The sequence below is a fragment of the Cupressus sempervirens genome, chromosome 7, assembly GCF_028749045.1.
Source record: "Cupressus sempervirens isolate cs-2001-9-10 chromosome 7, ASM2874904v1, whole genome shotgun sequence".
NCBI lineage: Eukaryota > Viridiplantae > Streptophyta > Pinopsida > Cupressales > Cupressaceae > Cupressus > Cupressus sempervirens.
In genome coordinates, this window is record NC_143124.1 from 15,528,360 (window position 1) to 15,600,448 (window position 72,089).

At 33.4% G+C, this 72,089-nt stretch overlaps 1 protein-coding gene and 1 pseudogene across 1 annotated transcript; one reads left to right on the plus strand and one right to left on the minus strand.

The window, feature by feature from the left end:
* Nucleotides 1-24,251: 24,251 nt before the first annotated feature.
* Nucleotides 24,252-29,142, plus strand: LOC149545184 (uncharacterized). The gene is made up of 5 exons (XM_089790567.1): nt 24,252-25,216; nt 25,368-26,454; nt 26,556-26,900; nt 27,064-28,350; nt 28,437-29,142. Exons 1-5 carry the CDS (start codon nt 24,411-24,413, stop codon nt 29,019-29,021), a joined length of 4,110 nt encoding a protein of 1,369 aa, XP_089646693.1. The 5' UTR covers nt 24,252-24,410; the 3' UTR covers nt 29,022-29,142.
* Nucleotides 29,143-34,926: 5,784 nt separating this feature from the next.
* Nucleotides 34,927-35,779, minus strand: LOC149545185 (DNA damage-repair/toleration protein DRT102 pseudogene; annotated as a pseudogene).
* Nucleotides 35,780-72,089: the final 36,310 nt, after the last annotated feature.

The window sequence follows — 72,089 nt, forward strand, 5'->3', positions numbered from 1 at the left end:
ATCAGGTAGGGTCTTGTGTGTTGATCGTTGATTATTTACGCAATCTCTCTATTCCTTGTCTTCTTCGTGCCTGTGGATTGTATATCTAAATTCTCTGTGATGAATGTTAAAACATTACGATATTGGAATTTATCAGATGCTTGCCAATAAACTTCTGTATACATAAGATTTAAATGGGAAAGGTTGAATCTAATACCGAAATTCTAAATTAGTAGATCGATTGGTTGACTATATATTTTCTATATCAATTTAAAAAGGAGACCAATTTTTCAATGCTTATATATATATATATATATATATTCTTAATTAATTTGTTTATTAATAAGAGTCTTATTAATAACGAAATGGTATTCTTTTGTTTTTAAAATATATATATATATATCAGATATTATATATAAAATAAAAAAAAGAAAGAAAAAAAATATTATATAAAAATATATATATATTTATAGTTGGGGGGGAGGGAATCACCTCGTACCCGCCCCCCACCGTCGTAGGCCGATAGTACCTATGTCGCAGGTACTGCGACGGCAGGTACAGAGTACCTGCCGCAGGAGGCCTGCGGCCAAGCCGACGGGCTATAAACGTTATTTGAATATAAAAAAAAATATAAAAACTTTGATTTCGCTTTTGTTTTTTTTTTATAATTTTTAATTTATCAAAACAAATTTAATATTATTTAAAATTTTTAAATAATAAAATTATAATATATTTAATTTAATAATAGTTTAAACTTTATTAATATTTAATAAATAAATATTAAATGCATAGACATAGTTTGTAAATTTTAATTTATTAATAATTTTGCTTAAATATTAATAAATTAACAATTAATGGTTAGATTAAAATAAGTAATTAGATCAAATGATTATTGATTAATTTAATTAAAATTAGTTTAATTAAGTTAATTAATAATGAATTGTATTTGACTAAATTATAAATTTGGATATTGATTTAAAGAAAGTTATTATAGAAAGGGATAATCGTAAAGGGTAGTTGAGAAAACCTAGTTACTTGAATTTGACATTAAACTGAAACATAAACCTTACCTTAACTCAAACAATATACTTTCAGATCCAATCTCTGAGACTTTGATGTTGTCTTTGTACTTTGAATGTTTTGGGGTTGGTTTAGCATTGACCAGTTCAGGTTGTTACCAGAGGCTCGGGGTTGTGAATGTGATGTCATGATGATTTGGTCTCAATCTTTCTTAACCTGACCATGGTAATGTGATGAAGTGCTCTATGACATGTTTGTGTTACTGTTTGTTGTTGCTTTCCAGTTTCCTTGTGTGAAGCTGAGGTGTATGTATTTGAGAATACCTAACTTAACCATTTCTGAGTCTCGATCAGTTATACTTGTATTACTTTCTAGTTGCTCATTAGAGAACCATTGGATTTTGTGACTTATCATTGATACCTTCAGTTGCTGATAGAGAACTGTCGTGATTACATGATTACTATTTGATGTTATCTGTTGCTCATGAAGAACTGATGTAATTTTGTGGATTATCTTTTTATGATGTTTTTCAGTTGCTCGTATAGGACTGAGGTGGTTTTATTATGATTCTTTGATTTACGAGTTCATGAGCTAGGGTAGGTTATCTATGTGTAGAGTCGGGAAGTGGCTTGCAATGGGGGTCGGAGCCCTAAGAGGCTGCCTTGAGAAACCCATTGTAAGTCATTTTTAATAAGTGAAAACATTTACACTAAATGAGAGAAAATGAACCTAACAAGATAATTGTATGTTCTCTCCCATGCCATGAGTGCTAGTACAGACTAGGATGGGGTAGAGAGAACGCTTGGTTACGACCTTGCATTCCATAGTATGCCTCGTCAGTACGAGAGGATACTAGTGGCCGCAGGATCAGTAGGGACCCGGGATTCCTAAGGGATTTCTCGGGTAACTTCTACATGACTTTTGCGATGACACTTTCCCGCTTGCATATTAGGTTTCCTACGTGTCTTGTGGTACCTCTGGGATTTAGATGTCGATCTTTTTAGGAACCCTTGAGTTAGCATACTTATAGGATTTCCTGAACTTAGAGAGTATTTATGATTATAGGTTTTGTTATCCTATTTGGGACTTGAGACTATCTCCTCAGCGCGGTGGGAGTGGACCATTTAGGTTCCACGCGGTTGGGTGGTAGTGCTTTTACTCTTACCATTGAGATCCGTTCCGTGGTCACCGTGGCTGGAGTTTTCGTGATTGGCATTTACCTTCACTTTGTTCTAGGATTATTATGATGGATGGTTAGATTTTATGATAGATGTTTTATCATTATGGATGTATCATGTATGGTGAATAGTTTCATATATTTTCACTGTACTTTGTATCATGGATTTGAGGATGTTGTATCTTTATCTTTACATATGTATATTCTTTTAAGCCTTTCATACCCTGTGACATGTACAGTGGATGATTGAGCATTCCGAATTAATTTGCCGAGAGGCATTCAGAACAAATGTATATTATGGACATTGGAGTTTCTGATTATTCTTTCATATGTATGTGATAGTTGTTAGACTTAGATTTAATTAAATTTAAACGTGACTCAACGTCTTGGGATCTTTAAGAAATGTAACTTGCAATGTATGTTTGTCGATGATTACATGTTATTGCTTCCGCTACTATGTGTTGATGTGTATGTCATACTTTCTTACTTTAAAAAAAAAATGTTTAGCAAACTTAGTGAAACTTTAGGTAAATTCTTTTGGATCCCTTGGCGGGGCGTTACAAAGTTGCAGAATGGGAATCATTGGCTACTACATGAGGTAAGACATGTTCCAAGGCTGAGTAGAAATTTAATTTCAGCTGGGCAACTCGGTGATGAGGGTTTTGTAGTTACTTTTAATGATAAAAATTGGAAGGTTTCAAAAGGTTCCCTTGTAGTAGAAAAAGGTGTGAAAGTAGGCACCTTATATCTTTGTACAGGTCATATTGTTCCTACTACTTTGATTGTTTTAGAGAAAAATGAATGTTTAGGAACAATTGTTGCAGTTGAGCAGGGAGAACAAATAGCTGTTGTAGATTCTGATACACTGTTGTTGCACAACAGACTTGGGCACATGAGTGAGAAAGGTATGAAAGTACTTCATTCAAAGAAATTTTTACCAAGTCTGAAATGTGTTAATATGGATTTCTATGAAAGTTGTGTGTATGGAAAACAAAAGAGAGTGAGTTTTGTAAAGACTGGGAAGGAAAACAAAAAGGGGAAATTAGAACTTGTGCATACAGATGTATGGGGACCAACTTAGGTATCTTCCCTTGGTGGCTCTCATTATTATGTTACATTTATTGATGACACAACTAGAAAAGTATGGGTTTATTTCCTTAGACAGAAACCGGATGTATTTCAAACTTTTAAGAAATGGAAATGCTTGGTTGAAAATGAGACTGGTAAGAAATTAAAATGTCTCAAATCTGATAATGGTGGTGAGTATTGCAATCATGAATTTGAAGATTATTGCTCCACTAATGGTATTTGTAGACAGAAAACTATTCCAAGGACTCCACAGGAAAATGGAGTGGCCGAACACACGAACAGGACTATTATGGAGTGCGCAAGGAGCATGAGGTTGCATGCTGGGTTGCCCTTACACGTGGGCGAAGGTTGTCAATACTGTAGTATATTTGATTAATAGAGGTCCCTCTACTCCTTTGGGCTATGGTATTCCAGAGGAAGCATGGACTGGTAAGAAGGTGAGTTATTCTTTTCTTAAGACCTTCGGTTGTGAAGCTTTTGCTCATATAGACTCTAAAAATAGAACCAAGCTAGAAGCTAAATCAAAGAAATGTGTCTTTGTTGGATATGGCATTAATGAATTTGGTTATAGGCTTTTGGATTTTGAAAATCTTAAAATTGTTAGAAGTTGGCATGTCATATTCAATGAGAAAGTGTTGTACAAAGATCTATTGCAGCAAGATGAGAAGAAAGAAGATGATTATGTAGTGCTGGACGATACTCCAAAACTTGATGTTCCAGCCATTCCTCATGATGTGCAACAACTGCAACAACAAATACCACACACACCAGTGAATGTTAGATAGTCAACGAGGCAAATTAGACGTCCACAAAGATTTTCTCCCTCTTTGTATTCTATTTTACTTATTGATGCTGGTGAACCTAAAAGTTATGATGAAGTTGTGCAGGTGGATACTAAGATTCAGTGGGAGTCTGCAATGAAAGATGAAATGGACTCTTTGCTACAGAATAAGACATAGGATCTATGTAAGTTGCCTGCAGGTAAAAAGGCTTTACAGAATAAGTGGGTTTACAGGTTGAAAGAAGAGGAAGGAGGTAAGAAAATATTTAAGGCCAGGTTAGTTGTAAAAGGATTTGCACAAAAAAAGGGAATTGATTTTGATGAGATATTTTCTCCTGTTGTTAAAATGACTTCTATTCGTACTGTTTTAAGTCTTGTGGCTATTGAAGATTTGCATTTAGAGCAGTTGGATGTTAAAATAGCCTTTCTTCATGGTGATTTGGATTAATAAATATATATGGCCCAACCATGGGGATTTCAGGTCAAATGTAAGGAGAACTTAGTGTGCAAATTGAAGAAAAGTTTATATGGCTTGAAGCAAGCACCTCGGCAATGGTATCTAAAATTTGACAGGTTTATGCATGAGCATGGCTATAACAGGTGTCATTCATATTATTGTGTTTATTTTAAGAGGTTGGATGATGATAGCTACATTATTTTATGTCTATATTTTGATGATATGCTTGTAGTTGGGTCTAACATGGATCATATTAAGGGGCTAAAATGCCAGTTAGCACATGTATTTTCTATGAAGGATTTGGGGGCAGCAAAACAAATCCTTGGTATGAAGATTTGCAAAGATAGGAAGAATAGAACATTGACGCTATCTCAAGCTGATTATGTTGAGAAGGTGTTGCAACGTTTCTCTATGGAGAATGCTAAAGCTGTCAGTGCACCTTTACCTAGTCATTTGAAATTGACTAAGGAGATGTGTCCCAAGACACAGGAAGAGGAGGATAAGATGTCCAAGGTACCCTATGCTTCGGGTGTAGGAAGCTTGATGTATGCTATGGTATGCACTAGGCCAAATATTGCACATGCAATGGGAGTCGTTAGCAAGTATATGAGTCATCCAAGATATGAGCGTTGGAATGCTGTCAAGTGGATTCTTAGATATTTGAGAGGAACATCCAATAAGTGTTTACACTTTGGGGGCTCTACTACTGATTTACAGGGCTATGTTGATTCAGAATTGGCTGGGGATGTTGATACCAGGCAGAGTACTATAGGTTATGTCTTTACTGTTGGTGGGGCAGCTGTGAGCTAGGTTTCTAGGTTACAGAAGATCAATGCTCTATCCACTACAGAGGCAGAGTATGTTGCTTCTACAGAGGCAGCCAAGGAGATGATATGGCTTCAGTTCTTCTTGGAAGAATTGGGACATCCTTAGAAGGATAATTATTTGTTCACTGATAGTCAGAGTGCCATTCATCTTGCAAAGAATTCAGCTCTGCATTCTAAGACCAAACACATACAGTTGCGGTACCATTTCATTCGGTCAATTTTGGAGGATGGATAGTTAAAGCTGGAGAAGATACATACCAATGCCAATCCAGCAGATATGTTGACAAAGGTTGTAACACGGGAGAAGCTGAACTCCTCTTCAGCTTTGGTTGGTCTTTCAAACTGAACATGAATAAAAGAATAGTAGAGTCCAGGGTGGTTTGATCCAGTGGGAGCCCCATGTGGTAGTGGTATTGATACAAGATCAGTCTCCAAGTGGGAGATTGTTGTTTAGTGTGGAGCCTGATCAGTCCCCAAGTGGGAGATTGTTAGATTATGATGACTGATAAGGAAAGTACTATACATACTTCATAAATAGTGGGCCATGGCCGACATGGTACCCGATATATTATGGCTGACATGTTATAACCCTAAAGCAGTTTAATACTTGTATAAAAGGGTTTAGGGTTGGGTATTTTTCATTATGTTGTGATGCAAAATTGGTTCTTGCGATGGTATTGAGCTGTAAGGGATTACGGATTGTAATCAAGTTGTAATCACTAGATTGTAATAAGATTGGACTTGCTATTTTGGTGGACATAGCCCAGGGATTGGGTGAACCACGTTAAATCTCGGTGCCTTGTGTTCATTTTTGTGTAATCTATTATTTTTTGTTATTGGTTATATTTGCATGTAGTTTTTATTTTTGTCTGTGGTTTATCCCAATAGTTTAGAATCTAAATGAAATGTGATTTCTCTAAAATGAGTTATCTTATTGTAGACCTTGACATGACTATCTTGTAGCATTTGATATTTCATCAATAGCCTACATCAACTCCAAGTTACGACCCTCGAAAGATTGACCTCCAAATGTACTTAGAGCACCTTAGAGACTCTTTGGTATGGGGTGGCCATGAACATTGGAAGCTCTCCATGGATGGAACAAGGGTGTCACTAGGTTTCACTTATCCATTTGGAGCTAATGGTGTTGATGATTTGATGCCAAGATCAATAGTTTCAGAGTTACGCAATGATACACCTATGAATTGAGGCACACTACAACTCTTGGCATCATGCGAGATTGTTGTGGTGAATCCAAATGGAATGTGATCTCTCTAAAATGAGATCGGTTATTATAGGCCTCAGAATGTCTATCTTATAGTATTAAAAGTTTCACCAATATCCCCCAAGAGCTCCAAGTTATGACCATTGGAAGATTGACCTCCAAATGAACTTAGAGCACCTTAGAGAGTCTTTAATATGGGGTGGTTGGGAATGTTGGAGGCTCTCAATAGCTAGAATGAGGGTGTTGTTATGGATCACCCATCCATCCAAAGCTAATGGAACTAATGATTTGATGCTAGATAAATGGTTTCAAAGTTATGCAGTGATGCACCTATGAATTGAGGCACGCTGCAAGTTTTAGCATAGTGTGAGATTAGTGTGTTGAATCCAAATAGAATGTGATCTCTCTAAAATGAGATATCTTATTGTAGGCCTTGATATGACTATCTTGTAGCATTTGATGTTTCATCGATAGCCCACATGATCTCCAAGTTACGACCCTTAGAAGATTGACCTCCAAACGTACTTAGAGCACCTTAGAGACTCTTCAATACGGGGTGGCCATGACCATTGGAGGCTCTCTATAAGTGGAAAAGGGTGTCACTAGGTTTCACCCATCCACCTAGAGCTAATGGTGTTGATGATTTGATGCCAAGATCAGCGATTTCAAAGTTAGATACTGATGCATCTATGAATTGAGGCATACTATAAGTTTTGGCATCATGCGAGATCATTGTGCCAAATCCAAATGGAATGTGATCTCTCCAAAATGAGATACTTTATTATAGGCCTAGGCATGATCATCCTATAGCATTAAATGTTTCATTGATAGCCCCCACAAGCTCTGAGTTACGACCCTCAATAGATCAACCTTTAAATGCACTTAGAGCACCTTAAAGACTCTTTGGTAAGGGTTGGTCGTGAATGTTGGAGGCTCTTTGTGGCTAGAACAAGGGTGTCACTAGGGTTCACCCATTCATTTGGAGCTAATGGCACTGACAATTCAATACCAAGATTAGTAATTTCAAAGTTACAGAGTGATGCACCTATGAACTGAGGTACACTACAAGTTTTGGCATCATGTGAGATCATTGTGCCAAATTTAAATGGAAAATGATCTCTCTAAAATTAGATAGGTTATTGTAGGCCTCGGCATGACCTACTTGTAGTATTCAATGTTTCATTGATAGCCCCCATGAGCTCCGAGTTATAACCTCAAACAATTGACCTCCAAACACACTTAGAGCACCTTGGAGACTCTTTGGTATGGGGTGGCCCCAAGCATTGGAGACTCTTTGTGGCCAGAAGAAGGGTGTCACTAGGATTAATATTATTTCAAAACATTATTTTTTAGCTCCCTCAAGTTTTTGGCATTGGACATAGTACAAGTTTGTTGGTGGTATTAATTAAAATTATCATTTTTGAGGTCCCTCTACATAAATAATTACATTAAGTTAAAACATCTTTGTTTCTTATGTTAAATCAACAAATTTACGTTTACAATATCTCAAGTGTTTCATCATTATTACATCAATACACAACTACCAAAAATTGTAGTGTCAAAAATCATATAGTTAAAAATAGAATAGATTTTTTTCATTCTGCTCCTTATTTAGTTTTTATCTTATGCATGGCTACTCTTCATGATGTACCGACATTCCAATATCATAAATAATATTAGTAAATAATCATATTAAACAAGATAATCATCGGTTCAACAAAACATTATGAACAAAAGAACATAAGAAGTAAATATACTTAGTCAAGTGTTCCTGTAGGGTCCTCTCTCTATTTTAGGGTCTCCAATAGGGCTTAATGATCAACAATGGTAATAGTAAAAAGTTCTTTTACTTTTGGTCTTCCTTGATGCTTCAACAAATTCACATTAGTTGTTATAATAAGATGTGAATATATGAGAATTTTTTTGTGCTTCTAATAGTCTTCAAATGCAAGAATTTCATTCCTTCTAGGCATGTTTGTTTGTAGCCATGTTCCAATATCAACAACTAGACCAATAGGATATGTGAATCCATCATCATATGTGATCATTTGTGCAAGCTTTTTTTTACCTCTTACACAACATGCTAACCAATAATCTAATTTCTCATCATTCCCCTATGGTGCATCAAATGCAAAGACATGTCTTGGCTGAAGAGGATTCAATAGATGGTTATGCTCAAGTGATATTTTCATTTCATCATTTCTGATATGAGTATGATAGACAATGAAATAAGATAATGTAGATCCCATGTGCCCACCCACTCACTTGACTCATAGTGATTCCAATCACATTAAAAACAACTAGGACAAAAGAAAGCTACCTATCGTGTCCAAATGGTCCATGTAGTAGAATTAGAGCTCTGGAATGAATGCATTTTTCACGAGTCTCTAATAATAGCACAATTTGATCTATCACCTATGGACCTTTCCTCAACCAATCAAAAAAACCTATGTACTGTTGAATCAAGAGTCACCCCTATGATAATGTTGAGCTACACTAATCAACAATGCTACAAGCATCAAGAAGCTATGCTCCTAAAATCTTCAATTGCTCCTTAACTATAGCTCTCTTCACACATACCCCTGATCCACCATGTTTCCCTTTCCCATGGCTAGACTCAAACAAAATGCAAATATGAGGCACCCCCCTCTCTACATACATCCTACACAACCAATAAAATATGCGAGCATTCTTGAATTGACTTGTGCAATTATCTAGCCAAATGATATGTCTATCCATAGCAATGTCATGCTCTTGTAAGAAATCAAAATAATTCTCAAAACAATGTTGCACAAACTCGTGAGAGTGAGATCTATCATCACTCATGTAAAATGGTACTCTCTAATAATCTTTCCATCATCTTCCACACTATTAGGGGCATGTCTATATCTTATGTGGACAAAAATAACATTCTAAGTGGAGTTGTAATACTAAGATTGTGTCTCATTTTGATGTTGCAATGTGTAGTTCTATACAAAGTCAATAACTGATATAATAGTGCCAATGGGAAAAATTTTCTTACACATTCTAAATTGCTAATCCAACCACTAAGACCTGTGACTATGCCTTGCATACTTGTAGAAAAGATTTTTCTTGAAACTTGAAATAAAACTAGCCACACTGATTTCTTTTGCAACCAATTCACATCTAGAGCCCTTACGTCCACTCTTCAATGTGTTTCATATACCATTTTTTTTACTATTTTCCTCCCATGATCTTGTTCGCACCCCTCATGGAAACATATTTCTTATTTAAGCAAGCATTTCTATAAAAAAAACAACCATCAATTGTAGGACATAAAAATTGATCTAGCAAATCTCTTGATAATTTTGGAAGCTCATTAGCACCACAATTCTTCAACATTTCTTTACTATGCACTATAGAATGGATGGAGCATAATAGTCCATGGTGCATAGAAAAATCTACATGATATTTGCAAAAACTTGTATTTTGAATTTTAAGTGGCACATAATAAAATGGCTTCAAGGATTCAAAAGCCCTTTGTGATATATGCAATCTTGGAGGACTCTCTCTAAATTCTTTGAACATAGTTTGACTTACCTCCAAATAATGTTTAAGATGTGGCATGTAGTATATGATGCTAATTCTCAACTTCAACATGTCTTTAGCATTGGATGATACTCTTGAGCTAGAGTGCCAAAATTGTATAATTTATTGCTTCACATCATCAGATAGTTTTTCATCAAAATGTGGAAGTCTCTTACCAAAAGCCCATGTTTCATTTTGAAGAGGATCATCGATTCTTTCTCATCTAGTAATGGCTATTATCAAAGTATTATAATTTAGGTTCAAGTCAATAGTTTGTCTCATATGTCTACCTTTTCTCAAATGATGACTGACCAAAGAGGTTGTAATAATCTTTTGAGCAGCTCCCTTATCCTTCTCCCTACTATTTTTTCCAATGCTATTGAGAGCACTAAAAATATTCTTGACAATAATGGCATTTCTTTTCATTATTTTATTGACAGGAATCTTCAATTTGGAAAGCATAGGTCGTATCTTTTGCATCTTTAATAAGTGTATAAAAAGTTGACATTGCTCCATGACTGTCTTGTTGCTGAAAAAAATCTTATATAGTCTTGAAGCCCATAACTGAGTGGTTCTTTCTAATTTTTTTCCTTCCAAATTGGTAATAATTGTTTCATCAATTTCAATTATCCATTTTGGTGTTCTAGGACCTCCATGTCAATTATAATTTGGAGATATGTAATATTCTTGTGCATTTTTAATTTTCGACATGGTCAACCATGGCATTTGCATTATGAATTGTTAAATTTCCATTCTCCAAATTTTCATCCTTCAAATTTTCAGTCCCAACACTATCATTATCAATTGGTAGATTTTCATTCCCAAACTGAACATATTCATTTTTTGACTCTAAGATTTCACCTTTGATCAATGCATCATCAACTTGATTCACATTTAACATACCTTATCTCTTCCTTCGGTGGTTTACCTTGTCCATTTCCCTATATGTTGCAATGTCTTCATTTGATACCTTCCTTTTGCGTTTAGCCTTTCAATGACTACTTCTCCCCATTTAGAAAACAATATCAAACACCTAATCAAATCTTGTACCAACTTTTTCAATCGTATGGGCCTCAAACAATCTTTGTTCTCCAAACCCATGAAAATGGCTCCAAAAAATGTGATTTTTGGGTCTACAGTAACAGACAAAATTATGGGAAAAGTTTGCCTATAATTCGAGTACTCGGTCCCATATCAACTATCTGATATTATTAGGTATTTGATTTAAGATCAGATACCCAATATGATATTGGGTACCCAAAAGGATTGCCCACATTTTAGAGGGAAATCAATTTGGCAAGTGTGGGAAATCAACAACTATTGTATATTATTATATATTAGTATATATTAGTGTATTATTATTATTAAATATAATATAGTAAAATATGGTTATTATTATTAAATGTAATATAGTAATATTTATGATTATTATTATTATGGGATAACCTATGATAACCTATAATATATTATTAAACTCAATGGGTTGAAAGGGGTCATAGGATAACCTATGACCCCTTTCGACACATTTTATGACAAAATATGTCCCTAGGGCTCCTAGCACCCCTAGGGACCTATTTCATTTGTTCAAATGGGTTGAAAGGGGTCATAGGATAACTTATGACCCCTTTTGACACATTTCATGACAACATATGTCCCTAGGGGTACCTAGGGACCTATATCATTTGTTGGAATGGGTCAAAAGGGGGCATAGGATAACCTGTGACCCATTTTGACACATTTCACTATTTTATTTCTTTGAATGGGTTGAAAGGGTCGATGCATTTCATGACAACATATGTCCCTAAGGGTTCTAGGACCCCTGGGGACCTATTTCATTTGTTTGAATGGGTCAAAAGGTATAGGATATCCTATGACCCCTTTTGACACATTTCATGACAATACATGTCATTAGGGGTCCTATTTCATTTGTTCAAATTAGTTGAAAGGGGTCATAGGATAACCTATGACCCCTTTCAATGCATTTCATGACAACATATGTCCCTAGGGGTCCTAGGTCATTTTTTTGAATGAGTCGAAAGGGGTCATAGGATAACCTATGACCCCTTTTGATGCATTTCATGAAAACATATGTCCCTAGGGATCCTAGGACCCCTAGGGACCTATTTCATTTGTTCGAATGGGTTGAAAGGGGTCATAGGATAACCTATGATGCCTTTCAAAGCATTTCATGACAAATTATGTCCCTAAGGGTCCTAGGACCCCTAAGGACCTATTTCATTTGTTTGAATGGGTTGAAAGGGGCCATAGGATAACCTATGACCCCTTTCAATGCATTTCATGACAACATATGTCCCTAGGGCTGCTAGGACCCCTAGGGACCTATTTCATTTGTTCAAATGGGTCAAAAGGGGTCATAGGATAACCTATGACCCCTTTCAATGCATTTCATGAGAACATATGTCCTGAGTGGTCCTAGGACCCCTAGGGACCTATTTCATTTGTTTGAATGGGTTGAAAGGGGTCACAGGATAACCTATGACCACTTTCGACACATTTTATGACAAAATATGTACCTACAGGTTAGAGACCTATTTCATTTGATAAGTAGAAGATAATTTCCACAACATGTCAAATTGTGATATTGCTATCAAGATTTAACTATGTGATTTTGAGTCAAGCTCATTGACCCATGTTTCATGAGTAGTTATTCAACATGAATCCATCTCTCATGAGAATAGATGGAACACTTAGCACTCATTGGATCTAGGTGATGCTCATAGGGGTGAAGCACTGAGACTTCCCAGGAGGTCACCCATACCAGTACTACTCTAGCCTGAGTGTGATTAACTGGGGAGTTTCCTCTATGGTTAAACCCAAATCTTGCAACCCCATTTGCAAAACCTTCACCAAGTGTTGTGCCTTATGAACCATTCATGTTGAATCACTACTCATGAAACATGGGTCAATGAGTTTGACTCAAAATCACACAATTAAATCCTAATAGCAATATTGCACCTATTTCATTTGTTTGAATGGGTCATAGGATAACCTATGACTCCTTTTGATGCATTTCATGACAACATATGTTCCTAAGGGTCATAGGACCCTTAGGGACTTAATTTATTTGTTCAAGTTGGTCGAAAGGGTTCCTAGGATAACCTATGACCACTTTCTACACATTCCATGACAACATATGTCCCTAGGGTCCTAGGACCCCTAGCGACCTATTTCATTTGTTTGAATGGATTGAAAGGGGTCATAAGATAACCTACGACCCTTTCAATGCACTTCATGACAAAATATGTCCCTAGGGGTCCTAGGACCCCTAGAGACCTATTTCATTTATTCAAATATCATTTTCTTGAATGGGTTGAAAAGGGTCATAAGATAACCTTTGACCCCTTTCGACGTATTTTATTAAAAAAATATGTCCCTAGGGGTCCTAGGGACCTATTTCATTTTTTTGAATGGGTCTAAAGGGATCATAGGTCCTATTGATGCATTTCATGACAAAATATGTCCCTAGGGGTCCTAGGACCTATTTCATTTGTTTGAATGAGTTGAAAGGGATCATAGGATAACCTATGACCCCTTTCAAAGCATTTCATTAAAACATATGTCCCTAGGGGTCCTATTTCATTTGATTGAATGGGTCGACAGGGGTCATAGGATAACATATGACCCCTTTTAACATATTTCATCTAGGACCCCTAAGGACCTCTTTCATTTTTTCAAATGGGCCGAAAGGGGTCATAGATTATCCTTGCAATAAAGATCATAAGCAATAAAATCATCATAATTATTGTCATTGGTGATGAGTTTATTGTTTATGGTCTTATATTATTATATAAAAATTATAGTTTTCCTTATAAATTTTAGTTTATTCTTTATGCAATTCTATCAGTTTATGACCATAAGTCACATTTACTACTAACATTGTCTTTAATAACTATTCCACCTTTGTTCAATCTATTATTTTCACCATAATGGTTCTTGGTCTTGGTCTACGCAACTTCTAAACTGATGTGGTTTTAACAATCAATAATAATCAATGACGTGGCTTCTTATTCCTCCTAATTAAATCTTCTGGATATACACTATATTCCTTGAAGGGTCAACTCTATTTATGTTTTTCAATAACCTGATGACTTCTACAATTCATACATCCTATGTTCAAATGGTTCTTTAAGGTATAATAGATATCCTATGTTCCTCCCCTAAATGATGATCTTCTAACTATTTCTTACATTGCCTTTCTGATGGTATGTGGATGTCATCCATGATTAAAATGTAATTCCCTCTATTTAGAAATGTTAAAATAACAATTACAAAATTAGTGATCAAATATATTATTGTTTGCTTGATAGAATTCCTTTTGTCAATCTACCTTCGTTGATCCTTCTTCTGCCCTATAGGATGGTAGGATCATGCTTTGATAGCACTATAATGTTCCTTAATCAAATTTAAAGAATTTGGAATTTTTTTCTTTTGATTCAATTATAAGGGACTTCTTTTTTTATCTATATCTTACACTTAGTTCTTAATTGGTCACAAATTCATATATAACAATATTCTGCAATGGATGTTGTAACAATGCAAAGAGGGCTTGTCTTGTTGCTACATGAGAATGTCCGTCATTTTTTCCATATACTAAGATATTGATGGAGAGATGTCAAGTATATAGAATAGTATGAGTGTGAGTGTGTGTGTGTGTGTGTGTGTGTAGAGAGAGAGAGAGAGAGAGAGAGAGAGAGAGTTTAGAATGATGAATGAAACCCACTTTCAAGCATTGTATATGAATTGAGGGTATGGATCCATCTAAATAGTAAAGGTGGTATGACTCAAGTGTTGCTCATTAAAATTCATAGGTCTTGCAAATTTATTAGATTTCTTACTAATATATAGGCTTAGTATTCCATATTTTTCCTCCTCTATAACAAAGAAAGTATGAAGCATCAAGTTTTTCTCCCTCTTGATGATAAAAATTCTTATATCATATGATGTCACAGCTCTCAAGGGTCATGGCTTATTGTTAATGATTGCTAAAGATCACCAAATCTTTAGGAAATTAATGTATTTTCATTACAACATAAATATTTGTAGATTACAAGCATGATTTTTTATATGAATGTATTTCTATCGAGGTTGATTGTAATTGAAAACTAATTACTGATAGGAGGATTTCTTGTATAGATGATATGCTAATATTTTCTTAAACATCTCTTTGATACATGTAACAATAATAATTGGTGATTAGTAATAATACTTCCATAATTATCTATTGTTCAATATATGAAACAATGATAATATATTCTTTTATAATTGAATTGTGATCTTACCCCCACACTGATATGGTGTATTAGGGTTTATATCTAATTTATCTTCTTTCATGTTTGGTTAGTACAATTTTCATTTGATTATTGATTCAAAGATAGTTGAATTTCAAAGCCTTAGTATTTTAGTTATTATACTAATTAGTATCTTATTTATTATTTATTATTTAGAATTGGATGTTTATATCTAGTTTAATATTTGGTGCAGTTATAGTATATATCTTTAATGGTATATATTATAAATCAAAGTTGCATTATAATAATATTTAATTAATATAATTTGAATTATATTATAATTATATTTGTCTATTAATATTATATATATATACATATATATATATATATATATATATATATATAGAGAGAGAGAGAGAGAGAGAGAGAGAGAGATATTGGCAAAGGTGGACAAGGCACCGGAATATATATATATATATATATATATATATATATATATATATATATATAGACACACACACACACACACGTGTGTGTGTGTGTGTGTGTGTGTGTGTGTGTGTGTGTGTGTGTGTGTGTGTGTGTGTAGAATAAGTAACCAGATTCAAGAGCTCATTAGGGAAAGAATCTAGAAAGAAAACCCCAATTCACAGCCAATACAAATGAATAATTCAACATCAAGTACAATTACAATGGGTGAAAGTATTTATAGGTATAAACATTGTATTCTTTATCTGTAGAAATTAAATGCACTAAGTCTGGAAATTCATTCACATAAATACTTAGTCTTGTGGAATCAAGATTGATACCATCAAACCCCCATTTTGCTAATAAATCAGCAGCAGTGTTGCCTTCTTTGTAGGTATGTAAAATGTGGAAAATTTAAAATGAATCAATCAAGTTCCAAATTTTAGTCATGATATATATGGTTCTCTAGTTAAAAATTTGTCTCCTAATGCAAGCATTAATGATGAGAGTGAAATCACCTTCAATATAAATCACTTTCAGCTCCAAGTTCTTGGCTAAAACCAAACCATAAAGTAAACCAAATGCTTCTACCATGTTGTTTGTGCCTGAAGGCAAAGAGAGACATTTGAAAGCAAGAATTTCACCCAAATAATTGCGTAAACACATACCACAACCTTCTTTACTAGGATTACCCTTTGAAGAACCATCAAAATTGATTTTGGTGAAGCCATTTGTCAGAGGCAACCATTCTATTTGAGATCTATCAACACGATTGTTTAGTAGTGAAGAAGCCATAAAATGAGGAATAGATATATGCTTCCACTCTTTAAGAATGGAGTTGTCCCATTGGGTGAAGTTATAATTGCTCATCTTATCTTTGACACATGCATTGACCCCTTACAAAATTGAATTTTCTAATCCCTTAAGGACCAAATCTAATGGAGTATTCGTGTTTCTAGAATTTCATTTGTTATGTTCCAAACAAATAGCCTAGATGACAAGTGCAGGGGAACATTTCCATATGCAAGCAAAGTAGGAATTAGAATAAAGAGTTAGCCAAGATTGAAACAATTCCCACCATGTGAATGGTAGGGGCATCATAAGACTAAGCTTTTGCATAACAAAATTCTAGCATTGTTGGGAAAAAGAGATTTGAACAAATCAATGATCAACATTTTCCACAGTTTCACTACATAAGACACATTGAAAAGGATTCTAAATATTAAGTTTGTGAAGCCTATCACTTGTTAAAATTCTTTTTTGAAGTATAAGCCAAGCAAAGTAGCTTGCCTTAGGCAAAACAACATTGTTCTAGCATAGAGAAAATGCCCATTGCTTTATTTCATGCCGCTCCACCAATTTCAATGCTCTATAACCAGCCTTAATGGAATACTCATCATTAGGTGCAAGAACCCAAATCAAAGCATCATTATCACTATCTAAGAATTTTTTCTCTCCCACAAGATTTTGAACAAAAGTTGTTTTTAACTACGATAAATTGGTAAAGTGAAAGGGTCTTTCTAGAAAACTTTACCAAAAAATATATCTACAGCTAGGACATAGTCTATCAAATATTCACCTTAATTGTCTTTAATAATGTAAATGGCATCTTTCAAATCATTTTCAAGCAACAATGGGGGTAAAATAGACCAAGAATCCTCCCAAAATTTCATCGATTCCTAATCTCCTAGGAGACAAAGTCTGTAATGATGTCTCTAGAGGATATCATAAAGTTCCACATGGCTGAACCATTTGGGGGATTGGAAACGGTTATATTCCTATTAGGATCTGAGGAGTCTAGATATTTTTCTGGCATAATCTTACACCATTTACTTCCAGGCTTCATAAACATCTTCCAAATAAGTTTGGTGCCAAAAGCTATGTTTCTCTTGCTCATGTCATGTAAACCAATTCCACCACTATCTTTGTCATAAATCATTTCCTTTGAAGATATCAAAGAGACTTTCTTCTCATCAATCAAATTGTTGTTCCAAATAAAACGTCTTATAATTTTTTCAATCTATCCAATAATACCAGCTAGAGCTTTAAGGGCAGACATAGTATAGTCTGGAATAAAATTTCTGACTAATTTGACCAAGAAAATATTCCTAGATAAAGAAAGTCATCAATATTTCCAATTAGAGATCCTACTCTTGATCTTGTTCACAATTGACTTCTAGAAAATAGCTTGGTTAGTACTAGCAAATAAAGGAATACCAAGATATAATGATAGTAGCAGTTCTTGACGAAAGACAAGAATATTTATTAGTTTTCTAGAGATCACTAGATTGGTAAAGAATAGGAATACTTTAGATTTTTGAACATTCACCCTTTGCCCGAAGATACAAGTCTAAAGTATTTCTAATTTCCTTAGCTTCTTGAATATTGGCTTTTCCAAATAACAAAGTATCATCTACAAAAACCGAGTGAGTGATTCTAAAAGAAGTGCCTTCAATCTGAATACCCATCAATTTCTATTGATCTTGCTTAGCTTTGATAATCCTACTAAATATTTTTTCCATAATGATGAAAAGTTTTGGAGATAATGGATCACCTTATCATACACAGGTTGTCTAGACTAGAAAAACCAACCAACTCACCATTTTTCTACAACTGAAAAGAAGGCACCCGAGATACATGACTTGATCCACTTACACCATTTTGAGTCAAAACCAAACTTTTGGAGAACTTTAAACAAAAGGGATCATTGCACCTGATCATAAGCTTTCTTCATATCAAGTTTGATCATCACAACAGGAGACTAATTGGAATGGATAGAGTGTAGAGCCTCATGTGTAGTAATGGCCCCTCCCTTGTTTCTTTACCTAGAACAAATCCTCCTTGCTCAGGTGATATAAATTTACTTAATATATGTTGTAATCTCATGTATATTTCCTTTGTGAAAATTTTGTACACTATATTGCACAATGAAATGGGTCTAAACCCTATAAATGATCTAGGATTTTTGGTCTTGGTGATTAGAGCAATGTTTGTAGTATTGAAATTCTTTAACATGGATCCATTTTTATCAGATTCTTCAATCGCTGCAAGAAGATCAAAACCAACCACATCCCAATATTTTTGAAAAATAAGTGTTGTGAATCCATCAAGGCTTGGATCTTTGTTAGGATGCAAAGAGAAGACAACCTTCTATAATTACATCATAGTGAAAGGAACCATTAACTCTATGTTATCTTCTCTAGAAACTAGTGTTGGGATAACATCAAGTAAATCATGTTCATGATTGTGAGAAGAAGAGGGTACAATCTGTGGAGTTAACAGGTTCTAAAAAAATTCTCCCTCGTAGCCTTAATATGCTGAGATTCTTTAATTAATATGCCTAAGGAAGCTTCTTCAATCTCAAAAATAGTATTTGTAGCCCTTCTTGTTTAACTAACATGTGAAAGAATTTCATATTTTTATCACCCTCTTTAAGCCAAAGTTCTCTAGATCTCTATCTCCACAACATCTCTTCCCTCTTGCACAACTCTTCCTATTTAGCCTTAAGATTATTTTATTTTGGAAAAGTTTCCAAATCCAATCAATTGACAATCACATGCTCATTGATCTCTTGTAACTATTTCCCAACACGATCTTTTTGGTGGAATTTTTTTTTAAAAAACATATTTATTCCAATGCTTGATCCTTCCCTTCATATACTACATTTTACAATGGAAGTGATACATTTTAGTGCCCTCATAGTGTGGAGAACTCACCCACCATTGTCGTAACAGAGGTAAAAAATGTGGATGTTTGAACCACATACTTTCAAATTTGAAAGTAGATTTGCTAGAATTTTATTATAAAGCTCCTTAGTAAGATGTAACAAAATGGGAAAATGATCAGAAGAGAGAACATACTTCTATAATTTCCAACTAAAGGAAACAAGAAACCTATCCATTCGTTCCATAATTCGAAGGAAGCCATATCTATTATTATTCCATGTAAAGGAAGGATTAGACATAATAATATCAAATAAATCATTATCATTTATAAAAGCCACAAAATTTTCCATGATTCTAGGTGGGGGGCAAATACCAACTTTCTTCTCATGTAAAGATGATATAGCATTAATCTCCTCCTAGTATTATGTTTTGATCTTCAAGTCTTTGAAACATATTTGATAATTGCTGCCATAACCTGGCTTTATCAACAGTGGAGGATGGACCATTGTTAAAGAGCATGAAAGAAAAATTAGTGTTGAAAAGTTAGGAGCTACCAATTTGGTCCTTGGAAAACTAACTGTCCAATAATTGTCTTGGGATTCCAAAGGGTTGCAAGTCCCCCTGATGCACTAATGCTCTAACTATGAGTTGAATGCCATTTAGGCCATCTCTGTACTGTCTTAAAGTAATTCTCATTTGATAATTTTGTTTCTTGCAATAGAAGAATGTTTTCTTGCAAAGAATCAAGCTATTGTTTGACCCTAAGCCCTTTGTCAAAGGCATTGATGCCTCTAACATTCCACGAAACTAGCTTCATTGCAATCAAGAAGAATTCTTAGTTCTTCTTGCAAAGCATCTTAGATTTGCAAATTTTTCTACTATGGTGGATTGAATACTAGCCTCAATCTCCTCTTTAGCTTTAGTTCTCTTGGAATTTCTCCCTTTAGGCCTGTGTGTCTTTTTACCATCTACTACCACTTTGTTTATAGGGATCTTTGAAATGGACAAAATCTTTGAAAAATCAAAACTATCCTTGAGATCAAGTAGTGATGCCTCTTCTCCATCCATGCAGTATTGTGGTATGTACTCCTCTTGAACCTCTTCTAGAGAATCTTCATAAACTTTTCAACACTATATTATACTTTATCAAGTTATGTATTATTTCCTTTCATTATTGTAGTAAATTATATTATAATGATTTATTGATTACATTAAGATGGTTTTATTATTTATTATTAATTTCTATTTCTATTTCAGAAATGGGGACATGACACAACTTTTCTATTATATTGGTCTCATATTTTTTATCTTTAACATTTATGCAAAATGTTTGCATTGTTTGGTCCATGCTTTCTTACTAAAAAATTCATCAAAAAGTCTTGAATCCCATAAACAAATGATTTTTTTTTAATCTCTTGGCTTCAACGTTTCTCATAATGTTCACATTAATTTCAAATGCATTTTTGCATTTTTGAATGCCTTGAATTTGAAGTTTGTCTTTCTTCCTCATTAGGGACTTTATTTCTGATATAATTTCAAGGTGTGTAACATTCATTTGGTTCTTTTGTGACATTTTCATTCTCAATCCCTTCATTTTCATTCCCCATCTCTCTACATATAATTCCCATCTCTAAGTTTCCATTCTCTATGTCTACATTTTCTACTTGAATCCCTATATTTTCATTCTCGATGTCTACATTTCTATTTTCAATCCCTACATTCACATTGTCAAAATTATTCTCCTTGCTTTCAAATTTAATGTTGCCTTAAGTAATATTCAACATACATTGTCTTCTCTTTTGATGATTTTCCCCATCTCTTTTTCTACATGCTTCAATTTGATTCTCTAAGAAATGCTCAAGACCTTCAATCATCGAGCCTTTATCCCTAATATTTTCCTTTACTTTCACATTACTGAACCTTTAATAGTTTAATTGGGTATAATAATATTGATTTGATTAGTTCTTGTCTTAATTTTTTTTAATTTTTTTTTTTGAAAAATATTGGATTTGATCCTTTCAAGCTCTACATATTGAGCATTCTTATCTCCTTAGAGCCCATAGGGGCTTGGTTAGTATTTAAAACATTAGATACATTAGAAATTTTCTCAATCCCTTCATTTTCATTCCCCATCTCTCTATATATAATTCCCATCTCTAAGTTCTCATTCTCTATCTCTACATTTTCTACTTGAATCCCTACATTTTCTTTCCCAATGTCTACATTTCTATTTTCAATCCCTACATTCATATTGTCAAAATTATTCTCGTTGCTTTCAAATTTAACATCACCTTTAGTAATATTCAACATATATTGTCTTCTCTTTCAATGATTTTCCCCATCTATTTTTCTACATGCTTCAATTTGATTCTCTAAGAAACACTCAAGACCTTCAATCATCGAGCCTTTATCCCTAATACTTTCCTTTACTTTCACATTATTGAACTTTTAATAGTTTAATTGGGTATAATAATATTGATTTGATTAGTTCTTGTCTTAATTTTTTTTCTTTTGAGAAATATTGGATTTGATCCTTTCAAGCTCTACACATTGAGCATTCTTAGCTCGTTAGAGCCAATAGGGGCTTGGTTAGTATTTAAAACATTAGATACATTAGAAATTTTCTCAATACAAGAATCTAAGATGCAATCAATATGGGGAAACTATCCCCGCCCTATGGGGAAGAGGCAAGTTAGGTTCTATGATAAATACAACACTGGGAACATAAACAACTTGAGCATACTCTTTAGAAAGAATGACAACAACACTAGGGAACTAAAAACAAAAAATCTTGTTAGATGAATTACTATCTCTAAGAGATCCAAAAGCCATGTTAACATCTTAACAAGCCCTCCAATAAATTAGTTTAATCACCAAAACTACAAATGAACTAGAGTTTTCACCTCTTTGATTGACATCAAGGGGACTTGTCAAGTTGGAAATTATAAATTTTCTTACTGATAGGGGATTTATTACTTAATTGGCATTCTTTCCTACGAAGGAAACATGCATTAGGAGTGCTTAAGTTCTCTATGGAATAATTTTGTATCGCCATCCCAAGGTTAATGTTTAGGAAATTTGGGATGACTAGTCTACTTGGACAAGGGAAAGAAAAACCCTAGCATTCATATGTGGGAGGGTGGTCTTAGTTTCCTCAACCCTAAGACTATTCCCAAGAACAGAAAGTATTTGTGGTAAAAGCCTAGAGAATGGATGAACATTTTTAACAATAATCCATCTAGGGCTTGAGAGAATGAAGATCTCCCCATACGATAGCTTTAGGGGATCAAGAATGGCCTCAAAAGTAGCATTCTTTTACCAAGATAAACTACTTTTTGATCACATTAGCTTGCATCTCAAGTGTTTTGAAAAAGAATAAAAATAAACATTTTTAAATCAACGACAATTTTTTAAATAATCCTAATCTTTTATTCCAAACATTAAGCACCTAATCGACAAGAAATTTTTGAGAAAGTACTTTAGAAGAATGTAAAGGTAGAAAGAAGATAACTATATTTTTAGTCTATGAGATTCATTAGAGATAGCCTCAACCATCTCCTTATTAGGGTAGATGGTGAAAGATTTTCCAAGTGAAAGAGAATGATTTACCTTGTATTCCTCCTTTTGTTTGCCCATGTACATTATCACTAAGGCTTACCATAACAAATCTTGTAGAGATTGAGGATATCCACAACAAAAAGAGCATTGCAAAAAGAAATAGGTTTTGTTTCAAGTCACGAGTCATATCTTCCATCATTCCCACCACGAGGTTTGACATATTAATTTCAGACCTCTGCCATTAAGCCACATATATGCACCAATCATATGTAGTTGTTAGAATTGAATGCCAACCCAACATAGTAGACTATGTACTATCAAACTAACAAGAAAACACAAGTGGAAAAGGTAGAACAAGAGAAATAAAACACAAGAGTAGAACAAACACTCGTCAAACTAGAGATTTAGGGGTTATCTTGAGAAGACCATCTACCATATCACCAACCTCGCATAGGAATTCCTAATGTAATAGTTTTCAATTTTTTTTGTCTTTTTTCCTCATATTATGTAGCATCACATTCCATCTCATCATAGTGGGAAATGAAGAAAAGAGATTCCAAAGTTGAATAAGAGATAAGTAAATGAAAAAAGGTGACTTGAACAACAAGAAAAATAATTTATATAGAAAAATTACTCATACATTACAATCCAAAAATATTCAAAGTTACAATAGACCTTAGACAAATAAAGGAATTTTTTATATATCTAGAAGTTACAATATTCGAAGTTACATAAAGTGATTGTGGCATGTATATCTAGAAATTCATATACATACAAACAGTGCCATTTTAAAATGTGTATAGAGAAATTCAGATGCGAAAAAGAACTAAAGTAAAAATACGAACAATCTGTTTCCTTTGTGTATTTTCAATAATTTTAAGTGAGCAATATTTGTGCTGTGGGATACACTGATTCTTGTAAATTGAATGTGGGCCTCGACAAACATACCTGTGTCAACAAGCGTATCGACGACGGAGAACGGAATAAAGTTAAAGCCAAACGGTAAGTGTCTTTTTAGCTTTTATTTCATTTCAAGTAATCAAGACTGGTGTCATGGCTTCTTCCATGATCGTGATGCTCGCAAAGGATTCCTTCCGCGCTCTTCACAGGCAAGCTACTTCTACTGATTTGAAATTTTGTATAGTGGTTTTACGGATTCCTCCCGCGCTTTGGCGATTGTACAACTCTTCACTGCTTTTAGCGCTCAATTTTAAGGATTCCTTCCGCGCTTTGGTCACTTAATATCTTTCTCAGCACTCCATCCTCTTATAAATACATAGCACTTCACCTCCTCAACAACACGGCTTCATTGAGTCCCATTTTCTATTTTTATTGTTTCTTTCTCTCAGAGTGCGGATCGACCGCCATGGCATCTACTTCTACTTCTAGTTGTTACTCTGGATGCGAACCAGAGAACGAGCATGCAAATGCATCTGAAGGAATTGATTTATCTCCATCTACTTCTGCTACACCCTCGTTGGGAACCCTGTTTTCATCCTGTTTTAGCTGGTTTTCTTGCTTACTTTCTCTTTGTTCAAGTCAATCCCATTCTGCGCCTTCAATCTCTACCTCTCGTACTAGGGTTAGAAATGATTGTCAAGGGATCACACCATCTCCATCCACCACACGTGCTTTTGAACAAGTTACACCATCTCCATCCACTATGCATGCCTTTGAACAAGTTACACCATCTCCCTCTACTTCTGGTAGATCCACAATGATGGAAAGAGAGGTGCCCTACGATGTGTTTATTAATCATCGTGGCCCTGATGTCAAGGAGGGTCTCGCCACTCATCTCTATGAAATCCTCACTGGCAAGGGATTGAGGGTTTTTCTTGATAAAGAAGACCTTGAGTTGGGGGATTTCTTACCTGCAAAAATACAAGGAGCAATGCACAGTGCTTCACTTCATATAGCCATATTTTCCAAGAACTATGCAGAATCCCCATGGTGTTTGGCAGAGCTTTCATTTATGCTCAAAACAGGCACTCAAATTGTTCCAGTCTTCTACCATATTGAGCCCTCTGACATCCGACATGCAAAAGGACTATATGCTGAGGCATTTTCAGAACACAAAAAGAAGGGCAGGTATACCTCAGAAAAGCTTCAGGAGTGGAAGAACGCACTCAACAATGTTTCACATTATGTTGGTGTCATCATTCGTAATGAAGAGTAAGTACCAAATACTCTTATCTCGAGCACTTAACGTTTTCCTTATCATCTTCTACAGTGGTGCATTTTTGCTCTAGTCAATTTTCATTAGACATGTAACATAAAAGCAATGTTTGTTCTGTTTTGTTTTATTGTTGTTCTATATGTTCAGTGACGAGGGGAGCCTGCTCAAGGATATTGTCAGTCATGTTTTGAAAATAATAAAAAATGACCCATTTGTGGTTTCCAAACATCCGATTGGTCTAGAAGAAACTGTCATGGATTTTGAGAGGACAATGCTTCAATCTGCAGAAAGCTATCCCACTGTGCAAATTGTGGGAATTTGGGGCATGGGTGGTTCTGGAAAAACCACTTTTGCCAAACAATTATATAACAATAAATACAAAACTATGGAAAAGTCTAGTTTTTTGTTAGATATTAGAGATGCTGCTTCAAATAGTGCATTGCACATTAAACAGAAGAAACTTCTAGAGGACCTTGGCCTCCGAGGTCTATCCATCGATAATGTAGAAGAAGGAAAGGGAATTCTTGCCAACCGTTTGAGATCTGTTCGGGTGCTCATAATTCTAGATGATGTGGATAATGAAGATCAACTAGATGCTTTAGTACCCAATAAGGACAGTCTTGGATCGGGTAGTTTGATTTTAGTTACCACAAGAGAACTTGAAGTTCTTCAACGTTGGGGTATCTCATCTATTTACAAAATGAAATTATTAGATCCACATCATGCCAAGCAGCTATTTTGTTGGCATGCTTTCCTGAAGCCTTCTCCACTCCAACAATTTGAAGATTTGGTTGAAGATTTTCTACATGCTTGCAATGGATTGCCCTTGTCTTTGAAGATTTTTGGAGCACAATTATATGGCAAATCCAGCAAAGATTATTGGAAAGATGAATACTGTAAGATCTCTCGGATACTGCATAAAGATATCAGAGATAGACTGAAAATAAGTTATGATGCTCTAGATGATGAAGAGAAGCAGATATTCTTAGATACTGCATGTTTTTTCATTGGACAGAGAAAAGATTTAGCCATTGCTGCTTGGGATGGATCAGGGTGGAATGGTTTGCATAATTGTAGAAGACTTGTTAATAAGTGTTTAATTGAACTTGGTGATGGTAACTGCATAAGAATGCATGACCATTTGAGAGATTTAGGAAGAGAAATTGCTAATTGTCAATCACCCTACCGTATCTGGTCTACTCAGCAGATAATTAATGTTGAAAATGAAGTACAGGTAAAAACAAATTACTGTCTTCTTTGTCTATTTGTCCTTGTTTAATTCTTGTCTTTAATAAATTTAGTGTTACAATAATTTATCCATTTTTGTATTTAAAGAGAATTGGCATTCGAGGAATAATGACCACAACAATTGGATCCAGAGGGCAAGTAGAGGGGTTTCCTCTATATTACCGGGGCAGGAAGATCAGATTTAACACAAACAGAGGATATTATAATCTCACACCCTCTTTAATTGGAATGAAAATTTTACATGTTAGAGGAAATTATTACAATCAAGTGATTGCTGATATATCTGAAGATCTGATATGGCTTCGCTGGTTTGGCATCAAGAGGAAGAATCTGGATTCACTGGGTTCAATGAAAAATTTGAGGGTGTTAGAGTTCTATGAAAACCTGTTTTCAAACAATCAGCTAGAAGAACTGTGGATGGCTGATAGTGATGTAAGTTTTTTTTTCGACTGCTCAAAAGTCTTTTTTATGCTTACATGTTTTTAAATATAATGTTTTATTGGAATTCAACTCTTTAATTTGAAGTCAATTTCATTCACATATCACGTAATCTAACACTGTGAAAACCCCACCTACTTGATTGGTTTTCTTGCAGGCTCCTGTGCAGTTAAGAGAATTGGTTATTTCTGAATGTTATAATTTCCGTAGATTTCCAAAGTCAATAGGATGTCTGAAGAATTTGAAAATAATAATGTTGAGAAACATATTGGGGAACCAGATTAGGAGTCTGCCCAAAGAATTTTGCCTTCTCCAATCATTGGAGCACCTGGAACTATCTGGTTGTCAATTGCTCTCATCACTTCCCAAAAATTGTGGCCATTTGAGAAATCTCAGACATCTTGATTTGTCCTACTGTGAGAATTTGACGAGATTGCCAGTCTCTTTTAAGGAGCTCACACTCTTGCAACACCTCAACTTACAGGGATGTTCTAAACTCACCTTAGCATCGGACATTCTAGAAAACATAAGAAAGCTCGAGTATTTGAACCTTTCTGACTGCAAGCAATTGGAAGAGATGCCTCGCCATTTCACAAATCAGGCATCCTTGACAAATCTCCATTTAGGTGGTATGTGCAGGTTAAGAGAGATACCAATGAACATCAGTCAGCTGAGCAAGTTGCAAGTGATGATGATTGGGAGTGACTTGCTCACTTGTTTACCAACATCTTTGGGGGACTTGTCCTCCTTGACTAGTCTTGTGATTGAGAAATGTCCGAAGCTGCAATGTATACCAGACTCTCTCGGGCATCTCAGTCTCTTACAGTCTTTAGAGATAGCAAATTCAGGAGTCAAATCTTTATCGGAATCAGTTATGCAACTGAATAATCTTCAAAGACTTTCAATATTTGGATGCCCAATTTGTCAATTTGATCTCCATGCAGCATCGTTTGCTTCTTCTCTCTGCAGTCTTAAGGTTATACAGTTGGTTAAAACAGAACTATCCAAGATTTCCATCGTTGAGAACTGTTGTCCAGCCCTCGAGACTATCTCCATTGAGTACAATGAACATCTAACGGAGATAGAGGTTCTACCGAGTACAGTGAAGAACATAAGATTGTCGAATTGTAAAATGGTGAGGAGTATAAGTGGTGTTGGTGGTCTACTAAACCTTCAGTGGCTGATGATAACTGGGTGCCCTGAGTTGGATGTGCTTCCCAGTTTTGTGCAATTAACTTCTCTCAGGGTATTTGAGCTCAAGGGTTGCTACAGAGTTAAGAAGATACAAGGTTTGGAACATTGCAGAGCTTTGGAGGAGCTGACAGCAGAAACGATGTGGGAAGAGGCAGGCATAGAAAGTTTGGAATGCATGGAAAGACTGAGGATGTTGAAACTCACAGCAATCTGCCGATCAGGTGTTGAAGGTTGCATTCAAAGCATGAAGGTAATAATAGTTTATAAACATTTAGAATTCTAATTATTTTTGAAATTGATTATGCACTGACTGAACATTGTGCGTGGAATTTTCAGAGATGGCCACATGAAATTGTAATATGTACAAGGGCAGTCTCAATCGCGGGCTTGCTTGAAATTTGTGCATGTCCCAATCTCTCTGTGTCTGACCTGGATGGTGACCAGAATATCAACTTCAATGCCCATGGAATTCTGGTATGCTTCGTTGTAAATTGTAAATCTCCAAATATGGTATTGTCATTAGAGGGTGATAAGGAAGAAATATCTTCCATGGAGGTTGAGAAGGGTATATGGTTATGGATAGCTCTTTTCTCACAAGGTTCCAGATGGCACACAACAAAGAAATATCAAATAGGTGCATCCCCTTCAGCATTCTCTTCGCAAGAGGAGTTGGCAACTAGCAGAACTGGAATGTTGACAATAAGTGGAATGCACCGGCTGAGAGAAGGGCGCATGACGATATTCCGATTGCCTTTAGTCTTGGACAGGACAGGGATTTCAATCCTTTCAGATTGTGACACAACAGAGGTCAGAATAAGTGCAAATCCCTCATATGAAGTGGAAAGAGAATTGGTCATGATGGGAGAGGTGGAAAAACTTGGAGAGGCTTTCATCTATTTATGGCAGCTTCTATCAAATTGATATTGCATTATTCATATTATGTGTACTGGCATATAAAAAGTCTCTCCACCGTGCAGAAAGTGTTGAGATATATTTTTAACTTCACTTATGAAATCTAGTCACACTTTTTCTCTGGAGGAAATCTTTGCAAACGATCTATACACTCACACAGAATTTTGCACTGTCATGACAACTTTGAACTATATCCATGATGGACCATTATGGCTAATAAATATCATTGGTAGATTACATTGTTGTGACAATCCAAAACAGTCCAATGATCAACAAATAAATAATAAAACCTCCAAAGTAGTTTCTGATCTATTGCATTTGAAATCTTTTGATTAAATGATTGCTAGCAGCATGCTAAAAATGTATGGATGAAAAATAGCACTGAAAGTTGGACCTAAACGGTATCAAGTTCAACTATGATAGAGTATGCTTGAACGTTTATTTTATTCACCCATGCATCTTTCTATCAACTATGACATCCATTTACAATTTTGGATTACGCAGATCAATGATTTTGTCCGCAAATCTGACCTATTAGCTTTAACATCTTTCAGCAAATTCATTGACAAATATAGATTAAGAAGACCTCTTGCACAATATTGACTAACACATGAAATGTACTCAAACTAAATGTAAATGCAACTTATCAATGTTCCATCATCGGTATTAATTTTGTTTCACCATATTAAAAGGGAAGTATTTTTTTAAAATAAAAGTGCTAGAGCAACAGAAAATTTTATTGGAAACGAAATGTACATTATCCGAAGTGGGCTGAAGCAAAAAGATAAGCCCAAACAGAGAAACAAACAACTACAACTAAACCAAAATATACTGCCCAAGCTGACGAACAAACAACCACTTATAAACCCAAAGGTGACATAGAGAAGGGATTGACTAACATAACCCTACTTAGATACAGCTTGATCACAGTGAACAAACTCAATGCAAAAGACTGGAGTGCGTACAAAAGAGACTAACATAACATTAAAACTCCCAATTGCTTGAACCCCAATTTGGAGGGGACCATTGCAAGGATGCAACATGAATTGGAGTCATCGCTACAAATAAAGTGGTCCGAAAGATTGTAAATCCCCACAAAGTGGTCAAGACCAGCTGAAAATGTTTTTGCCTCCACATAGTCAATTAGACAGTGAAATTTCTGAACAGTCTCATCATGAACTTCACAAAAAACACTTCCTCTAATCACATGGAAAGGCCCAGCACATAATCCAATAGCCAATAGATCAAATAAAACCATAAAACCACCAATTCGTAATCCCCCGGCAATAAAAGAAGGTTATCATTCAATTCTTTTTCAAGGGAAGATAAGGTTGGCTATAAGAATCCATTAGTAATTGCCATAAATTTGTCTGGGTCAAGTAGTAAATCTGTACATACGCGAGGAAAAGAGAAGCTAATTCGGTGCCATAGGCAGTGGGATTCTTTCCCATATAGTGTTTTCCAATAATGAACCTTAAAGATTTCTCAATATAAGAACATGGGATATCAAAAACCCTGCCTAAATTCTTTGCATTGCAAGGAGCAGGGTAACTGCAGTCCCAGAAATTAGCAGGGGAGAGAAATTCTCAAAGACATGAAAGAAATGTACCTTTGGGAGAGACAGAGAAGCTTAAAATCACATTAAACAACATTTTAAATAGTGATTGGGTGTTTTAAACCAGCTTTTTTAAATAGGCAAAAGCTGGCCTTTGGCCAATGCAATGCAATGATGAAGGAACAATTAATAAGAAGCATGTAAATTGAGATTGTCCCATGTAAAAAATGCCAGCTACGCCAACATCCAAGAGATGTTCAAAAAACAAATCTCAGGAGAGAAAATGCAAAGCACCATAGAAGAAGTTTAATTTGTTAAGCCAAGTACAATCACTTGCAGAAAGGTGGTTACTTTGTTAGAACACCAACGCCAATAATAAAAGCAAATGCCAATTGGCACCAGAAAATAGTATTCTCATCATCAAATGGTGATTGAATCGAAAGCTATGAAATGCATATGTTGTCTCATGTGGCATATGAAAAAGTATAATCCGCATTGATGCTGATGTGGCATATGAAAGAGTATAAACCGCAATGATGCTGATGTGGCATGTGACATCACACTGATGTGCTAGCGTGGGTGACAAGTGTCATCTCATCAACAAATTTGAAATTGTCATGTGGCAAATTTGGTTGACCGGGCAGGGTTTGACTTTGGCAGCTGTTTCAAATGGAGGGATCCTTAACCCTCATGCACTTATTGGGTTCTCTTTTTAATACATGTCATATGACTAGCACTTGTACCCGCAGGTCCAAGATTATGCCAATTGTTTGGCCAAAGATTGTTCTCGTTTTTATGAAAACTATTAAATTACCTTAGAATCATTAGTTTTTAATTTTCATGGATTGATTGTCTCTTAGTGCATAAATATATACATTTTCCCATTCATGTTGCCTTTCATTAGTTACCTATGAGTTTATCAACACACTTGGCTATCTTTGGAAAATTTAAGTTATAAAGATTTAGTACATCAAACACTATTTTATATAATATTTCTAAAGGTAATTTGAATTATATGTTCGCTAACCAATAAAATTTGTTGCACTTGCACCTATCATAAAAATATATATTCATACTTTTTTCATTCCACTAAAGAAGAAAAGTGAACAAGAAAAATGCTCTTCCTAGACTCACATTTAAGCAAAGAAAATTAAAGTATGAATAAATGAACTTATCAATTTATTTATTTTAAATTAGCAATTTTTTTTTTATTAACTATAAGACAACATATAGTACAAAGGTATATTTTATGTACATGTCTTCTCTTGATGTGAATAGAGTGTAGAATTTTACTATTACGGAACTCTTTATCAAGTGAGATGGGCACTGGGACATCTTGTTGGACAAGGATTTAACTACAGCTGCAACTGCCATTGAAGCTGCTAGGTCTCTGTCAATTTATTGGGGATGTTGTTTCTAGGTGTTCATATGAATACCTAGGCCTAAATACTAAGTATTTTGGTACTCTAATTTGGTCTCTCCGTATCTTTAATTTGTCTCCCAAGGTATGCTCAAAAAACAATTCACCCTTGTATAAGCACAATGTTTTAATCATAGTATTGTGAGAGGCACACGTGACTCTACTCTGAAGTTTAAGATATAAAAAGCTACCTGAAGACTGATAGCCTGCCTTAATATGACTAGCTATTAAATGAGTGATGCTGTAATATTTTAGACTAGAGAAGGCATTAAATCCTCTCGGACTCTGCTAATCATTAGGACTTGATGCAATTCGCATGTATTCTGAACATAATTTAAAGATAGCAGAACAAAATATACTAGGTCCTGGAAGCAGCTTGCAGGCTTCGTGGGCAAATTTCAGGGGTTTAAGGTAACGTATATACCTTCTATTGTAAATTCAAAGAATGTCAGTTTCAGAAATTAATTCCATTAGCATCCAGGGGTGTTTCTATTATGCTTGGAGAGAGACGTGCAATCAAACCACCATCTGTGCAGCATCCACACTGCAGACCAAACTGATTAGTGTTAATACAGTTGGATTATATGAAGCTTGTCCCTCTTTGCATTGCAATGGCTCTCATGGTAAGTCTCTTGCCTGGTATGTCCCCTGCTATGCATATCCAGTCCATTATAATCCAATGAATAACATGGCCCTCCTCCACAGTGCAACTCCCCCACTATATATCCAAGAGAGAGAGAAACCACTGTAACACCAAGTAGCCGAGGGCATCACTTGGCATAGGGGTGTGGCTGATCTAGTAGCCATGACTTCTCCAAGCTCTGTCTCCCTGTTCTCCCTTCTCTGAATCCATGTCCCCTCATGATGTATCTCATTGAGGGAGAAACAAATAAATAAATCCATACCATTACATATAAGGTATACCAAAATGTAGGAAAGAGCACCCTGCTTTTTGCTCAACCTGTAACATGTTCATAATTATTATTTTTAAATAGAACAAGGGCCATACAATCTTGCTCCATCGTGCTCCATTACAACTTAACCAGCATGCCAATAGGAGAGGCCAACCTGTGCAAAAGACACATAGTCACGAGTCTTCAGGTTTCCAGTGGTCAATCGTACCAATAATAGCCTATAGGCTAAATATAACCTTAATCACTGTATTATATATTTCGAAACAATAATTAAGTTCCAATTTAGATTAGCTAGAATATAAGGAAATAAAATTAATTCTAGCAGCAACCGCTTACAAGGGAAATTTATTGAGATATGATGAAAAGCGTAATTATTTGATTTTATTATTTTAACAGTAACTGGTTACAAAAACAAATGCCACAATTAATTCCTTTCCAACTGAGTCAACAGAAACAGAAATCCCCAGATATCATTTACAACCAAATTTAGCACGCATTGATATTCAAAGCCTCTCTAAGCTTCCAAACTCCACCTTCAAAACTGAACTCAAGCATTTTCCCAGTCACACAGAAGTGATGAACTATGGTTTTATATAGAATCATGGCATCCCCCGCTATCAAATTCACAGCAAGGTTGCTGGCCGTGCCACAAAAAATTACCTTCCAACTAAGTCAACGCAAATCCCCATATATCAATTTACCACCAAATTCAGTATGTATTGGTACTCAAAGCCTCTCTAAGCTACCAATCTTCACCTTCAAAACTGAACTTAAAACATTTTCCCACAGAGTCATACAGAAGTGATGAACTATAGTTTTAGTATGTAATACCAAATGAAACAAGAATCAAGCCATCCTGCTATCATATTCACGGCAAGGTTGCTGGCCGTACAATGTATATTACATAATAAAAATAATTATTGTTTGACCCTCAGTCACATGACTGATGATAGAAATGGACCTTTACAAAAGACTACACCACAGATAATGATCACTCACCAACTACAGAAGATGCTAAATATGCATTTACCATCTACTTTCTAGTGAATCATAACTTGCGGTCACTAACAATAGAAGATGATCCAGCATTATAGTTACCATAACACTTGTAATTCTTCCAAGGATTTCTGAATGTGGTGTATTTATAATTCCAGATTTGCACAACTAATGTTCAACAAACGACAACCATTAGACAGTTTTGATTCTCATTAATATAGTTAAGTGGAGCTTTGGATTACAGGAGCAATTAACGTAACACCCCTCCACCTCTGAGTAATCAATAATGCAATAGGAATACCCATTTTCTTAAAGTCTTTTCGAAACTTCTGCTCTATTAAATAAACTGACAGTTTCAAATCATTGCCCTTCCCTCTTTGGATGTTCCTGTCTAGAAGAAGATCCGTTCAATATTGTCTAACATTAACCAATCCATGAAAGGCAATCCATTTTCGAAAACACTGCTTTGATCTGGACCTGCAACTGTCTTCCTAAAGATGGAGTCAATTGTAAATGCTTTTCTCTTAAGACACCACGGGGTCATGATTGGAAGGCTGCATCCTCCTCTATAAAATTTCCCTGTTAAAAATAGAATTGAATTGAGACCATATGTCATATAGTACCAAGCAATACATTTTTTCTAATGAAAATTCAAGATTTGAACTGAAAACTGTGAGGATGAATCTCACTTGGACATAGCAATGCGCCCGAGCCTTTTCATGTTTATCCCTGGCACACTTATGAGCAAAAGCCATTCCACACTCTCTAAATTGACACTCGAATGGTTTCAATTTAAGGTGTACTGATCTGATGTGCTGACGAAGATTAGATTTCTACAATAGTAAATTTTGTCAGAATCTGCTAAAGCACAGTGTAATACAATGAATAAAATCGAGAAAAGAAGACCTAACATGCACATCACATATGTTACATAATATACCGTAGAATAGCTGTACAGACATCTTTAGTAAGGGCATTCTATACTCTTCACACAGGTTTGATTTTCATGAATTCGCATATGTCTCTTAATTTGTTTTTTCAACTGCTGACTCCCACACACTTCACAACAGATGAGATTTTGGACCTGCCGCAGATGTTCTTTCAAGGCCTTTGCATTTGTGAAGTATTTCAAACAGCCAGGCTCACAGAAGACGATCTCAGTGTATGTTGTTGCTGGAGACAAAAAAACAATAACCATTAATTTGCAGAGTAAAAGAGTCTTTGAACTGTTCAATTTTGGAAAATGAATAAAAAATAATATGGCTAGTCTGTGAGCCAAATTATGTTTTCTTACATTGTGGATTCTCTTGTTGGCATTATACTAGTACAGTAGGGCTCTGTCTCACAATACTCCACATTCCACCAAGTATGATAAATATCGCTTCAAAAGCCCTACTTTTGTTCAGGGAGCAAAGCGCGCAAGAAGAAGAATCAGACGATGATGATATTTTTGGGCATCTCCTTGACATAATATACCAAAAACGAATCGATCTCAGGGGGCCAGGGTTTGCCCCTACTGGCCGGGCAGGGGGCTCTGAAGGGCATTTCAAGCCACGCATAAACAATCTTTCTGCCCTCTTTTGGTGTGGTCAACATTCCTCCCACCCTCAAAACATTGCCAATCATCAATGGATCTGCAGTTCTGGGCCTCCTGCGCAGTTTCGCATATGACCATGTATATGCCTGAAAACTTGTTAGCGAACACAGAAACCCCCACACCCAGCTGGCAAGCCACCAAGCCCCTGCTATTTTTCGCTTACCCTCTGCCCGACCTCTTCTCCCATGCTGTAGTATTTGTCAGTGCCCAAATCCTTGACATCGATGATTATAGTGTAGAAAGAGAGATCAGAACCCCAAAAATAACATGGCTACTCCAAGACATCGTTGCGAGACATGAAAATCTGTCCTCATTTGAGACACTATGTTGCCTACGATGCCACCACCATCTTATACAATACAAGCAGCTCTGTGTCTTAACAGTTTGCTGAGACTGCTAAATGCTGTCCATCATGGTGGAGCGCATGACGGTGGTATTAAACAGCTCCGTGGCCCCCCTCCTTTACACGTCGGGCGGTCTTTGTAACTAGCTTCGTCGTGCTGTAGAAATCTCATAGGATAAAAAATTTATAACCTCTATTTATTTTGCCCACCAAAATTTGTACGGATTGAACCATTCGCCGGGCTGAACAGGACACTTACCGGCGGAGAAACCCCAGATAAGTAGCCTATCGGCTAAAGAGAGGCAGCAATTTGAACCACCAATCTTTTTAACTCAAACAAATCGTTCTGAATTCGGGTGAAATAAGAAATTCCCAATTCATGCATTCACCAATATCAGATTTGTTTGCAATCCATCAAATCAGAATTAGAATTCGACTCTCTTCATTTGACCTCAAATTGGGCAGAGCGGGATTCAATAAAAACTAAGCTATACTTATTCTATATTTTATAAACTCGATTCAATTTCTTGTCAGGTCCGTGATTTTTGCTTCTTTTGCAGCTCGAAGCAGTTCGGGGATTTTTTTCATTTCATCGCTGTCGAGCATTCACCTTTCTTCCCGTGTTGATGAGCAGAGACGCATGGAGGTTTTTTGTGTGTTACATGATTGCTGGAGAATATTGGTCAGCATCTTCAGTATTTGGTGGTTCTCGACCTTTCAAATAATACGCTCAGCAGTATAATTCCTGCTCATTTAACGAAGAACTGTTATTTTCTCTGAGTTGTAGACTTCGCTGAAAATCATTAGAAGGAAAAATGGCAGGAGAATGGGAAAATCTGGAAATGGAAGATTTAGAACAGTGTGAGAACTTTTAAAAGTTTTGAATCTGATCAAATTTGTTATGTTGTAGCATTTTCTCTTTGTGTTGTAAATTATCCATATCCGTGTATCGCATTCCTTTAAACTAATGCTCCATTAAAATAAAATTTGAATATACTCTGTGGTTATCTATTCAGATTAGCGTAACTTATAATTAGTTCCTCTATTCAGTGTAATTTTGTAATTAAATCAACCAATCATGTAACAACATTTATGTCATCTCTATAGTTTAAATTTATTTCTTATTTTATATGATTGTATAAATCTTGTATTTCTTTATTTTGTATATTTGTAATTAAAATTTTAAAAAAGTTGTCAAATATATATAATTTAAAATTTTAATTTTTGACTCCTTTAACAATAAACATATATATTTAAAAATCACGCTTACAATGGAAACAATTATAGACAATATTGAATATAATTTGAAAATAACTAGATTTAAATCCAATGAATTTAAAAGGTTGTTATACACCTTTCTTACTGATAAAGTCAATTTATAATGAAGAGGATACTAAATTAATTTGACTTTTAAAAAAATAACAAAAAAATATTTTTTATAAATTCATATTAAGATTTTTTAATAAACTTATTCTAATTCCTATTTTATTTGTGTGACCAAACATGGAAAACACAAAATAGTCATCTACCGATTCTTCTTCTAGAACAACCAAACAACTCCAAATGATATTCCAAGACTTATTTTCAAAATTTGTGAATTCTAGAAGAGAACTTATTCCAGAATAGTTGAATGCCGCATTCAACAATTCTTGCAACCAAAAGGGGCCAGGGAATAGTTACTTTTAAAGCTAGTTGGAATAATCTCAGGAAAGTAGGGCTTGTAGCTTAATTTGAACTCTTAATAAATTTTTAAATGATAAAGATAAGATTTTGGGTTTATTTTGAATCATATAAAATTATTTCTAAACATTTATAGTTTATAGAGATTTTTGTTGTAAAACAGAGAGATGGAGAATATTAAAAATATTATGGATGAATAAAAATTGTATAAAAGAGGTAAGTTGTGAATATTTTTGGTGATGATTTGAGAAGTGTAGGAATCTTTGGAGGAGAAGAATTATAAGTGGGTATTATACAAAAAATAAAATGTAGAAGTGAGACAAATTGTTAAATTTTTTGTGTAGGGTTGAAGCTTGAATATTGTAAGAAGACATTTTTAGGTATTTGACAATATTAATAAAAGCAATCTAACATTGAGAAGTGGATGGGGAGACTTAGTCATTTTAAGGACTAATTCCATTATCAACCTACATTTGATCCTTCTAGCTTCCATCTCATACTACTTCTATCTTCTAACTTACATTATTTCTAATTTCTTTTTCAGTATATATTCAATTTAAACTTTGATTTCTAATCCCAACCTTATATTAAATAGTTACAAGTTCTATAAATTTTAATTAACTAGTTTCACATTTTCAATGGTTAAGAAGCATAATCAGACAATACTTCCTAGATCGAGGAAAAATGTAACTCGAGTCAATTTGCAAGTTAATGTTGTAAACTCTAATTACATATCAACCACAAATCACCTAAATTACTAAGACCAAGAAGTTATTGGTTTATTTTATAAATTGTCATTACCTCCAACAATTTGTCTATCTCCAAAAGTTATTATCAACAACTTGTTTGAATTAGATAAGTTTACAAAAATGTCACTAATAAAGGAAAATAGAGAGAGATAATAGTGTGGCTAGTACTTTGTTTCAAATTGGTAACTTTAACTTAGTTATTAACTTCCACAAATTGCCAAATCAAAGGAAGTAAAAATGGATACCCTAAATGATTATGCATGAAAAATTTAAGGAGTGTAAACAATATTTTAGAGCTAGGGGAAAAGAATATAGTTGATGAGAAACAATATCCTTTTGTAGAGATATAGTTGGCATCCTTTGGTTCTCTTGCATCCTAATGACGGATCATGTAGTGTGATTTAAAATGTTGATGAGAAAAAAATATTTACACCAACTAATCCAAAACCTTGTACTACATTCCTATGAATTATGGAAATCTAATAGCTCTAAATGCCCCTAATTTGATATCATCTTATGGAATGCTCTTAAAAAATGGATTTGTTAAAAATGCTTTAACAATTAGTTGCATTCAACAACTAGCCAATAGAAATGTTGATTACTTCAACAACTCATCAATTTAAGAAAAGCATACAACACGGCTAAAAAAAAATCTATTAGTATAGTATCATTCTTATGCATCACAAAAGATATCTTATATTTTAATCCAAAAAAAATAAGAATGTCAAGAAAAAGAAAACTATAACACCTCATCAATTTCAGCAATGGATATAATTAGGTTTAATGAGTAATCTATTAGCAAAGTGGTTGTTGAACTGTACAAATGAGTTGAAAAGTAATTTTAAAAACATGGTTAATTTGAAGGAAAAACAATACAATTACATGAGCCTCATTTCTTGATGTTACGATATATTTCCAAGTGCCACTAGAATGATGCAATATATAACCTCAATTAACACAATACATAAAAGATGTCTCACCTCAAATGAGTAGGTAAAGCACAATAGTCCCTTGATATTTAAGGTAGGAGTTGAGTAGAGTAGCACTAATACTATTCAATAGTTTGGGTGGAAGTGACCAAGAACCCAATCTATAACTTATTCCAATAAATAATCAAAACAAACATATGGTGTTTCACTCTAACACTTCATTTGTGATCTAATTTAGGAGATGACATGCTATTGGTAAGTGTTTGGATAATAGCTTCCCATATTTCTTTACAATCTCTTCTTTCTTGGTGCATAACTCATCCTCCATATGCATTATGAAAACCTTTGAAATGTGAGAGAAATATGGTATGCAATATAAACTCATGAGGTCACTAATAATATTGTATCTAGGAAATGCTCCCAACTATCTAGTAAGAGTCGATCCTAGGGAGACATTATGTGTTCTTCCCTTGTTCAATGCATCCAATATCCTTTATGAGTTTGCATTCTCTTATAATTTGATTTTTTCTTGCGTATGCATTTATTCTATTATGTAGGGATTAGCATCCTAAGTGGAATCTTATGCTTATAGGTGCATCTTTATGATAAAGAATCTATCATTTAGCATATATATATTGGATTTTCTTTATCTCTTCTCTCCAAGATCAGTTATCCTTTTGTTGTTACTCTCATGATAACTAGGTAGGTATAACATGGTATCCTTTCATCTTCCTCTTTCATTTGTGTAGATAGATTTGTATTGTTTTATAATACATTCTTATTTGTAGGTATGTATTGCTTTGTTTGATACACGACGTGATTGTTTCTCCATAACAATGTCTTTTCATGCCTTGAATTTTGATGCTTCTCATTTAATAATCATCTATATTTTACTTCGCACGTGATATCTTTTCTAGAATCTTATGTTGTTTGGAATTGTATATCCTTTCTCTATAGTGTTGCATTATTCTATGATACTTCTTGTTGGATATACATTTTGTAATTTGCACAACTAGCTTATGGTTGTTTCTTATAGTTTATATTTATATCTTACAATATCTTTTTTATTTTTAAAACCATAATAGACTTCTCTTTCTTGCCCCATGCTTGGGGGTCGAGTTTTTTTCGATGTTCTTTATCTCTCTTTGTCTAAGGGAAAATTTCATCTAGTGGCATTTCTTTATCACATGACATTCTTTTTCTGTAAGGAATTATGTCTTGATCATGACTCTCTCTTATACACAAGAGGTGTATGCATCTAATCATCACCTTTTTTATTTTCATAACTATGTTTGTCATAAATATTTTCTCTTACTATTTGTTTTAAAGTTTGCATCCTTCATAATAAATCCCTATAATGCCCTACCAGGAAACCCAAAAGAAATTAACCTATTATGTCACTAAGTTTGCTAAACATTTTTTAAAAGATTAAAACAACAAGAGATAACACAGCGGAAGCAATAACTCATACATACATAAGCAATACAATGACAACTACATCTCTTAAGGATTCCATGACATTGAATCACATACATAAGTTTTATTAAGACTAAATCTAATACATAACAAAATTCACATCATAGAATAACCATAAGTATGAATCAAATGAAATAATATACAATTACATAAGATGCCACATGGCATAACTCAAATGCATAATCATCCTCTATACAAGTCATAGGGTATGAAATGATAAAAGAATATACATCATGAATAAATACAACATCTCATAAGATCTCTAGTAATCAAGTACATTACAACAAAATATAACCATCGAACATAAATACAAGATTAGAAGAATAGAACCACTGCACAAGTACATCTAGCAATGACATCTAGCTATCAGATCTCAATGGTATAAGAAACACTACCACCCAACCCTGTGGAACCTTAATGACCCACTCCCACTATGCTAAGGAGATAATTTCAAGTCCCAAGTGGATAACAAACCAATAGTCATAACAAGAATCTAGGTCAAGGAATCCTGATATTAATCTATCTCAATGGTACCAAGTACACAAGTAATATCTAATCCCAGAGGCAACAAAGACACGTAGGAAACCTAATATGCATGTGGGCAAGTGTCATCACATGAGCCAACTCTAAGGTTATCCTAGCAGTCTCTCTAGACTCTGGCCCCCTAGTGACTCTATGCGGCATCAATATCCTTTCTTACAGACAAGGCATACTAATAAGGCAAGGTCACAACCAAGCATCCTCTCTACTCCCATCCACTTGAGGCATGGGTGAGGTAATACATTGATTCTTGTTAATTCATTTTAACCCCATTAATGAAATGTTATCACTTATTAATACAACTTACAATAGGTTACCCAGGCAACCTCTTTAGGGCTCTGACCTCCATTGCAAGCCACTTCCCATCATACCCACCCTAAGCTCATAAAAAGTATATCTCATAAAACCACAATATTCACCTCAATCCTATATAAGCAACTAGAAAGCACCAATAAGTAAATCATAATATTCACCCCAACTGTATAGAAGCAACTAGAAAGTACTAATAGATAAATCACAATATTCACCTCAACCCTATACAAACAACTAGAAAGCACCAATAGCTAAATCACAATATTCACCTTAGTCTTATACAAGTAATTAAAAAGCACCAATAGATAACTGGTCGAAAATTTCATAGGTTACACCAAGAAAATTACAATACATGAGCTTACAAAAAAGAACTCGATCTCATCACATAAACATGTGGATATAGCACATTAGTTGGGAATAAAATAATTGGGACTAAACAACATCACATAAAAGCATCACAAAAACAACCACTTCCCAAGCCTCTATAAAACAATCCTATTTGGCCAAACTACCAAGTTTCTCCAAAAACTCATCACAAGATAAAACACCACATCTCAACATGCATTTAAAATAAGTGTAGTTATTTAGTCTTTTTTTTTTCCCTAAATTTTATTTTAAATATAATTCCATAAAAATTGATTTGCGTGAAATTCAAGTTTTCATTTCATAATCTCATAGTTGGATAAAGGTTATCAATCATGCAATATTATCATGTTATTAATTTAAATAATCTTAAATCATGGATGATTTAATTAATAACATAAATGTATATTATTAGATTAATACTTAATATCAATTTCATTTCTAAAATATCAATTTGACTTGTATCTAAGTCTACTATTAATTTTAATTTTTTTTAAATTCATAATGCAACTCGAGATATCAAGAACTTGAAATTATAATTAAACTATTTACAATTTCTCTCATAATATTTAAATATTCATAACTAGATGATTATAAAGTTAACTCAACTATAACTCTTCTTAAAATATAGCTATGTCACAAATATATATTTATTAACTTATAACTCCACTTGCATTAATAAATATATAACAAGTTATAACCCACTCAGATTCTGAAAAAAAAAAAAACAATTAATATTAAACAACCCACTTATAAGAAAATAAGTAGTGTTTATTTATTTAATTTTCAAAATAAATAAATAATATTTTTTTAATTAATAATTAATAATTTGTTTATTTTTGTAAATTCAAAAATTAAATTATATTGTATAAAATAAAAATAAAAATTTAATTTTATAAAATAAAAATTTAATTTTATACAATAAAAATAAATATTCAATTAGTATTTTCTGATGTCTTTGATATTTCAAATCATGCAACCATAATATACTTAGTATATTTGTTTTCACATGCATATATAAGTTTAGCTACACCATGCTTTTCTTTCAATTAATCTTTTTCTTTTCCAATAAATTCTACAATTAAATTATTTTAAAAATAAGAAGACTATTTATCTTTTTTCGAAAACTTGTGATAATCACATGACAAATTTAAAGTTCAAATCCTAATTGTTCAATTTGTTGTTTTCTTCCAATTTTCTATAATCGAATTAGAAATGATTTTAAAAGAATACAGTTATAATAATTTTCTAAAATTTTCTACAATTTTCCCTCTTGATTAATAAGTTTTCTTTTTCAAAATCTACAACATAATTCTTTATCCAAAGAATAATAAAAGAAATTAATATGAATTATGCAAGCACTTAAGAAGATACAAACTAGATAGATATTTCAATAAAATTTTATAATGGGTTGTCAAACCCTACCTCAAAACAATTAAAATCTGAGACAACTTGTGAATGCATGCAAATCCAAACCCTTTGAAACTTTCAGCAATTCTTTTGTTCCAATTCCAAATTTCGCTCCCCAAAACCTGTGTGGAGAAATGAACCCTAATCTTCTAATAAAGAATTTTCTCCTCTTAGGGTTTTTAGTTTTATGAACATGCAAAAGTCTTTTTTATTATTATTTTAATTAATTTAATTCTTTGTGCATACTTTTTACATTTTAATTATAATAAAGTTTATTTAAATTATTCTTACTTTGTTTTTATTAAATAATAAGATGTATTTATAAAATATATTTATTAAGTTAACTAATAATGATATTTAAAGTTCATTATTTAAATGAAACTTCTAAATTTATTTCTTCTATTTGATTAATTTCCAAATTAATTAATATAATTAAATTTTTTTTATAAAATAATTTTTTTGTTTAATTAAATCATTTAATAATATCTTTGTTTGATTTAATTATAACCAACAATCATACTAGACCCATAAACTAAATAGGAAAACTCATTTAAAAGACAAAGCGAATTCAAACTTAAGGGTCAAAATCTTGAATTCATGTCACTTGACGAATTTAGAAAGGTAAATAACTCAGATACTTGTCCTATATTTTAGGTCAATTGCCTCAGGTTTTGGATTTGGACTCGAGAACTATCTCCCCTCTTTACCAGTGAGATATTGCGATAGGACACACTCATCTAGGAAATTTATGAAAGTCGATACCCAATACCTATAATATGCATAAAAGTTAAACATGTACATATGCATATAAATCTAAACTAAACATGCAATGGTGAGACGTGGTACATTGTGTAGATCCTGACTAGCAGGTGACTACGACTCCCTCCCTCAACCACATCAGAAACGTCAAACATAAAGTAAAACATGCATGTACAACATACACATGCAAGTATGGGGTAACCATAAAAATTGTATATAAACAATCTATCTAACTATCATCATGAAACAACTAAAATCACTATATAAAGCATACAAAGCATCGTCATCGAAAGAATAACCATGAGCACATAAAATAACCAAGTATTAAGTAGCTCATCAAATATATAAACTAAGTATAAAATAACATCAATCAAATCTGGTAACCAAGTACCACTAAATCATAACACATAACTATAAAAGCTGGTCTAAAAGAATTTGGCAATATAACATAAAAAAGGTAAATTAGGGATAGGCACTACAATCCCCACCCTCCTTGGAAACATGGGACTAGATAGCTGATTTTTTTTTTAGCCCTCTTCTTTGTCTCGCAGATGTTACCTTGTTCAAGTGATCATGTTAGGTAGATGTCTTGTATCCAATATATTTTCCTTTAGAGGATCCTTTTCCCATTAGAAATATATCTTTATTACGATTGTCTATGTTTTTAGATTGTAAGTGTTAATGCCCTTCGCTATGAATATAATATACATTGTTGCTTTATGGATATCTCCTTGTTGTGTGAAGTAGGTATCCTCTTTTCTCTTCCTTATCATGTCTATTATAGCTATAGACATGATAAGGATGGGTGCTATATACTCCCTCCTTTGTATTATGGTTTTGCACTTAAATAAATAAATAAATGCTAAATCACATACATGAGTACCACATTCAAATTCAATATGCTAAATTCCATACATAAGTAACACATTCAAATTAAATATGCTAAGTCCTATACATAGGAACACATTCAAATTCAATATGCTAAATCACATACATGGGTACTGCATAGGGTATCTGGACTTAGGTTCTGGATTATGAAGATCTCCCCTTTTGATGCAGGAAATGTCATATGATTAGCCATGTGGTGGCTCGTTGTTCTTTTGATAAGGCAAGATGAAAGCGAACAACTACTTGGTGGGCGGGTGTTTTTGATAAGCATTACACTGTTACTAAATCTTCTTATGTTCAGGAGCAAGTTACTAAGGGGTCTCTTCCTTCTGATGGTTCAAGGGATACTACTCCTGATGTTTTGGATCAGCTAGTTTTGGTGAAGGCTCTTGCTTCCCAGACTATTGGTCATGTTGTCCTGAATGTTGATCCTTTTTAGTTTGTTGTCCCTAGACCTAGTGTAAAGAATGTTTGGATTTAGGTTCACCCAAATTGGCCTCTCCTGGGGAGAGCATTTTGCTAGATGATACTTCTTCTCCAGTCTGCCATGTGGATTCCTTTGTTTCTTTAGGGGATTGCCAGAATGATGTGGCTAAGCTAGAGGATGGATGGACAATGGTAAAAGGAAAGAAATCTAAGTATTCCATCCCTCCTCTAGATAAGAATTTGTGGTCCTACAAGGGAGGTTCTAAATCTAAATCTAAATCTTAAGCTCCCTTGTTGAGGATTGATGTCTATTGTGGTGGGAATTTGTTGGTTGTTCCCTATCATTGTTTGGTGACTCACACTGCTGTACTTGGGCCTTATATTGTTATATTTTTAGATTTTATGTACAAGGTTTTGGGCCCTTTCAAAACCTATTTTAACCTAATCAGAAAACATTCAAATTCAACATGCTAAGTCCCATACATGAGTAACACATTTTTATTAGACTACACCATGGTGATATGAGGACATTGATTTATGGGTGAAACCTTGATGGTTTGACTAGTAGGTTATGAACCCATTAGACTATTCAATGCCATCTTTTGTAAGAATCTCTTCATGTGATTCATGGTAGGTTAGCCACCTTACTTAGAGAGGTAATCACTTCTCTTTCCCTTTCTCTCTTTTCTTTCATACTAGTAGGAATAGATCATGAAACTATGTTATTTATGGGGTAAAAGCACAAACCTGTATCACCCTTTTACAAAGGAAAAGGCTAACAAAAGTATAACTGTTCACCTTCAATGATATAAAACTAGTATTATTATTTAGAATTTGAAAATGAAGTAAACTAATGAAATGTGGAGAAATGGATGAAGATCTGGATTATAATTTTTAATAATTATTTGGAATAAGAAATGACATATTTTCATATTTTTAAAGACAACTTTTTAGTTCTTGAAAAATGCTTGAAATTAGGGGTCTAGTTCCCACCACAAAATGACATAGAAATAAACTTATTTCCCTTTGATCTTAGATTATGTTATAGATAACATATGTAGCTAGAAAAATCAAAAATAAAAATTGGCTTTAGACCTATATTTTCTCTTTTATAATTATTCAAATTTCAACTTATTCAAATTGATAGTTTTCATCTCCCACCACATTTTTCAAAGTAAACTTATTCCAACCAAAAGAAAAATTCTAGATTCTAGAAGAGGACTCTCTCCTCTAGAACGTCATCTAATTTTTGATTTTTTTTTATATGATTTAATATTTTTTTCTTTCTCAAAATTGACATCTTTTTGAGTGTTAAAATACATACTTATAAATTTTTTTCATTACAATATACTATATCTAATTAAAACTCTATGAACTCTATATGAGAATACTCACAACTTTGAGCTCTATAAAATGATATTTATATGTAATTAAAAAAATATAATAAAAATAGTAAGAGCTATTAAAATGTCAATTTTCTAAAACAATTTTATTTCTTTAGTAATTGGATACTAACTAGTATAAAAAATGCATTTAATAGACATTTCCAATTGGAAAAGTGTAAGACCATATATAACTTAGCTAGGATAAATTTATCAAGGTCATGTGTTTGAAGAAAATTGATTTTTAGATAGAAATATTCAAATGTAGTCATTCTAATAAGTCAACCTGAAAGCTGACACAACTTTGTACTTTTACCCTATGATGTTGCTCCTATCTTTCTTATTTCATCACTTATGCTATTGTAATAGCCTTTCAAATATTATATTAGTGGGTGAAGCATTAATGTCTAAGGTCTATTCACTGGTTGATTTAGATTTTTTTGGTACTAAAACCTTTTTTTTGTATTTGTCTTTTTGGTTTTGATTTTGTACCCTTGTGCATGAATGTGGAGTTAGGGCCCTTTCTCTAGGGCTCTCATGCCTTTTGGCTAAGTGATGTTAATACAACCAGGAGGGCCCTAATATGAGATGTCCTACCTTGCAGCTTAACAACCATGAAAGGAAAAGAAAAAATAGAGAAAAATGAACCCATATCAATTTATTCAATTCAATAGATACTTCCAGGTTTTTCATCTTAATCACAATCATCAGATCTTCATGAGGTTTAGATTCATTAAATCTAGACACTCAGGAAATATACTTCCACCTTGAACTTTGTGTTCTTTTTCAAATTGATAAATCTCCTTCACTAGATCTTCTTTGAATTTCTCCATCCATTGATCTCATAACTAACTTCAACTTTATCTTTGAAATTTCTCAAACAATATTTATTTTCAACAAATGTCAACCTTAGACTAAATCTTTTCTAAACTTGTTTTTCCTCTTCATACTCAGTTAACATTAAATTTTTCTTGGTCAATACTACATTTGGTAACCATTGAAATTTCTTAGTTAACACTAGAATTCTTCATGTTTTCAAGAGGTTCTCAGTGATAATTGTAGTAGATCAATTAATACCATGGTTCTTCATTCACCAACCAAATTGTCTTGTTTATACATGATCTTCAACATTTAATCAAATCATGTAAAACAATCAAACCAACATTATAATGTCAAAACCTAACTCATTCAAGTGCCCATTGAATACCATATACTTATCAATAGTTACATCTTCATACTTTCTTCAAATCATCTTCATTAATCAAATGATATGGCACTCTATTGAATCAGCATAATATCTAACCAATTAAGGCTTGACATCAATAAAAACCTAATAAATCATTACTCTTCTACAATACATTAACAAAATTATCAACTAGGACTAGTAATCTCCCCCTTTACAATTGATGGCAACACATAATCACATAAGATATTACATTACATTATGAAATATCAAATGCCAACACATCTTTAGTTTTTTGTCTTCATTTAGGTTCTCTACAACACATTTAGGTTCATGTTCTTTAGCACACTTAGTCTACAGCATCATATGTTCCACTATGACATTTTCTCCCCCTTTGGGTGTACTTCTTTGTTCAACAACATCTTTACATATCAACAACTTCTAGAAATCCCCCTTTGATTATGCTCATACATTTGCTTCATGTTCTGCTTCTCTCTTACATTCTCCTATACTTTATGTCTCTATGTCTCTCTCCCCCATTGGACAATAATCATGTTTCATAATCATGCTTCCAATCAATCCATAATCACTCCCCCTTATGACGTCATTGTCATATATATTCTCTCCCTTCTTCATGTTACTCTACCATACAATACGTCGATCCCCCTTTAACAACAATGTCAAAGGTAACTATAAGTTCCAATGAGAAACTTATAAAAGCTTGTAGTTATGCCTTGTACCTTGCATGTATTGATTACAATTGCTTCATTATAATCACTTTCACAACTTGAGGAAATAATCCCTAAAGAGTGAACTCTTGCATCAATTCCAAAGAGATACATCTGATCATCCATAAATTGATGTAACATGCATCCTTGCTTAGCGAGTCTTAGATAGGGGAATGACCCCTAACTTACCTCTTAGATACTCAAAAGAATCCATAAGCGATGAATTTATGAATATATTTGCAATTCATTGCTTATACTTCACATACTCTAGTCTTGCTTGCTTCTTTCATACTTTATCCCTCAAGTAACAATACTTGATAGATATATGCTTGGTTTTTGCATGCATCACAAGATTCTTGGATATGTTAATTGCACTTTTGTTATCATAATAGATAGGGTATGCTATTAAAAGTACTTGTGTCAAACAAGCTTAAACAATGCAAACATTAGTGGGTTAGTACATAAAATCATCAATGAAAAGTAAAAGAGGTTGTTCTTCTAAAACACATATTCATGAAACATTAACTTGATCTACTCAATTTGAATGAAAGATCTAGTATGCTATATTAATTCAAATTGAAAACTCAAAACTATCTCATGTCTCCCTAACTAAAATTGCTAAAATAGTTCTTAGATTAAGCATCTTAGTGACAATTCTAGAATGAGATGTTTTAGTACTATAATGAAGATGCAACTATAAATGAAGCTAATGATTTAAACAAACTAAGGACTAGATGATTGAATTAATAAAACTTGGGATCAAAATGTCTATGATTATGTACAAATGCCTCTATACTAATTATTTCTCTAAGAACACCTATAGTAATGATGCATGAAAACTTGGGTCTTTTGCTCTTGAAATGACCTTGTATTTATAGAATTTTGCAAAGAGGCTGGGGTAGGGATAAGATGAATTAAAAATCATTTTAAGGGATCCACTTTGATATAAAATTTGGTAATTGGAGGATCCATTTTGATTAATTTAATCAAAACCGAGGATCCATTTTGAATATAATAATGAGTACAAGGAATAATAAAATACTAAAATGAGCACTTTGAATATTAAAATATTAACTAAAGCACTTCGAATGTTAAACTATTAAAATGAACAATTTGAATATTTAAAAGACCTCTTTCAGTATTAAAATATTAAAGTAAGCACTTTGAATAAACAATGATTTATTAATCCACTATGAATAAATAAATGATTTATGAAACCACTTTGAATATACAAATGATTTATGAATCCACTTTGATTAAACAATGAATATCCTTGAACCCCATTTTGAATAAAATATGTATTATGGATATAGGGTCCCCATTAAAATATAAAATCGATATTTGAAGATAAATGCTTATTTGATTTTATTTGAAATTGATATTCATGTGTATATTTCAAATGGGTTCAAATAGTTGAATTGTTTTATTTCTTTTCATTTCTTGATTTTTTGAATAGAATCAATTTATTCATCTTTAATCCTCACCATTTTGGTAAAATCCTAGATTTAGGGTTTCTACAAATAATACTCAACTCATTTACTTCCTCTTGCATACCTTCCAACTGTTGCTTAATCCAAATAATAAATGAACAATTAATAGCAGCAACAACATACTCAACTTCATATGTAGACTGTGATATACATATTTTTTTCTTGTTCAACCATGTAATCAATCTTTCTCCTAATTAGAGAGCTCCACCACTAGTGCTTTTTCTATCATCCACATTTAGTGTCCAGTCAACATTAGTATAAACTCTTATCTCAAAATCACCTTCTTTCTTGTACCATATTCCATAGTCTTTTATTCCTTTCAGGTATCCATATATCCTCTTAATTGCAATCTTGTGTGTTTCCTTAAGATTAGAGGAAAATCTTGCAACTATACCAACTACATGTGCAATATCATGTCTTCTATGTAAAATATACTACAAATTATCAATCATTGATATGTATTGTGTCTCATTCACTTTAGTAGCATTATTGTCTTCCCTAAATAATTTTCTTCTAGTGACCATAGGGGAACTAACTCACCTTGACTCATCCATGCCAAATGTCTTCAATATCTCCTTAATGTAATTAGAATGAGACACATATATATCGCCTTTTGTTTGATGAACTTCTAAACCAATGAAAAACTTGATATCACAAAATGTGGACATCTCAAATTCCTTGGTCATCTGATAAAAAAATGATTTGCATAACAAATCATTACCACCAAATATTATATCATCTACAAATATCTCAACAATTAGGAATTTGTTTTCAACTTCACTTCTCAAGTACAAACTATTACTATTCTCACTTGTTCTAACAAATCCAATCTTAATCAAATATGAATGCAATCTTTCATACCATGCTCTTAGTCCTTGTTTCAATCCATAGAGTGCTTTGTTCAGTTTACATAGTAGGTGCTTCTGATTTGGCTCACAAAATCCTTTAGGTTGTTTAATGTATACATCTTCTTCTAGTATTCCATTAAGAAATGTAGACTTAACATTCATTTGACAGACTTTGAATCTCTTGTAAGTTACATACACCAACAGATTTCTAACTCCTTCCAATCTAACTACAAGTGCAAAGGTCTCTCCATAATCAATTCCTTCTTCTTGGGCATAACCTTTACAAATTGGTCTGACCTTGTTCCTCACAACTTCCCCTTTCTCATTCAATTTATTTCTAAGAATTCACTTGATTCTGATTGCATTTTTATCTTTGGGTCTAGAGGCACAAATGTCCATGCATTGTTCTTCTAAATTTGGTCTATCTCTTCATTCTATGCATTGATCTAGTCATGGAAACTTTCATAGTTTTTGGTTCAAATTCAATAATTAAACATGTATTATCCTTCAACTTAATTATTGTCATGATTCCAACACTTATTTTTAATTACTTTCTTTTATGAATGGTTTCTTCTTACATATATTGCTAAGATAGGTTCAACTCTATGATCTCTTACACTATCATTGTTTGGTCAACATCCCACTCAGGTTCTTATGTCTGTGGCTTGATTAATGTAGGCTGTTGCTTGGTGGCTTTCTTCTTTTATTCGATGTATCATTGTAAAGACTTAGTTTTGTGCTTGGGTACTATGTTAGGTCCATCTTCATATACATATACACACTTATTGAAAACTTCAGGTTCCTTCTTTCTCTCCTCATCATTTGTATCTGCAAAACCATCAATTCTAACATTTGTACTTTCAATCATTATGTCAATCACTTTGATCAAACATTTGTAAGTATTTCTTTTAGTAGAGTAACCTAGAAATATACCTTCATCACATTTTGAATCAAACTTCTCATTTCTAGCATCATTATGAATAAAACACTTACTTCCAAATGTTTTGAAATAACTTACATTCAATGTCTGACCATACCAGAGTTTATAAGGTGTCTTGTTTGTTCCTTTCTTCAACTAAAATCAGTTGAGAGAATATACAACAATTCTTATAGCTTCTCTCCAGAATATTTGTGCAACTCCCTTTTCAACTAGTAGTGTTCTAGCACAATCAACAATAGATCTATTTCTTCTTTTTGTAGTCCCATTCTATTATGGTGTCCTTTGTGCAGACAATTGTCTCTTAATTCCATGCTTAGCAAAAAAGTTAGTGAATTCATCAAACATGAACTCACCGCCTCTATCAGACTTCAAACATTTCAGTTGTTTGTCAGTTTCTTTTTTAACTCTAACTTTATACCACTTCAACATATCAAATGCATAGGACTTGAACTTCATGAACATGATAGTCATATTCTAGAATAATCATCAACAGATAGAATAAAATATATATCTCCATAGTAGCTCTCAACTTTCATAGGAATACACAAACTAGTATGTACCAATTCCATAATATCATTATATGTATGAGTGTTTCTTAGAAATCTAGACTCAGTAATCTTATTGAGTTGAAATTGCTTGCACATAACATTGTCAAGTTTATGCAGGCTTGGTAAACCTCTTGCTTTCTTCTTTCTAATTACTTTGGGGTAAAAATACAAACATGTGTCACCATTTTACAATGAAAAAGGCTAACAACAATAAAAGTGTTAAACTTCAACGATGTAAAAGTGATATATCTATTTTGAATTTTAAGTTGGTGTAAACTAATGAAATCTATATAAATGGATGAAGTTTGTGTTTGTTATTTTTTAGAAAAATGTAAAAATAAAAGTAGTATATTTTTTTAATATTAAATAACCAATTTTAACTAAAATTCAACAAATCAAGAGTTATAGTTCCCACCACAAAATTAAATGAAAATAAATGTTCTTTTATGGCATGTGTACCTAGTGTTGGTGGTTTTTTTTGGACTACCAGGTACTCTAAACCCAATACCAGGATGCTATAGATGAAAATAAGCCTAAGGAATAGCTAGATCCCATACTCAACAATATTTATCATAGCTCTGGACCAACTTCAATAGGGTACACTAGACTCTCTACACTTTAGGCTTTGTAGGGCCAAGGTGGCTGCACCTCAAGGATATGGGTGTTACTAGTTATTTAGATTTTCTCTTCAGACACTTGCTCACTAATATTTCTTCTTTCAAAATCTATCTCCTATAATAGATATTGGTCACAATTTCTTCTTAGATTTGCAACAAGCTTTCTGACTAAAATAGCTAGTTATAACCACAAGGAAAGTTATTACAAATAAGGGTTGACCAACAGTTCTAGTTCTTCATTACATAAATGGAAAATTGATTTTTGATTGATATATGTATTTTGCAACCATATGAACCATCAACATGCAACTAAAATTAATTGATTACTGTCTTGTCCATTGTTATATAGAGTCAAAACCAACAATTTTAGACCTATTTGATTGAATTGCAATTAAATTTGTCAACAATGAACTCTGAATCTCATTCTTATCATATACCTTTCATATACCCAAAACCCTATCACTTATTGAAAGAAGTTACTTAACTTTTTGAATTAAATGCAATCAATAAGAGATATACAATTCATCTAAATTGCATTAAATTGAAAGAACATTGTTCACTTCAATCCTAAGATCATAGATATACAAGAAAGGAGACAAAACTTAGATACACATATATGCAAAACTTCCTTTTGTATTAATTTCCTTTGAAAATGAACACAATAATGATATAAATTCAAAATATAACTTAGAACTTGAAAACTTAATCTTTCATATTCACTGTATCTTCAAGTTTACAAGAGTGAATGCATTCATACAATAAACAAATCTGGGTAGACTGTAAATGACATGAAACTAAAAAATCTACAGACTTCCAACCTCTACTCCACATCTTGGAAATCCTTATAAAGGATTGCAACAAGCTATAGATAGGAGGAGGACACATGTCAAAACCCTAATGAAAGAAAAAGGTGGCAAGACATGTACAAAAAGTTACAATTAAGACATTCCTCTCTGCTAGATCCAAAAATAGGAAGTAGTTGTAAACTTAGCAGGTGGCTATTTATTGTTGGAACTTTAACTTTAATCTTTTGTCTTCTACTGTCTTCAACAATTAACTCCTCAACTATGTAGTGTCTACCCCTAGTTTTCATTTCTGTTATCATTGACGAACTCTTTTGGGCTAGTTTATGCTTATGATTAGTGGCATTGTTTTAAGATTATTAGATATTGTTTTACATTCAGTTGGTTATATGATGAGATTACTTGGTACTCTATATTTCATGGATGCATGATGATTATTATAGTGCTTTTAGTTATTGATGATGATTAGTTAAATGGTTTATTTATCCTATGTGTTTTCTTATGAATACTTACCCCATATTGCATGTGTATGGTGTACATGTTGTTTTCTTTATGTATGGCATTTTTGATGTGGTTAAGGGAGTTGTAGTCGCCTGCTAGTCAGGATCTACACGATGCACCACTTCCTGCCATTGCTTGTTTAGCTTAGTATATATATTGTGTTTGTACATGTGTGAATTTTATGCAGGTTGCAGGTACTGGGTATCAACTTCCCTGAATTGTCAAGATGAGTGTACCCTATCACATTATTTCAATGGTAAGAGAGGGGAGATAAATTCTTAAGTCCAAATCCTAAACCCTTAAGCCATTTGTCCTCATTGACGATTAGGACAAGTATATAAGTTGAGTGCCCTCCAAATGTGTTAGATGATGTTAATTCATGATTATAACCCTTTAGTTTGATTTTGTGTGTATTTTTCTATGATGGGTTTTTGTATTTTTCTTTATGAGTCTTTGGTGAATTTTCTATTAATTAAGTCTAATTAAAAGATTAAATTAATGATTTAATTTAATGGAAATTTTTTATGATATTTTAATATTTAATTTAATTTAATTAATTAGAGAATTAATTAAATAAAAAGAATTAAATTTGAAAATAAAAGTTATAAGTATAAATTTGGAACGTGATAATATTTATTTAATTTAATAATAATATATTTAGAGTTCATTTTAAATAAATGCTAAATAATATTATTATTTAAGTTAATAAATATTTTATCAATTAAATTTTGAAAATAAATTAAAAAGTGAAAAGATATTAATTTATGAAAAAATTTTAAGTTCGCATGATGCGTCCATGAGATTAAAATATAAGAAATTAATTACAAGATAAAACAAGTAAATTTAATAAGATATTTTAATTACATAAGTGCGCATGGGATTGAATTTAATAAATTAATTGAAAAGAAAAGTCAAGTGAAAATTAAATAAAGTAATTTAATAATGCAATTAATGTGCATGAAAAGGTTAAGGAAAAGATAAAAGAAAGATAAATAAAAGTTAATAGGAGTTGAAGTCTTGTGAGCAAGGAGTCCTCTCGGGTGAATGCATAATTAGTGCCCCGATTTGAGGAGAAAACTCTTTATCACCAATAGAAGGTTCATTTTTAGGGAAGACGATTTTGGACACAAATTTTGGGGAGCAAATTTGGAAGTGGATTTTGGAAGGCAAATTTTGGGAAAATTGCTAGAGAGAAGTTTTGGGATAGAAGCAGATTCTCTCGCAAATCTTCTGGTTGTTGCAATTTAGTATCAGAACTAGGTAGGTTCTTGAGTTTTGTTCACCCAGATAAAATTATGTTATTTGGATAATCTTGTCTTCTTCGTGATTGTTGAGAACGAATTCTCTGAATTTCGTTGTATGATTCTTTCGTTCTCTTGTCTAAATCTTATGATATTCATATTTTATCTCATCTGTATACTAAGATTGAAAGAAAAATAATTAAATTTGGAACCTCGTCCATAGGTAAAAGAAAATTAGAATTATAATCAAGAAGGGTTTGAATAATATGAGAATATTATATTGTAAATTTGAATGGTTTGCAGTATTCTGCCTATTAGAATACAGGTGGGATTTATGTCAAAAAAATTTAAATAAAAATAAAAAATAAAATATTTTATTATAATGTATGGGAGTTCGATTATTTATTTATCAAACAAAAATCTTTTTTTTAAAATAATACATTACAACTTGGGGAAGCATATTTAAAACTTTTTAATAAAAACTTAAATTAAAAATAATAATATTAAATTAACTTGGGAGGGGGATATACCCACCCCCCACTTACTTGTATTCATAGGTGGCTGTTGTACATAGTCGTATGACTGCGACAGTAGCTGTGCGGTGGCAATTAAGCCTGTGATTTCTAATCACATGGCCATTTGAATAATGTTATTTTTTAAAAAATAATTTATTATAAAAGTTGTTGTTTGATATTAGTAAATTTAGTTGTATTTAAATTTAAATGATTAATTGATAACAAAATCATTGTTATATTATTTTTTTAATACATTTATTATTATTAATTAATTAATTAATTAATATATTTTTAATTATATTTAAATTTAATTAAATATTAATTAATGAATTTTATTAATAAACTTTGTAAATATTTATTTTTATTATTATTTTAAAGAAATTAATAAGTAATTATATTAATATTAATTAATAAATAAATTATTAACTAATATTAATATGGATCTCTTATGACAAGAAATTATTAATTAATTTAGTTAAACTTTATTTAATTAGAATTAATTAATAATGAAAGATGTTCGACTAAGTATTAAATTTATTTAATACCGCTTTTTAATAATGTTATAGATTATTTCATTAAAAATCAACGAGTATTATAATTTAAATAAATTATTACTGCTTGTTATTTTGGGAAAATTGACCTAAATAAAAAAGGGATAACTTTGGGAATTATTAAAAACAAGAATGGGTTATTTGTAAGGGTGAACTATGAAACTTATTTAGTGAAACATACGTTTAACTAGAAATTGCAACCTTACCTTTCACTCAACTATATGCTTTCAAATCAAATCCAAATTGTGAGACTATGATGTTTTCTATGTACTGTCTATGTTTTGAAGTTTTTAGGGTTGATTAGATGTTGACTAGTTTAGGTTGTTACCAGAGGCTTGACGGTTGTGTGATTGTGATGTTATGATGTTTTGATCTCGATCTTTTTAGAACCCAACCATGGAAATGCGATGACATGCTCTATGATGTGTGTGTATTATTGATCGTTATTGCTTTCCAATCTTCTTGTGTGAAGCTGAGGTGTATGTATATGAGACACTTGACTTAACCATTTTTTAGTCATTGATCAGTTATATTTGATTTGCTTTCTAGTTGCTTTGAGAGGACTGAGATGTTTTGAATGATTTGTTCTTGATGATGTCATGTTGTGACATGTTTGACTTGACCATTTTTGGAGTCTTCGATCAGTATTATTATTGGGATACTTTTCGGTTGCTCGTTGAGAACCGATTTATCTTTGATGCTTTTTCAGTTGCTCGTAGAGAACTGTTGTGATTATTATGATTATCTTTTGGTGCTTTCTAGTTGCTCGTGGATAATTGATGTGAATACTGTGGATTGTCTTTGGATGCTTTTTAGTCACTTGTATAGGGCTGAGGTGATTTCTATATGATTATTGATTCGTGCTTTTTTTGAGCCTAGGGTAGGTTATCTATATGTAGTGTCAAGAAGTGGCTTGCAATGGGGGACGGGGACCCTAAGTGGCTCTAGGGATAACCCATTGTAAGTTATTTTCATAAGTGAAAATATTACATTAAATGGGGATTAAAATGAATCTAATAAGAGTCTTGTATGTTCTCACCCATGCCTCAAGTGCTAGTACAAACTAGGATGGGAGTAGAGAGAATGCTTGGTTACGACCTTGCATTCCATAGTATTCCTTGTCAGTATGAGAGGATACTAGTGGCCATAGTGGGATCACTAGGAACCCAGGAGTCCTAAGGGACTACTCAGATAACTTTGAGCATGATTCGTGTGATGACACTTACCCACTTACATAGTAGGTTTCCTACATGTCTTTGTGTGCCTTTGGGAATTAGATGTTGATCTATCTTAGAACACTTGAGTTAGATTGCTTTTAGGATATCTTGGACTTAGAGAGTACTTGTGATATGTGGTTTGATATCCTATTTGGGACTTTAGACTATCTCTTCAGCACGGTGTGAGTGGACCATTTAGGTTCCACGCGGTTAGGTGGTAGTGCTTTTTCACTCTTACCATTGAGATCTGTCCGTAGTCACTATGGCTAGAGCTTCTTGGGATGCTTTTTTATCATGTTTAGATGATATTATTTGTATTGATTATTAGCATGTGATAGGTGATGTTATCTACTTTGTAGGATCATCTTATGCTTTATTCTAGTATGTTAGATTTCCTTATGCATATGTTGTAGCATGTTTTAGTAGTGACATCCCTATTATGATAGCATCGATGATCTAATTGGTCACTTGGGATGTTATGTGCGGGGGATGGCTAGGCCCCACAATGGTCTAATGATGCTATTGACGGTTGGGAGGAACCGCGTACTTAGGTAGTTGTATTTTGTGATGGATAGTTGTATGGATGTATCATGTATGTTATTAGTTTCATTTATTTTATTGTCCTTTGTATCATGGATATGAGGAGGAGGATGTATTTCTATTTCTACATATGTATATTATTTTAGCCTTTCATACCTTGTGACATGTACAGTGGATGATTGAGCATTCTAGATTTCATTTGCCAAGAGGCATTCAGAACAAATGTATATTATTGACATTGGACTTTCTAATTATTCTTTCATGTGGATGTGGTAGTTGTTAGACTTAGTATTAATTAGATTTAAATGTAATTCAATGTCATGGGATCCTTAAGAAATGTAACCTGTTATGTATGTATTAGTTGGTTGTATGTTATTGCTTCTGCTAACATGTGTTTGATGTGTATGTTATTCTTTGTTGTTTCAATATATATATATATATATATATATATATATATATATATATATATATATATATATATATATATATATATATATATATATATATATATATATATATATATATATATATATATATATATATATATATATATATATATATATATATATATATATATATATATTTGTTGGAAAACTTAGTAAAACTTTAAGTTATTTCTTTTGGATCCCTTGGCGAGGCGTTACATCCTCCTACCGACAAAGCTTTAATCTTTGCCACCTCTTCCCAAACATAGATCTCCCTCTTGGTGGGCCACTCAGTTTATTTACCTTCTTCTAAGTCCTTTGTGGCTTTAGTCCACCTAGCATCAGTTATAGCTTTTGACTCCACTAAAAATTTATTTAAATTTATTTCAGCTATGAATAAGGAGTCAATCAAATTGTTGAATCAGACATCACTGTTATCTTCAAAATTTGATTTTGTAGCCTCTTGGGTCAATATTGCACTGAATGAATCAGATCACTCCTACTAATCTCTCTGTTGGATACAATTGTCTAATTGTGTGTTTTCTTTGATGTTAAAAAAATGTCATATTAGTGTCTACTGAGCTCACTCGAGTGTCGAAGGAAATTATGCTAGAAAGTAGTGTTAACCAAGCTCTCATGGTTAATGAAGGAAATTTGGTTAGAGTTAGTGTTCACCAAGTTCACTTAGTTGCCAAAAGATTTTGCAAGTTCACAGTGTTAACCAAGCGTTTGGTTGCTAACACGGGGAATCATTTCAAGATTAGTGTTTACCAAGCAAGGTCGGCCAATAAAGGATTTTGTTGATTTGGGATATGAAGTTTAATTATTTCAAGCATTGGTTCCAGTTAACTATGGTAATGATTATTGGTCATTGTAATTTGTAAATGAGTTGACTTGACAATTTGTATGGTATAAATATAAGGTCAAGTTGAGATTCTAAAGTATGAGCAAGTATGCAAGTGTATTAATTTTTTGGGAAGGAAAGTGTGGGCAAACTTGAAGGATGGTCAGATATCCTTGTCAAGCAAAAAAGTTATATTCTATCAAGAAGGATCTAGCGTGAAGCAGAACAGAGATCTGTAATCAGCAATTCAATTGCATCTCATTCAAGTCATTTCATTGTTACTTTCTTACCATTGTAGCAATGATTCCAAAATCTCTTAACAGAGTTGGATTAATAGTGAGTTGTAAATACTCTAACAAGGTGATAGTTCCATTAAATTGTTCTAAATACCTCTTGCAAGGCCACTCATTATAGGGTGATTAAATCCTCTAACAAGGTCACACCTAATAGTGTGTTTTGTAACCTTTAACCAGGTTGGCTCCTAATAGGGCTCACTTTAGAAGAGTGAAAAATAGTAACTAGTTACATTGATGGTTTTTCCTATATTGGATTTCCACATTAAATCCTAGTGTCTCATGTGTTCATGTTATTTCTTTTATGCTTTCAAGTTAATCACTATGAATGTTTAAGATTAGTAATAAGTAAATCACACTACTTTTACTGAGTTACAACAATTTTTGTAGGTTTACCAAATAACAGTAGCAATTAGTTTTATTGTTAACATCCAAGGGATCTAAAATATTTTTATGGTAATTGATTCACTCACCCTCTCAGTTACTCCATCTATATTTCCAAAAATTGGTATCAAAACTTTTGGTGCTTGCAGGAAAGATTTCAAGGACCTAAGCTAAAGATCAGGATGTCTTACAAGAGAGAAATTCCAAGGCTTAACAAAAATAACTTTTCAGCATGGTAGGGACTCATGAGACTTCATTTGGCTTCCATTGGTGATTTAGGATTGAAATACCTTGATGAAGAATACACAATTCCCACTGGTACACTATCTATTAGAGACATTGCTGAGAAAAAAAACCATAACACCATGATGATAGACATTGCATCTGGTCTAAGCTATGAGGAATTTGATGATATCAAAGACTAAAAATCCACCTTTTCTATGTGGAACAACCTAAAGGACATCTATGGTGGTAATGACAATATGAGGAGAGCCAAAGAAAAAATCCTTAGAGGACAATTTGATCATATGAGAATGAGAGAAGATGAAAACATTTTCAAATATGTTGAAAGGATCAAAGCAAGTGTTAGTGCAATCAAAGCTTCTGGAGGAGAGATCAAGGAAGAAACTGTTGTAAGTAAAATTCTTAGAACATTGCTTCCTATCTATGCAATTAGAGTATCTTCTATTCAAGAAAGAAGATGTGAGACAAATCATAAGATAACTTTGGATACCTTAGTTGGAAGATTGACAACCTTTGAGCAAGATAACTATGATAAGTATGTTCTAGCTTCCAAGAATATTGAATCTGCATTTGAGGCCAAGCTTTCACCTAAGAAAAAAGGAAAGAAAATAAAGGACACTTGGTCAAAAAGTGAAGAAGAATCAGAGAAAAGTTCTGACAGTGATCTTGAAGTTGTTGAAGCTCTACTTGCAAGGAAATATTCTAGAGGTAGAGGAAAATACAAAGGTAAAGTTCCCCTAATCTATTTTTCATGTGAAGAAATTGTTCATATTGCTGCCAAGTGCCCAAAAAAAGAAAGCAAGGATGAGAAGAAAGGTCACAAGTGCAATGAAAAGAAGGATTTAAAATCATTCAAGGACAAAGGTAAGAAGACATGTTTTATGGCTAAAGATTCTGATAATAGTGAAGATGAAATAGTTTACATTGCTGTGAAAGATGAATCTGATGATGATAAAGAAGAAAAGATGACACTTATCTCTCATGTGAGTAAAAATGATACATGGATCATAGATAGTGGATGTTCACATCATATGACTGCTGACAAAACAAAGTTTGAACACTTTGAAGACTATGATGGTGGTAGTGTAAGGTTTGGAAACAATGAACCTTATTGCATAAAAGGGAAAGGTCGAATCTCATTAACCAAAGAACTTGTATGTGATAATGCCTATTGGGTTGAAGGACTAAAACATAATCTGTTGAGTGTGGAAAAATTAATCAACATTAGATTCAAGGTGGAATTCATGCATGGCAAGGCAAGACTGATAGATGACAAAGGAAAACTTATTGGATCAGACAAACAAACAAAAGGTAACCTATCTTATCTTGATCTTGGTGAGTGCTCATGTTTTATTGCTCAAGTTGAAGAAAGTTGATTATGGTACAGAAGGTTATGTCATGTAAATTTTGATAACATGGTGAAAATAAACAAATTCAGGAAAGCAAGAGGCATTCCTAGTTTGAAAAAACTTGATGTTGGTCTATGCAAGAATTGTCACATTGGCAAAATGGGAAAGACTAGTTTTAAAAGCAAAAACTATTATTTTGAAGATATCTTGGAAATTGTGCATACTAATTTGTGTGGACCTATTGGAATATAAAGCTATAGTGGAGAAAAATTCTTTATTCTTTTTGTGTAGGACTACTCTAGAATGATGACTATTATGTATCTAAGAGAGAAGTCAAAAGCATTTGAGAAATTCAAATGGTATTTGGAAAGAGTGGAGAAGGAAATAGGGAAAAGACTAAAATTCTTAAGATTAGAAAGAGGTGGTGAATTCATCTCAAATGAATTCAATAACTTTTGCATTGAAAGAGAAATCAAAAGACAAGTATCAACTCTTGGAACTATTGAGCATAATGGAATAGCTAAAAGGAGAAATAGATCTATCATGGATTGTGCAATGACTCTAATGATTGAAAAGAAAATTGCTATCAAATATTGGAATGAAGCCATCAGCACTATAGTTCATACCTTAGGCCGAGTATAGTTGAAAAAGGACTCATATAAAACTCCCTATGAGTTATGGTATGGCTATAAACCCAATGTAAGTTACCTAAAAATATTTGGAAGTAAATGTTATATCTTGAAAGAATCTAGAAAAGGAAAATTTGATGTGAAAGGTGATGAAGGTATATTTTTAGGATATTTTTGCAAGAGTAAGGCATATATGTGTTTGAATTTGTCTACTCATAAAATCATAGAAAAGAAAAATGTGAGAATTGATGAGTTTGTAGAAAGGATTGAAGAAGAAAGCAAAAAGAAACTAGAAGATTACAAGAGATTTGTTTACATCGAACCTAATACATTTCTAGACACATCTTTCAACAAGGAGACTTCTACTCTCGAGTCTTCCTCGGTCACCAAGTTGCAAGAAGTTCAAATTGAGTCACAGGGACCCGATTCACATTATGATGCTACCAAGCCAATGCCTACTAAGTCTGAGCAACTAGAAATAGAAGTTGAAGTTCAAGAGGATGACAATGCAATTCATTCAGAAGGCAAGGAACCTACGTTTTCCAAGTATGTCATGAGGCGTCATGCACCAGATTAGATTATTCAAGATAAATCAAAAGGTACATGTTTACTTGTTGATTTTGAACCTAGAAATGTCAAACATGCAATGGAAAATGAAAGTTGGATTAAGGCTATGAATGAAGAGATAGAGAAAATAGAGAAGAAAAAAACTTGGACTCTTGTTCCTAGGCCTAAAGACAAAAATGTGATTGAAACAAAATGCGTATTCAGGAATAGGTTGAATGAAGATGGTAAGGTATCAAGAAACAAAGCTAGATTGGTATGTAAAGGATATTCTCAAGAAGAAGACATTGATTATGGTGAGACTTTTGCTCATGTTTCAAGATTGGAAGGTGTCAAGACCTTACTTGCATATGCAACACATAAAAGATTTAAAGTATATTAGATGAATGTTAAATTTACATTTCTCAATGGTATTCTTGATGAAGAAGTCTACATTGAACAACTAGAAGGTTTTGTTGATCTAGAAAAAAAGGGACATGGTCTACAAATTACACAAAGCATTGTATGTTCTAAAACAAGCCCCTAGAGCATGGTATGAAAGATTTCATAACTACCTTATATAGATTGGTTTCTAGAGAACTAGTGATAATAGTTGTTTGTACATTAAGGAAGGAACAAACAACAAGATTGTATTGGAAGAAATATTTGTGGATAATACATTATTTACAGGGAATGATGATCTATGCAAAGAATTTTTAGAGCAAATGAATAACGAATTTGAAATGTCTATGTTTGGTGAGATTAAGTTCTTTTTTGGTCTTCAGATATAGTAGAACAGGAATGGTATCTACATCACTTAGTCTAAGTATATCAAGGGGATACTCAAGAAGTTTGGTATGGAAGATTCAAAACTAGTTGGAACCCCCATGTGTACTGGACTAAAGCTTAACAAAGATGATGACTCAAAAGAGGTAGATCAGACCTTATATAGAGTAATGATTGGAAAATTATAGTATGTAGTTCATACAAGGCCTAATATTGCTCTTGCAGTTGGTATAGTGGCAAGATTCTTGGCAAAACTCAGAGAAAATCATATGATGTCAATCAAAAGAATCTTGAGATATTTGAAAGGTACTAAAAATTATGGCTTATGGTATAAAATTGGAGAAAATATGAACTTAAAGTATTTACTGATGCTGATTGGACAAGAAATATTAATGATAGAAAGAGTACAAGTGGTGGAGCATTATTTTTTGGTAAAAGGTTGGTATCTTGGACAAGTAAAAAGAAAAATTGCACATCCCAATCTACAACAGAAGTAAAATATGTTGTAGCAGCAGTGAATTGTTCTAATATTGTTTGGTTTAAACAATTGTTAGAAGGTATGAAGGTTGAGATCAAAGAACCAATTGTAATGTTTTGTGATAATACAAGTGCAATTAACATATCAAAGAATCCAGTGATGCATTCCAAAACCAAGCATATTGCTATAAAATACCACGTTGTCAGAGAATTGGTGCAGGACAAAGAAATTAGATTGGAATATATCCATACAAAAGAATAGATTGTGGACATATTTACCAAGCCATTACCTAAGGATGCATTCTTGTATCTAAGAGGCAAGTTAAGGGTCATTCCTTTATCTAAAGCACACTAAAATAAAGTTTTAGTGATGCATCAATAGAAACCAAGTTGAAGATCTATCAATTGATGCAACATAGTCAAGGGAACATTGCATATAAATTAGTACTCAAGGTACATTGATACTCATTTGGTATGTGTTGTCTTTGGCATGTGTTGTCAAAGAGGGAGAGTGTACTGTCATATCTTTCTAAACATTTTTTTGAGGAAGAAGCTATGTAATTCCTTCACAGAGGGAGATTATTGCATTAGAGAAGTTTGTGGCATAAAATCTAAGAGGGAGAAAACTTTTTATCAAAGAAATTCTTGTTTTCAAATTTAATTGTGCTATGACATGTTGTGTTTCCATCAATGCCAAAGAGGGAGATTGTTGGATACAATTGTCTAATTGTGTGTTGTCTTTGATGTTACACAAATTTCATATCAGTGTCTATCGATCTTACTCAGGCGCCGAAGGAAATTATGGCAGAAAGCAGTGTTAACCAAGCTCTCATGGTTAACGAAGGAAAATTGGTTAGAGTTAGTGTTCACCGAGTTCCCTTAGTTGCCAAAGGGTTTTGCAAGTTCACAGTGGGTAAGTGCACCAAGTTGTGGTGCCAAAAAGGTGACACCATTTTTATTTTTTCTAATTTTCAATAGCATGTACACGCTATGGCTCGGGTAACTCAAATCATAGCGTGTACGTGCTTTAAAAAAAACTTAATTTTTATAAATGGGCTAAATACCCGTAGCCCATTCATTTTATCTCTTTTTTGCTACTTCTCACTAAAACGTGTACATGGATTGCAACAAAACAAGTTTTTTGCCACCCGCCTTGCCAATATGCCTCCTCGTCATCAAAGTTCAAGATCACAAGCACATCGTATGTTATCTAACTTTCTTTTTGTATTGTTTGACATGTTTTTTATATTGTTTTGTAGATTTTTTTCAATTTTTAAAAAATTTGTTTATTTATTTAGATTTCAATTGATTTTTTATTAATAAATGTCAATAATGAACTAGCAAATCTCCAAGAAGGTCAAATCCAAAACCCTCAAGAAGATCAAAACCAAAACCCTCCACAAGAGGAAAAACAAATTTTGCAACGTGAACGAATTGCAAGACCTCCTCCTGGCACACAAGAAAATATAATAAATGAAATAAAAAGAGGCAAAATTGAATTAGAGGGACTCATTGGTCGGTTGAAACAATGTGGACAAACCAATTCAATGAGAGCTCAATTGGCATCATCCCTCAAATCCATTAAGACTCACATAGCTTCTGTTAGTGGTCAGTTAGATTTTTGGTAGGTTAAGAGGGAAGAACAAAAAAGATATTATGCAAATAAATTATCATATCAAGATGTTAAAAAAAAAGATATACCAAAAGCTAGAATATGTGCATTATTTAGAAAACTTGGTGAACAAGATACTATTAGAGAGGGTACTAAACAATTCCCCATCCATTGGTGCATACACGATGCTATTAGAAATAATTTTTAGGATAGATGGTTGATGGTTTTTGATGCCCCTCCTTGCAATGATCACGAGCTCCCCATGTATTTATTAAGGAAATTGTATTGTGAATTTTTCCTTGGGGAGATCCCCAATTATTTTGATATATTAGACTCTTAAGGTAGAGGTGGTGGGTCATCATTTGGGAGGCCAGGGGCACGTTGTGACCCTAATGTAGTTAGGGCACCTGTGGTCAAGCCATAGGGTGAGCATGTGACTATTCCTTTAGTTATGAAGGAACATGTAGAGGCCAGTGCTCTAAGGACTATTAGAGCTTTGATGCAGACCCTCATTCATTACATGAGTACATTTTTTGAGGAGGAGCCTTCTGCATGTCACGGTCACATGTATACATCATGCAGATCTTTATGCACATTTGGCAGTCATGCTAAAGATGGTGTAGATGATGGGCTAGTGACTAATCAAATCCTAAATGAGACATTTGGCATTGACACACTAGTAAATTTCAATTATAATAAACTAATTTGATCACATTTCATATGTATAGTGAATGACTAATTAATTAGCATGTATTGACATTGTTTAAAATTCAGGGTCAAAGTGTTGGCGGCCCTAGTAGTGATCCCTCGATCCCATTTTTCATCCTCTTGATGAGTCTAGAGGTATGTATAAATTTAATCATTTAAATGAATACATATATTTATTAAGTAATCATATGAAGGATTAAGAAAAAAAATTATGCATCTACATCACTTCTCTACAGGACTATCGACATTCACTACAAATTTTGAGCCTAGACGCAACACGAGTTTCATAGAGGTACATTTGTTTCATGTTTCATGTTACATTTAATGTATATTGTATGGCATGTAGCTCTTGACATCGAAGACTTCTCATCTCCAACAGTCCGTCGATCGTAGAGTGGCTACAACTATGGCTAGTTCACAACCATTGACTGAGGTATGAAAGAATTTTTTTAGCTTTAGTTGTTGTTTATAATAGTTAGTATCAAAATTTCTAGTGTTATTTATAATTGATTATATTGATTCAATTATTTTAGGGTCTTGTCACACCTGATCCTCCACAAGCCTTCGAGGTGGACTTACAAAGCGACTATATGATGGCAGTAAGAAAATAATTAATTTTGTGTGTACATATATTTGATTTCAATGTATAATAATTATTGATTCATACCTACTTTGTTTGTATCAGCTCGAGTTAGACAAGAGCCTCAACAAGAGGACAAGCGAGCATGTGAGGAAGACCCCATCATTGCCACTATCTCCCTCCACATGATTTTATGTTAGTGGACATATTCGATATACATTTGATGTATATATGAAATTTTATACTTGATGTATGATATTTATTTGATGCATGCCATTATTAGACTTATGACATTATTGGTTAATATATGATATGCTTGTTCATGTAAGACATTATTGGTTATCATTTCATATTATATGTTTGTTCATGTATGACATTAAATTTAGTACCTAATTAGTTCAAAACTTTGATAGAATATTGCTTAACAATAAACTTTATCATTGTTTAAGCATGAGTTTATCATTTCCAATATGTCATCGTCATATGATTTATGATCTTGTTCATGTTTAAAGTTTTCCTTCTCTATCATTTGTTTATCAAGCTTAATTCAATACCTAATCAGTTTGAATTTTTAATACAATATTGATCAGCAATAAAATTTATCATTGTTAAAGCCAAAAATTTATCATTTGCAATTTATGTCATTTTCATATTGATTTATGATCTTCTTGTTCATGTTTAAAGCCTACCTTCTATGTTATGCATCTAAAAATTTATCATAAATTATTATTACAAACATATAACAAATTTGAAATTGAAAAAAATACATTACATTAATTCCAAGGTTTAGTTATGATGTAGAGCCTAATAGGATTCTCAAGGTTTAGTTATGATATAGAGCCTAATAGGATTCTCAAGGTTTCATTAATTCCATATGTTAGATCTGCCATCATAGAATACCAATTGTAATGGGCACTCACATGTATTCCAATACATATATTTCCTTATATGCACAATTGGTCAATGTTGTACCTTATAGAAGATAGAATTTTATAGGTAGAATTACTCAATCTTGTACTACACTAGATAAGATGTTCTCTATTATGCATAATATTTAGCTCTGGCATTGTTTATAAGAGTTTTTCAAGGTTGGGAACCACTTCAACATCCTTTGCATGGTTTAGAGGTAATGTAATTGTGGCAAAAGCTTATGTCAGGGAATGCGCCTCATGATTTTGGCATTTACACAAAAGCAAAACTTGCTTCTTCAACTCCTTACACTCAACTCTTCATTGAAGTTAATCTTATAGTACTAAGAATAGATGCTACAAATTCCTAGGAGCCAAGGGACCCTAAACCTATGCTAAATTTTCTAGAGACATAGGAGAAGTTACTACATCCTTTAATACTTCATAACATTCTGGATCATATAGTGATGCCCAAATTAATAACAGTAGTAGATACTTGGGATCCTTGCAAGGGGACTATGCCAATACATGCATGGTTACATCCTTGGCTTCCATTTTAGGGCTAGCATATGGAGCCTTTATATCCAACCATTCATTATAAGTTCGAGAATGTACATGTAGGTCTCTTATGGCTCATTAAGTGCATCACTTCTTGAGATTTTACTTCAATCCAAGATCATGTCATCTTTTCCATATTTTTTCTTATTTATAAGTTGGGAATGGGAGTGTCAATAATGTCATAAAGTCCTCCAAAAGTATCCCCAACAAACTTTTAACTAGTTTGGTCTCATTTAATGGCTATCGGTCAACAATTGGAAGTTTGACATGAATCCATTGACCAATCCAAATGAATTTGACCAACTAAATATATATATAAGTAACACTTTCTTATGATTATAGAATGATTAAAATTACACACAAGTATTTGTTTTAGTTTTATTCTATTTAGTATTGATACTAACTTTTTGTACATTATTGCCAGTGAAACAAATAATAAAGCAATCAACCAACAATATGTAATTTCTAAAACAACTTCTTAGGATGAAACATTAAAGAAAATAATTCCTTGTTGTTAACAAACTAATATATAAAATTTATATGGTAGGTCTAGTCATCAATAGTTTTTCATCAATTTTTTAATAATTGTAAAGTATTTATATGTGTTGCCAAATGGTAAGAATTACCTTTGAAAAAGTTAACCACAATTCAAATGTGCTACAAAATCAATAGAAACAAATGAAATCAATTTTGAACTACTTAAAGGCAAGACAAAGAAATTTCACTTCTAATTCCCAATCTAAATGCAAAGAGCTATTATCATTCATTCATTATGTTTGGGTATATCAAAATATTATCCCAGAAACAACAATATGATCCATCCCATAGCAACTTATGGACTCAGACTTGTTGCAGTTAAGGAGGAGAAGAACTTTGAAGAGGAATACTTTTATGGCATCATGTTGAGACAATTATGATGCAACTAGTTCCTAGTTCTTTGAATCTAGACTATCTTGGTGTTTCACCTATGCTAAATACAACCCACCTTTAGCCCTAATGTGAGTGGATAAGATGAAATCACATTTTTTATGAGAATTGGACAAACATGCTCCTACAAAATTCCCCAAATTCCACCCCAAAATTGGATGAATATTTTTAATGCTACACTTATGTATTAGGATAAACCACAGACAGAAATAAAAACTACATGCAAATATAACCAATAACAGAAAATAATAGAACACACAGAAATGAACACAAGGCACCAAGATTTAACGTGGTTCACCCAATCCCTGGGCTACGTCCACCAAACAGCAAGTCTGATCTTATTACAATCCAGTGATTACAACCTGATTACAATCTGTAATCCCTTACAGCTCAATACTGCCGCAAGAACCAATTTCGTATCACCACACATCAAAAATACCCAACCCTAAGCCCCTTTTATACAAGTATTAAACCGCTTTAGGGTTATAACATGTCGGCCATAATATGTCGGCTACCATGTCGATGTCGGCTACTTCCAAAAAAATTTTTTTCCGGGGCGATGCCCCGAACCCCACTATTTATGAAGTATGTACAGTACTTTCCTGATCAGTCACCACAATCTAACAATCTCCCACTTGGGGACTGATCAGGCTCCACACTAAACAACAATCTCCCACTTGGAGACTGATCCTGTAGCAATACAACTACCGCATGGGGCTCCCACTGGATCAAACCACCCTGGACTCTGCTGTTCTTTTATTCACATTTAATCTAAAAGACCAACTGAAGCTGAAGAGGAGTTCAGCTTCTCCCTTGTGACAACCTTTGTCAACATATCTGCTGGATTTTCATTGGTATGGATCTTCTCCAGCTTTAACTGTCCATCCTCCAAAACTGACCGAATGAAATGGTACCGCAACTGTATGTGTTTGGTCTTAGAATGCAGAGCTGAATTCTTAGCAAGATGAATGGCACTCTGACTATCAGTGAACAAAAAATTATCCTTCTGAGGATGTCCCAATTCTTCCAAGAAGAACTGAAGCCATATCATCTCTTTGGCGGCCTCTGTAGCAGCAACATACTCTGCCTCTGTAGTGGAGAGAGCATTAATCTTCTGTAGCCTAGAAACCCAGCTCACGGCTGCCCCACCAACAGTAAAGACATATCCTGTAGTACTCCGCCTGGTATCAATATCCCCAGCCAAATCTGAGTCAACATAGCCCTGTAAATCAGTAGTAGAGCCCCCAAAGTGTAAACACTTATTGGATGTTCCTCTCAAATATCTGAGAATCCACTTGACAGCATTCCAATGCTCAAAACCTGGATGACTCATATACCTGCTAACGACTCCCACTGCATGTGCAATATCTGGCCTAGTGCATACCATAGCATACATCAAACTTCCTATAGCTGAAGCATAGGGTACCTTGGACATCTTATCCTCCTCTTCCTGTGTCTTGGGACACATCTCCTTAGTCAATTTCAAATGACCAGGTAAAGGTGTGCTGACAGCTTTAGCATTCTCCATAGAGAAACGTTGCAACACCTTCTCAACATAATCAGCTTGAGATAGCGTCAATGTTCTGTTCTTCCTATCTCTGCAAATCTTCATACCAAGGATTTGTTTTGCTGCCCCCAAATCCTTCATAGCAAATGCATGTGCTAATTGGCGTTTCAGCCCCTTAATATGATCCATGTTAGACCCAGCTATAAGCATATCATCAACATATAAACATAAAATAATGTAGCTATCATCATCCAACCTCTTAAAATAAACACAGTAATCTGAATGACACCTATTATATCCATGCTCATGCATAAAACTATCAAATTTCAGATACCATTGCCGAGGTGCTTGCTTCAGGCCATATAAACTTCTCTTCAATTTGCACACTAAGTTCTCCTTACCTTTGACCTCAAAACCCTGTGGCTGAGCCATATATATTTCTTCATCCAAATCACCATGAAGAAAGGCTGTTTTAACATCCATCTGCTCTAAATGCAAATCTTCAGTAGCCACAAGACTTAAAACAGTACGAATAGAAGTCATTTTAACAACAGGAGAAAATATTTCATCAAAATCAATTCCTTTTTGCTGTGCAAATCCTTTTACAACTAACCTGGCCTTAAATCTTTTCTTACCTCCTTCCTCTTCTTTCAACCTGTAAACCCATTTATTCTGTAAAACCTTTTTACCTGCAGGCAACTTGCACAAATCCCATGTCTTATTTTTCAGCAAAGAGTCCATTTCATCTTTCATTGCAGACTCCCACTGAATCTTAGTATCCACCTGCACAGCTTCATCATAACTTTCAGGTTCACCAGCATCAGTAAGTAAAATAGAATACAA

Excerpts from the sequence above, each read along its gene's own strand:
- LOC149545184 (XM_089790567.1), top strand. The coding sequence starts at position 24,411 with ATGGCATCTACTTCTACTTCTAGTTGTTACTCTGGATGCGAACCAGAG. Across the intron at positions 26,901-27,063 it reads TGTGGATGGCTGATAGTGAT|GCTCCTGTGCAGTTAAGAGA; the intron begins GTAAGTTTTTTT and ends GTTTTCTTGCAG. Across the intron at positions 28,351-28,436 it reads GTTGCATTCAAAGCATGAAG|AGATGGCCACATGAAATTGT; the intron begins GTAATAATAGTT and ends TGGAATTTTCAG.